The sequence below is a fragment of the Mytilus trossulus genome, chromosome 10 (assembly GCF_036588685.1).
Source record: "Mytilus trossulus isolate FHL-02 chromosome 10, PNRI_Mtr1.1.1.hap1, whole genome shotgun sequence".
NCBI lineage: Eukaryota > Metazoa > Mollusca > Bivalvia > Mytilida > Mytilidae > Mytilus > Mytilus trossulus.
The window spans coordinates 17,692,464-17,755,179 of NC_086382.1; the positions used below are offsets into that span (position 1 = coordinate 17,692,464).

General features: G+C 32.8%; 1 pseudogene; it reads left to right on the top strand.

The window, feature by feature from the left end:
* Positions 1-6,462: 6,462 nt before the first annotated feature.
* LOC134687731 (uncharacterized) lies at positions 6,463-41,437 on the top strand (annotated as a pseudogene).
* The last annotated feature ends 21,279 nt before the right edge of the window (positions 41,438-62,716 follow it).

Genomic DNA, 62,716 nt, shown 5'->3' on the forward strand with positions numbered 1-62,716 from the left:
ACTAGAGTTGGTCTCTGTTTAGTAGTTTGCAACTCTACTGGTTCCTGGTCTCTGATGTTACCGACTGGAAGCAGTAGGTTTCGATGTAGTTTCTTTATTTTTCCCTCTCCGTCTTCTCGGATAACAGTAAATACGGGAATTTCTTGATTAGGCTGATCCAAAACAACATATGGTATATCTTCCCATTTATCAGCCAATTTGTGTCTGCCATCGAAGTATACAATCTTCACTAATACTCGGTCTCCCTTCTGTATAGAAGCTCCTCTGACTCGAAGATCGTATGCTTCCTTCTGTGTTGCTTGAGCTTTATTCGATGCTTCTGATGCCAGTTGGTATGCAGAAGAAAGTCTATCACGAAGACCTTTGATGTATTTTGTAGCTGGCATCTTGGTGTCTTTGTGAAGTCCAAAAGCTAAGTCAATCGGTAAGCGTGGCTGTCGTCCAAACATGAGGAAGTACGGTGCAACTCCTGTTGACTCGTGACGAGTGCAGTTATAGGCGTGAACCATGGGTGCTACGTACGTACGTACGTAGTCTTCTGTTGTCGATCTAATGTACCAAGCATCCCCATCAACGTACGATTAAACCTCTCTGGCATACCATTTCCCATGGGATGGTATGGTGTTGTTCTGGATTTCTTCATCCCAGTCAAAGTACACAACTCTTTGATCACTTTACTCTCAAAATTCGCTCCTCTGTCAGAGTGTATGCGTAGCGGAATTCCGTAGTGGACGATGTAATTATCAAAGAGTGCTTGGGCAGTAGTTCTAGCTGTTTGATTCCGTGTTGGTATAGCCTGGGCGTATCTGGTAAAGTGGTCCATGATGATAAGTACATCTTCGTATCCTCCTTTAGAACGCTCAAGTTTCAGGAAATCAATGCAAACTAGCTCTAGTGGAAATCTGGTGGTAATGCTGAACAAGGGTGCAACTTGACTGTTAGCTGGTGTTTTCCTTTTCAAACATCTACTGCACTGTCCTATCCAATCATCAACTGCCTTGTCCATTCCTGGCCAGTAGAATCTGTCACGCAGTAGTGATAGTGTTCTATCCTTGCCTGGATGGCCCATATCATCATGCAGTGCCTCAAGGACGATCTTTATATGTGCAGATGGTAATACCAGCTGTGATTTCCTGTCATCACTAATCATCACGTCTCTGTATAATACGCCATCTTTGAGAATAAGGTGTTGAAACTGTCGCGAGAGTAATGATGATCCAACCTCTGCTGTTGTAGGTTTCCTTCCTTCTTTAACATATCTCACAAACGGCGCTATCTGTGAATCCATGGCTTGTGCTTGTTTCCAATCAATGATATCTTCATCTTCATATTCATCTTCATCATCATCAGATTGCACTACATCTGGGTTAACAGCTAAACTCTCGATGAATGTGCTGGGAAGCTGGGAATTACAGATAGCCTGTACGGATTCTATCGATATAACTTCTCCACTATCTGAATCTGTATGTTGTACATCTGGAATTCGGCTGAGTCCATCTGCGTCTCCATTTTTCTTTCCAGGTCGATACAAGATGTTGAAGTTGAAGTCTGCAAGGCTGCTCAACCATCTGTGACCGGTTGCATCGAGTTTAGCCGTGGTTAACACATATGTCATGGGGTTGTTGTCTGTCATGACTGTAAAGTTGCTGCCTAAGAGGTAATCCCTGAACTTCTCACAAACAGCCCATTTCAAAGCGAGGAATTCCAACTTGTGTGGTGGATATCTCTTCTCTGACTTTGATAAACTTCTGCTGGCATAGCTGACAACCCTCAAATGTTCTCCCTGCTTCTGGTACAATACAGCTCCAAGTGCAAATCCTGATGCATCTGTATGTAACTCGTATGGAAGATTGCTAATGGCATATCCAAGTATAGGTGCTGACACAAGTCGTTCCTTTAGTGTTTCAAACGCTTTTTCTTGATCAGGACCCCAATGCCATGGTTTCTGTTCATGTTTCTTTACTTTCTTTTTCATTGGATTCGGCATTAATTCTGTAAGTGGCTTACTGATGTTACTGAAGTTTCGAATGAAGCGCCGATAGTATCCTACGAATCCAAGAAATCGTCTTACATCTTCGGGACTGATAGGCTTTGGCCAATTCACTACTTTGTCTGTTTTGGCTGGGTCAACCTCCACACCTTCCGCTGAAACAACATGGCCGACAAACTTCACCTTGGTCTTAAAGAATGAGCACTTGTCTGGTGCAAGTTTCATGTGGTGTTTCCGGATCCTGTCAAATACAAGGCGGAGATTGTCCAGATGCTCTTCATAGGTTCTACCAAAGATGATCACGTCGTCTATGAAGATGCAACAGATCTTGAGGTGTAAATCTGACAAACATTCCTCCATCATTCTTTGGTAGGTTGCAGGTGAATTGGTCAAACCAAACGGCATTCTGTTGTATTCGTAGAACCCGAGTGGACCCACTGTGAAGGCGGTTCTTTCCTTATGCTGTTCTAAGATCTCCACTTGGTGATACCCGCTCTTCATATCTACGCATGTGAAATATGAGCTACCTGCAAGTGCATCGAAAAGGTCTTCAATCCTAGGCAACGCATAGCTGTCTTTTTTCGTAATTCTGTTTAGCTGACGATAATCCGTACATAGGCGTAGCTTTCCATTCTTCTTTCTTACCAGAACTACGTTTGAAGCATAAGGACTATGTGATGGTCTAATAGTTCCATTTCCTAACATCTGTTTGAGATGTGCCTTTACTTCATCATACATGGCTGGTGGTATACGCCTGTATCGTTGTTTAAACGGATGTTCCTCTAACAAATCTATTCGATGTTTCACTGTAGTGTTGCCAATATCTTGATCATTCTTAGCAAAGATGTCTTCGTATGACTTGATAAAATCTCTCCCTACCTTCAACTGCTCTTCTGTTAAGTCAATGGTGTTGATTTCCACTTGATTAATAATGGGTGTCTTTGCTTCAGTATCTTCTGTTTGATGTTCAATACAAACTGGTTGAATTTCGCATAATACTGCTCTTGGTTGAATGGTAATGGTGCGTGATGTTACATTGGCAAGTTGTACTTCTATCTTTCAATTACTTCTGTACTTGAATTCTATAAGTGATGGTTCTACTTCAAGATCATTGCTGTTGGGTTGTAAAATTGATGGAAGAAGCATAGCTGGTGTTGTACTATATGGTAGTTCTTTGTCGATATAACCTGGTATCTGAACCGTTGAATTTGCATGTGGAAATAATTTATTACCGCTAGTAACTTTGATCAGCTTGGTATGAATTACCTTTTGAGGCTTTAGCAAAACTATTTATGTTAATTTTCTCAAGTATCTTATTTGAAAATGTTGGAGAAGTATCATATAGATATAGACAGATGTGGTATGAGTGCATATGAGACAATTTTCCATCTGAAAATTTGTTGTAAACCATCGAAGGTCAAAATAAAAAGTTCCTGATTAATAAACCATTGTGGTTGCTCTTTGGTCAGGTTGCTGTCTCTGACTCATTCCCCCTTTTCATTCTTAATTTCATGTGTCTTCGGAAAAAATGACACTTTGTTAATGTGAGTTAAAAATAGATGCACAGGTGGATTATAGCCAGCAGAGGGGCACTGACGGTATTAGAGGGGCTTTCTAAGTCATGCTTCAGTGTTTCACTGTATAATGAGGGGGCAAGGGGTTTAACTGTTATGCTGTTATGGGGCATTTTAATTCTTTGTTATCTGTTATTCTAAAAATATATTTACTGTTAGCTGTTATTGTCTTATTCTTTGTTAGCTGTTATAGGACTATTATCTATTTTGTTATCTGTTATTGTGAGAATCTATTTGCTGTTAACTGTTATTGAAAATTGGAATGTTAGCATTTTGACAGCCAATCTTCCGTAGAAATTAAAAATAATTGAAAATTGTGATTAGAATGGATAATAGTCTCATTGGCTCGCTTACCATATCTTCTTACAATGTATATCTTTCTATTGGTAATGTTTGTACAAACTATAATTCACTTATTACTTGTACAATAACTTATAGACTGGATTTTGTTATTAAAAAAGCATTGGTACACCCTATAAATTTATTTATTCAATGACCACATAATAATCTTTATGTTGTACTATTACACCACTGTCCCTGATTAGGGGAGATTGGACACCAACTAGCATTCTTAAGTTGACGCAGTCACATTCTGTATGTGCCTATTTCCAAGTCAGGAGCTTGGATTCAGTGGTTGTAGTTTTTTTACTGTGTTACTAAGTTTCTCGTTCGCTATTTTGTGGATAAATTAGGCAGTTAGTTTTCTCCTTTGAATTGTTTTACATTACTAAGTGGTGTGGGTTTGAATAAAGGCTTTTTCTTTTAGAGTCTTTACTATAAGTGATATTCCCTCTCTTTTCATTTACATGAAAGAGAACCCTATAACCACCATATTTTAAAAGCTTTTTTAACTGCTTGACATGGCAATCGAAAATTGAAGCTCAGAAACAATTCATGCAAATACAGATGTGTTTTCGGTTTAATTTTTCGACAAATAGATATAGGAAGATGTGGTGTGAGTGCCAATGAGACAACTCTCCATTCAAATAACAATTTAAAAATAAGTAAACCATTATAGGTCAATGTACGGCCTACAACACGGAGCCTTGGCTCACACCGAACAATAAGCTATAAAGGGCCCCAAAATTACTAGTGGAAAACCTTTCAAACGGGAAAACCAACGGTCTAATCTATATAAAAAAAACGAGAAATACCCTTTTTAAAATCCTACAGCTTCTCCAATGCTGTACCCAAATTTTCCATATTCTGTAATTTCACATAAGATACATGATTGTTGTTTCACTTGGTGTCATCCAAATTTTTGCTAGGTTCAATTTCTATTTTACTATCAGAATTGTCACTTGAGTCAATTTCTATTATCAGAATAACCATTACTGGCATGCGTGTTTCAGTTACATGTCCTGTCTCCACTCATCTGGGTATTTTTGTATTTTATAACTGAAGTTTTATCATGAGGTCATTAAATAAAAAAAATATACTGTGCAACAGTGTTTTTTTTTTTTATTACTTGTAAAGTATATATATATTTTCAGGAAAAAAATCTAAAACTCAAATTGATATCTAGTGACACTGGCTGCACTTTTTTCAAAAATTAAATAAAAAAAACCTAAAGCATAAAAAATTGATCCCTCAAATGCCCTAGATTAAAAATTTCCCTATATCAAAAACAGAAACTAGTAATTTCGTTCAGAAAAATTCAACTTCCATACTATAACTTATTGTACAAGTAACGGGAAAAAATCAACCAAGGCAGAACTGTCTCAACGGCCGAAACATCTTGTTTACACAAATTTCTATTTTCTAGGTCCATACCACAAGTTATATACTAAGATCTACGGGTCATCTACTGAATTGGTCCTGGACAGATCTATTTTCATATTTCATTTACTGTTATCTGTTATTATCCCTTTTCAATTCCTTGTTATCTGTTTTTCACCAAATCAATTCACTGTTTTGCTGTTATGGGGACCCCCCTTGCCTCCCCCCTCTATAATTAATTTATTTCTCACACTTAAACGGTATCGGGACCGTTCGCCCTAGTAACATGTTCGCCCTGGGTCCGTTTGCCCTGAGTTCGTTCGCCCTTAGAGTCCGTTCCCCCTACTAAAAAATATTAATATTCAGGGCATTGAAGTTGAATAAACTTAATCAGATATATTATTATGGTATATATTCTTGAAATTTATGGAAACATGGAAATATCTAAAAGTTTATTGCTTGTTAAGGATCATTAATTTATTGTTTAATGACAAAATAATTCGGATCACTGCTTATTGTGATACCTGTCTTTTGATGGATTTATAATATAAAAAACAAATTTGTTTTGATAATATATTCAGCTTGAAATTAATTTAAAAAAAATGTACGAACTGTAAAACGGATTTACAAGTTCATTCATTAAAATACTCTGAGACTAGTCTAAGTTATACTGCATACATTAGTGAATGACTGAATACAATTATTTTGTTAACAAATATCAACAAAGATAAATACATTGTATTCCAGTATTCTACTGCAATCAAAGGGAAAATGATGAAATTGATTGCGGCAATATCAATATTCGATGATTTTTTTAACAAACTTCAACATATTTTATTCAAATACTTAAAATTATGCCACTAGACAACAATTAGTAAAAAATCAAAATCAGGGCGAATGGACCCTGGGCGAACAGGTATCAGGGCGAACAGGTACTAGGGCGAACGTGAATTAGGGCGTACGGACCCGGATTACACTTAAACCCCCTAAACCTCAATCCGCATCTCACACAACCTTTTTTTACAATAACATATATGTATATTTATTTATCAAACTTACGTACGTTGTTTTCTTTTGTCAAATAATATATGTGGTTCTTAGTTATTCGAATTTCTGTACATTGTTTTCCACATTTGGGGTAGTTAGTTGTTTTCCTGTAGTGAAAGTAGGTTTCGCGCATGTCTCACACATTTTACTTCCGCTTCACAATCGACTCGTTGTAAACAAGGTGTTCCCGGAATCGTCTGTAAAATGTTGCGAAGTAAAACAGGAAAATTTCAATCGAAAAAGTCATGTGTTAAGCAATTCAAAGCTCAAGAGTCCAGAAGAAATATATTTGCAAGTCATTCGGTTGATGAGCCCATTACAGAAGATCACAACTACGTGCATGCCAACAGTCAACACCTATCCAGTTTTCTCGGTATCAGGGTATCAGGTCCGTTCGCGCCCAATACATTTTCGCACCCTACACGTTCGCACCCTTAGGCCCGAGACCACAATTAATTTCTCTATCATTTCCTTATAACGTTTTGTCGCATTTAAAAAAAATTGACTATTCTTTTTGTCTAATTTTTGTGTGTGTGTAATGTACAGTACAAGTCCAAAAATATATGCAATTTTCAGAAAAATTGCATCATTACATCATACAAATTTGGCCAATACACATCCCTACCCCTATAGGCAAGTCAAGAGATGTTCCGAAAAGTGTAAATATAAGTCTTTAGTCTTTAGTAAGTGTCCCAAATGACACTGTAAACACTTGTGTATGTTTCCTCTTTTGTAGTTTCTTCACATTCACCTTTTTGCACCTGGCCTAATCACTCTTTCCTTATTGAAATCAGTTAAAATAAAACATCCAAAAGTTTATTTCAGCTCTCTTCTTTCATTTCCACCCCAGAAAATCTAAGAAATGAATGAGAAAGGGAAAGAAAAAAAATGAAGAAAAAATACACTATAATTAAAGGGAACTATATTCGTGAACAACGAAAAGCGGGGTCATTAATTGTGGTCTCGGGCCTATTAGGGCTCAAAAACTTGACCAATTCCAATAAAACTTGGCATGATTTAAGCTTAGTGTATTATGAGTCAGTTTACAAAGTTTCAAAGCCATGCGATATGTATTATAGAAAATGTGGCATTTTTTAGATCTCAACTTTGGTATCTAAATTGTGACGTTAAAATAGAAAAATTTTAACTTTCAAATTTTGGCTTCAAAAATCACCCCAAAACACCAAATTGCACTTTTTTATGTCTCAATGTATAAGATATTATCTATTCAAAGTAAATGATAGCATACTTAGTGTATGAGACTTATAAAAATTTGACAAAAGTTAATTTTATATGTGCCTATGCCAAAAAATAGAGGTTTTCAAATGAAGCGAGGCCTTATATGAAATGTAATATTTTCCACTTACAACAATTTTCTGAAGTTGTTAAGTTAAAACAAAACATTTAACATATCATAAATGTTCTTTTCATGTAAATATAAGTTTCAAATAGAATAACACATGAGTTTTACATGGTCTTAAGCAATGTCAAGCTTAAAACAACAAGTTGTCAATTTAGGCTGTTCTCTATATTTCCATATTTAATTGCATATAAATGATATTGGAGATGGAAATATGCTTCTTTTTGCCCAAATCCTTGCTGAAACAGACAAGTTTAAACAACTAGTAATAAGTGCTTTTGATATAGATTCAGTGCAGTCTGTTTAAAGAAATACAATTTTTAAGTGCATAGAACTTCATATTTCACTTGCTACGTTTGGACCGCTAGACCAAGACTATTAAAACAGTCCATTTTGTACTCTTTTTATGCTTTTATCCACTTTTCTTTGTGTTCAGAGTTCACAAACGAGTAAAACACATGAAATAAATACCACAAACACAAATAGATATCAGAAAAAAATGTCAAAGAAAAATCAAGGATGCTGCTTTTGCAAAATTATTGAAAAAAGTGAAAAAGCTACTTTTTGGGCATATCAGCTGAAAAGTGACTTTTTTTACAAATTTCTATCAAATATAAGTGGAAATCATTTCTTCTCATATAGTTTGACAAATAAATACCAATAGATCATCCAGAGAAGTTGTCAAAGTATAATTTAAAAATTTGCTGAAATGCACCTCTTAGGCCAGAGACCACAATTAATTTCTCTATCATTTCCTTATAACATTTTGTCGCATTTAAAAAAAATTGACTATTCGTTTGATCTAATTTTTTGTGTGTGTAATGTACAGTACAAGTCCAAAAATATATGCAATTTTCAGAAAAAATTGCATCATTACATCATACAAATTTGGCCAATACACATCCCTACCCTTATAGGCAAGTCAAGAGATGTTCCGAAAAGTGTAAATATAACCTTTTTGCACCTGGCCTAATCACTCTTTCCTTATTGAAATCAGTTAAAATAAAACATCCAAAAGTTTATTTCAGTTCTTTTCTTTCATTTCCACCCCAGAAAAGCTAAGAAATGAATGAGAAAGGGAAAGAAAAAATACACTATAATTAAAGGGAACTATATTTGTGAACAACGAAAAGCGGGGTCATTAATTGTGGTCTTGGGCCTACACTTTCGCACCTCGCACGTTTGCACCCAAGGTCTGTTCGCACTCAACACGTTTGCGCCCAATTTTAATTCAAATTCCAGTAGAATAATTGGAAAATCATGATTGTTGTTTTAAATTGCTTTATCTGATTGTATTTGGCTTTGTATGAGTAAAACATTGAAGATTTTAAATAAAAAACACAAAAGATAATTGTTTTATAACAGCTTGGTCCCTTCGATCTGAAACAATGAAACAATAAAATATAGCAATACACTAATATAATCAAAACATGATTTAAAAAAAAATCAACACACCATAAAAAAAAACGTTGTCAGAAATTCACTTTATTTTGAAACAAGTCAATGAAACAAAGTTATAGCAATACACTTACCAAAACATGATAAAGAGTTATTCAACACAAAATAAAACATTGACAGAATCTCACTTTATTTAGAAAGGATTGTTTTTTTTAACAATACACTATCCAAAACATGATAAAGATTTATTCAACATAAAAAAAATGCTGTCTCACTTTATTTTGAGACAATGACAACAAATATACTTATATGAATACGCTTGCCAAAACTTGATTTCAAAGTTATTAAACACAAAACCGATAAAAATTGGGCGAGAACATGTAGGGTGCGAAAGTGAAAGGGGGCAAACATGAGTGGGTGCGAACGTGAATTCAGTTTTCTCAGACTCCGATCTTGAACTTGGTGCAAGCTGTACCCATCTCTTAATAATGACTGGAAGACAGGTAGACGAGCTTCAAGCCTTATCCCAACAGATGTTTTGCACCTCGTGTGATGCTCGACTACACCTGGCCGACATGGAGAGCGAGAGGCGATATGGTTTAGGCAGCATACTTTTTATACCGTGTCAGAACAGTGTGTGTAGTGAAAGCTAGTCAATTCGTTCCAAGTCCGAATCGTTCCAAACCAGTTCGTTCCAGATTTGGACAGTTCGTACCAAGTCAATTGTCAATTCGTTCCAACTGATTTATTTCATTATTATTCAGACTTAATAACAATGTGTTCCACCTGATTAAGTTTATTATTAAATCAGACTTAACAATTTGTTCCAACTTTTTATACGACCGCAAAATTTGAAATTTTTTTCGTCGTATATTGCTATCACGTTGGCGTCGTCGTCTGCGTCATCGTTGTCGTCGTCGTAGTCCGAATACTTTTAGTTTTCGCACTCTAACTTAAGTAAAAGTGAATAGAAATCTATGAAATTTTTACACAATGTTTATGACCACAAAAGGAAGGTTGGTATTGATTTTGGAAGTTTTGGTCACAACATTTTAGGAATATGGGGCCAAAAAGGGCCCAAATAAGCATTTTCTTGGTTTTCGCACTATAACTTTAGTTTAAGTTAATAGAAATCTATGAAATTTTTACACAAGGTTAATGACCACAATAGGAAGGTTGGTATTGATTTTGGGAGTTTTGGTTTCAACAGTTTAGGAATTAGGGGCCAAAAAAGGGCCCAAATAAGCATTATTCTTGGTTTTCACACCATAACATTAGTATAAATAAATAGAAATCTATGAAATTTAAACACAAGGTTATTGCCATAAAAGGAAGGTTGGTATTGATTTTGGGAGTTTTGGTCCAAACAGTTTAGGAATAAGGGGCCCAAAGGGTCCAAAATTAAACTTTGTTTGATTTCATCAAAATTGAATAATTGGGGTTCTTTGATATGCCGAATCTAACTGTGTATGTAGATTCTTAACTTTTGGTCCCGTTTTCAAATTGGTCTACATTAAGGGCCAAAGGGTCAAAATTTAAACTTAGTTTGATTTTGGCAAAAAATGAATCGGTTGGGTTCTTTGATATGCTGAATCTAAAAATGTACTTAGATTCTTGATTATTGGCCCAGTTTTCAAGTTGGTCCAAATCGGGGTCCAAAATTAAACTTTGTTTGATTTCATCAAAAATTGAATAAATGGGGTTTTTTGATATGCCAAATCTAACTGAGTATGTAGATTCTTCATTTTTGGTCCTGTTTTCAAATTGGTCTACATTAAAGTCCAAAGGGTCCAAAATTAAACTTAGTTTGATTTTAACAAAAATTGAAATCTTGGGGTTCTTTGATATGCTGAATCCAAACATGTACTTATATTTTTGATTATGGGCCCAGTTTTCAAGTTGGTCCAAATCAGGATCTAAAATTATTATATTAAGTATTGTGCAAAAGCAAGTCTTTTCAATTGCACAGTATTGCGCAATGGCAAGAAATATCTAATTGCACAATATTGTGAAATAGCAATTTTTTGTTTAATTAGAGTTATCTTTCTTTGTCCAGAATAGTAAGCAAGAAATATCTAATTGCAAAATATTGTGCAATTGCAAGAATTTTTTTAAATTGGAGTTATCTTTCTTTGTCCAGAATCAACTTAAATCTTTGTTATATATATACAATATACAATGTATATTCACTTTTTACTACCAACTGATAAATTAAAATAATCTTTACCATTCAGTGATAACAAGCAGTTTTTTTACCATTTTATGATGTATTTAAATGGGAAGTTATTGTTGCAAACTCCATTAGAAATTTTAATTGAGATTAGTTTTGGAATAAGGGAAAGGGGGATGTGATTACAAAAATTGGGTTCAATTTTCTCATTTGAAATTTCATAAATAAAAAGAAAATTTCTTCAAACATTTTTTTTGAGAGAATTAATATTCAACAGCATAGTGAATTGCTCTAAGAGAAAAAATTTAAGTTCATTAGAACACATTCATTCTGTGTCAGAAACCTATGCTGTGTCAACTATTTAATCACAATCCAAATTTAGAGCTGAATCCAGCTTGAATGTTGTGTCCATACTTGCCCCAACCATTCAGGGTTCAACTTTTGCGGTCGTATAAAGCTACACCCTGCGGAGCATTTGGTTTATAATATATATGTCTGTATATCACTGTATTTGTGTAAATCAACCTACAGTGCACGGCAAAAATCGGCAATTCCTTGTCCATTTTTTCTATATATTTCATATAAAAGATAATTTTTCAATAACATATGTTCATCCTAACAGTTCATAGATAATTGTTCAATAGTCTTTCAGTATTTCACATATTTCATTTTGCTGGTCAACGAATGGCACAATGATATAAGTGCAACAGATGTCATCAGCTGCATGGCTTCTATAGCTGTCCCAAAGCTCCATCATCTTGGACTGTGATCTGTTTGTGGCTGCTTACTTTTCGGTTTCGTACAAGGACAGAGTAAATTTTTATATTGTAAAAAATACACAACCAGTGCTAAAGAGTAATAGCGATGCACATAAGAAAAACATAGCAAATGTGGTACATGTATGTCAGCCTTCAATTATTATTGACAAGCCTTTATGACCCAAGATAAGTACAATATTATTCTTTTGATGAATGCATTAACAACTGTTATGCACACATCATTGAAATACAATAATCAATTATAATGATAACTATTAACTATTTCTTTGAAAATATCACTTGTTAGTCACTTTATTCATATTTAAAATATTAAATTTGTCATGAAATACTTACCTTAATAATTAATAATTACCAATATATATCGTTCTCCCCAATTAATAAAACATAGAATTATTTTAGATACGTAGTTATATTCATTTTTTATAAGTACAGCATTAGAATTAAAATAATAAGGCTATTTAAATGGTTAATATTGTTTTATACTGTTTCAGTATTTTTGTGTTTTTACTTTTGAATAAGTTGGAACGAACTGACCAGTTTTTATACGACCGCAAAATTTGAAAAAAATTTCGTCGTATATTGCTATTACGTCGTTGGCGTCGTCGTCTGCGTCGTCGTCGTCCGAATACTTTTAGTTTTCGCACTCTAACTTTAGTAAAAGTGAATAGAAATCTATGAAATTTTAAAACAAGGTTTATGACCACAAAAGGAAGGTTGGGATTGATTTTGGGAGTTTTGATCCCAACATTTTAGGAAATAGGGGCCAAAAAGGGCCCAAATAAGCATTTACTTGGTTTTCGCACAGTAACTTTAGTTTCAGTAAATAGAAATCTATGAAATTTTGACACAAGGTTTATGACCACAAGGAAGGTTGGTATTGATTTTGGGAGTTTTGGTCCCAACAGTTTAGGAATTTGGGGCCCAAAGGGTCCAAAATTAAACTTTGTTTGATTTCATCAAAAATTGAATAAATGGGGTTCTTTGATATTCCAAATCTAACTGTGTATGTAGATTCTTAATTTTTGGTCCAGTTTTCAAATTGGTCTACATTAAGGTCCAAAGGGTCCAAATCATAATGTGACATAAACCTATGTTGTGTCAACTATTTAATCACAATCCACATTTAAAGCTGTATCAAACTTAAAAGTTGTGTCCATACTTGTCCCATCTGTTCAGGGTTCTACATCTGCGGTCATATAATGCTGCGCCCTGCGAAGCAACTGGTTGGAAAAGTTGGAACGAACTGACCAAGCAACTTGGGACGAATTTGTTGGTACGAATCAGAGTTGGAACGAATCATCCAGATACCTGTGTAGTTCATTAAACGACGTAAAACGGGAAAGAGAAACAACGGAACATTTGATATCAATTCAAAATTAGCACTACATGTAGGTAATTACAATGTTTTGTGTACATACATTTAAATATAATAGAAAAAAAAATGAAAGGGAACAACTATGTAATCTACAAATGTATGGGTGGGGTGGGCAGGGATTAAACTGAAGACTGGCAGCTGTAGCCCACAGCTTGAATTGTGTATGCCAAATATATATCCCTATATAAGAAAAGGAATCTGGGTCCATTCTCACTGATTTACGTTCGCCCTAAGTACCTGTTCGCCCTGATACCTGTTTGCTCAGGATACATTCGCCCTGTCTTTTTATTTTTTATGCCTCACCTACGATAGAAGAGGGGCAATATGTTTTCTAGTCTGTGCGTCCATCCATCCGTCTGTCTGTTCGTTCATCCGTCTGTTCGTTCATCCATCTGTCCTGCTTCAGGTTAAATTTTTTGGTCAAGGTAGTTTTTGATGAAGTTGAAGTCCAATCAACTTGAAACTTGGTATACATGTGCCCTATGATATGATCTTTCTGATTTAAATGCCAAATTAGAGTTTTTACCCCAATTTTACGGTTCACTGAACATAGAAAATGACAGTGCAAATTTCAGGTTAAAGTTTTTGGTCAAGGTAGTTTTTGATAAAGTAGAAGTCCATTCAACTTGAAACTTAGTATACATGTTCCCTTTGATAAGATCATTCTAATTTTAATGCCAAATTAGAGAATTTATTTCAATTTCACGGTCCACTAAACATAGAAAATGATAGTGCGAGTGGGGCATCCGTGTACTGTGGACACATTCTTGTTTCTAATTGTTGTCTTGTTGTGAGACTACTACAGTAGTAGTCTCAGTCTAGTTGCATGATTTTAAGTATTTGAACAAACTTCTAGTTGCATGATTTTAAGTATTTGAACAAAATATGTTAAAATTTGTTGAAAAATTGACAGAGTATTTATATGCCATAATCAATTTATCATTTTTCCTTTGATTGATGCAGAGAAGCAGACTGAAATACAATGTATTTGTCTTCATATTGCTTTTTGTTAACAAAATAACGGATACATGTCACTCGTACTTTCGGCAACTCATACTCAACCAACTCGTACCCTATTTTTACCAACTCGTACTTCTACTCAGTCGTACCCAAGTTCATATCCGTAGATAAGGATATTTTAACACCCTGAAGTATCCAAGTACACCCTGAGGTGCATATTTTATTATTTTGTAGATCCATGCACGTCTTTTTTTCCGTGTTAGTATTAACAATGAAAAGTGTCTTTTATTTATATATTACTATATAATGATATATGAAAGAAAGTTACAATAACTATGCATATAAACATGATAAATAATATCAAATAAAGCATGGGTACGAGTTGGTAAAAAAAACTGTATTCATCATGTTCATTAAATCACAAATGCATGCAGTATAACTGAGACTAGTCTCATAGTATAATAATAAATGAACGTACATCATTGTTTTCATTTATTTCAAGCTGAATATTTTATCAAAACAAAACAAAACATTTGTTTTTATTATTAATCCATTAACTGAAAAGACAAGGATCACAATAATCAGTGGTCCGAATTATTGAGGAATTACTGATCCTAAACAAGCAATAAACTGAATCTGTCTGAATAAGTTTATTAAACTTCAATGCCCTGAATATTATATTTATTTAAGTAGGGCAATGGACGCTATGGAAGAAAAATCCCAGGGGGAACATGTTATTAGGGCGAACGGACCCAATACCCAAGAAAGCTGAAATTTAAGTAGCCCACATCAAATTTTAGGGACCATTAGCGTGTGGGCTCCTGCTAATTTCAAACCCTGGGTGGGGGTATTAAAATCACTCTGATTTCAATAGGAAGAAATCAATTATCTGACACTGTTTTGTTATTTTTAAACCATTTAAAAAAATAATACCTTCCCCCCCCCCCCCCCCTTCTTTTCCCCTTGCAACTGCATTTCAGCGATTGTCTGAAGTCCAATGCCCGTTTTGCAAGACAAGCTGATGCAGTGGGAAGATCTACATAGATTTAATTAATTTGATATTTGGTATAGATTTACATCATCATGATCATGTAAAAGTTTGAATCCAATACTATAAGTTTAAAGATTAAATTTTGCTGCTTTATAATTATTATTTTCTCATTTCCTGTCTACATTAGAATGATTTATATTCGGCTAAAGAAAAGAATAATACCATTGATGACTGATGTAAATTTTATGCCCATCAAATTTCGCCCTAAGATGAGATTTTACATTATTGGAAAAAAGTGGTGTTGGATCAGGCAGTCCCTAATTTGATTTCTTCCTTATGTAATTAAAAAAAGGATTAAAGTTTAAGTGACTTATTATAAAGCTCAATGACTAAAATTTCTTTCATCCAATACTATGTATACATTTTCAAATTTTCCTTTAGCATGCATGAAAAATTAATACGGAATAAATATGTCAATTTGACAATCATGATTTTAATAATGAATTGATATTTCTGTTCAGTGTTGATGCATTTAATGTGATAAAAATGCGACTGTTCTTGGAAGCAATTGTTCTTTAAAATTAATATGTTTGCAAAATATTGTAGCCATGGTACACACCTGAATGGGCCCAGTACAGATTAACAACTTGCTTGCAGCTTTAAATTTACCACCAGTTGTGCCGTCCACTCTTAGGAGAAGGGAACAAAAGATTGATACAACTCTGGAGACTGTAGCCAAAAAATCTTGTCTTGAGGCCCAAAAGGAAGAAATTGAAAAGGGAAATGGAAAGGTAAAAAACTTTAAATTCCAAATGATTATTTTTATATGAATTATCATGAGTAAATATACAATATATATGTACATTGTTGGAAAATATAAAATTTAGTTTTGATGAGCTTCAAAAACATGACGAAAAGGAAGGCTAATTGCTGAGCTTTTCTCCTGTTTTGTAGCAAAGAAAGTTCATGGACCGGTTACTTACTTGAAAATAGGGATTATCGAAAAGTGCACACTTAAACTCACTACAATTGCATATATAAACACTAAAAAATTCTAAATAAGGGGCTGATTCAGGACTGGCTTGATATTGATCAGGAACAATATTTTGGAAAGTAACTATGTATTCCATCATTTTCATCATTGAAACTGAAAGAGAAAATATTTTATAATCTGTTGCCGAAATCTGCTTCTGTAAAAACAGCTTTATAGAATACAGGTAGACTGCTTTATAGATGGTTGGTTAGGCAACATCAAACAATTCAAATTTTATTTCTTCCCTAACATGAATTCTTCAGTACATGTATTTCAGATACATGTATATGTATCTATTTTTTTTTAAAAGATGGAAGTAAGCTTTGACGGTGGGTGGCAGAAAAGGGGTACAGGATGAAATTATACTAGTAATACAGGTGAGAATTGTTCTGTTTATTTTTACTCGTATGAAAATAAGAAAGATGTGGTATGATTGCTAAATTTAGACATTTATTCCCTATAAACCAAAACATTTAGATATTAACAACTATATGTCTCACCATATGGTCTTGAACAATGAGCAAAACCAATATTGCAAAGCTAGCTCTAAAGTGCAGTGAAATGACAAATGGCAAACAATTTAAATGAGAAAACTAATGGCCTGATTTATGTACAAAACCAATGTCGGTGTCCCTTATGTTGCACATTTTTTATCTGTCCAACTTAAACTTACTCCAAGATCAATAATCAAAAAATAAATTAAATTTTTAGTTATTTTAAACTTTTCATATTGCATGTACAAATGTATTATTATCTTATAGTATTATTATCTTATAGAAATGTAAGCATTTGGAATCATTTGGAATTAGTGCGGTGACAAAAGTGTAAAAAGTCGTCTAGATCGCGAGTTTAATCTCCCCAAATAATACACGGCTAAAAATGGTTTTAACTTGTCTTCTTTAGTTTTTGCCCTGTCGTCAGAATTTCGTACGGTCACATTTTTTTTAAAAGTCGTTTTAATGACTAGTAGTATATTGGAGAGTTTCAACCCCCCTTTTTCAAAATGAAAAATTGTGTATGTTTGCTTACATTTAACTGATATAGTTTTTCCTGAAGCTTTTTTTATATGTCAAAATATTCTATTCAGTATTTCATTTTCTTATAATCTATAAAATTTGCGAAGTTTTGACTGTTTAAAATTGAGGTAATTTTAATTGCAAATTCAGACACAAACTTTAGTTTTTTCTTCATAAAAGTAATAAAAATTATTCCATAATATTTTAAGCATATAGTAGTTCATAAAACTAATCAGTGATAAAAATTTCGGAACCAAAATATGAAAAAAACCCTTAAGAAATCAATGGAAAAAGAATGGAATAAAAAACTCCAATTTCAACACGGAACTTAATCACTTGCCTTCCGTCACATTTTGTGTATTAGTCAATAATTTGCTCTCAACTGATTTATGATATTATTACCTTTTCGCTATTATATACACATATTTTCAGTTAAAGTGCAATGATATATGCTACATTCTTTGTTTCTATGTGTTTATATTCTATGGTTTTTTTTGTTATAAAACATCAAATATACTTTGTCGGAAAAGTCTTATTGTAAAATCAAAATAAGTGACAGATAGTTTCAGTAAATATTCCGTGATATGTCAAGTCTGTTGCAACTGGCCTCATTAAGTCCAAAGAAAAGACAACAGTTGTTAAATTTTTTCAGTGCTTAATATGCCAAGAAAAGAAAAAAAACTCAATTGAAATTTTGAGTCAATTTACCAGTATAGGGAAGTCGATTTTTGTATCTGCATTGAATAAAAGATTAGATGAGGTGAACATCAAGATGTTTCATGCGATAGCTGTTAAATTGCAGAAGTTCGTACAGGCAGTTTATCATCGTTCATGCTACAAAAGTTACATAAGTAAACATATTTGTTCCCCCTTTTGGAACGAGGAAGCTTCTAACTTGATATTAATGACGACATACAATTATCGGACTCAGTGGTGTCCCCCAGTTTCGGGTATGTGTACGCGTTCTAGAATGCAGTTGTTCAACTGGAGCGCTTGTATATTTTGTTGCAACAAAACATTTTAGAAAGATCAACAACTACTCAAGTTTGAATCAGATGAGTGTATTAAGAATGTTTTAACTGTGTCAGATAAAGTTAAAGTTGAAATAGTTTCCCGTCCATCTGTTAAACTTCAAGCACTCTGTCATTTTGTTTGAGATACATATTATTTGCTTAAAATGAAAAATAAATCCAAACCCGTGGAAGCAGATATCTCAGTTCACGATACTGCTTTTACTAATTTTATTTTGGCTAATGACAACGATTTAATGGTCATTCCCCATGACACCGTTACAAGATAAATATAGATCTTTTCTTCCAGCTGATTATAATTTGAAATATTCTATTTGTAAAATGCAGTCTAAACTCATTGATTTCTATAGAAATTTATAGTTGTCAAACAACTTCAACAAGTTCAAGGCAAATTTAACAAAATTGTGTAGCAAAATAACTATTGGAGATGCCATATCAGCTGCTAGTCAATTGAAAACTGACATCAAAATCTTAATATTAAATGTAATAGACACAAATAACAGACAGTTATTTCATTCCGCTGCAAGTATACAATAGAAAAGACATCTCTACAAACTCTACAGAAGTATACCCAACTTCGGAAGAATTGTCTCTTTCTTCTTCAATTCAGTCAATGCTTTAGTCTTTATTGCAATTCATTTTATGGTAACTTGATGAAACTGCATACAGCCAAGACTATTTTCAGGAAATGGCACCAGAGAAATTGCATAAATGCTAAGCAATTGTTGAGTCAACCGTTTGTGTGGCCATTTTTTTTTACTCCTTCTCATTTCGGATTGGCTTTACAAATGTACCATGAGTTTGGTTTGAAACACCTTGTAGAAACAGCGAATGCCAATGGATTTTATGCTTCTTAAAGTAAAGTGCGACGCTATCTAATGTGTTGCCAACCATGAAATTGAGCAAATTCAAGATAGTGTGTACGTCTCATGCATAATGTTTCCCCATCATCTTTGCAGACAAGCATATGGATGTCAACTTAACCCCATTTTAAATCTCTGTTATATCTTGGATGAATTGAAAGGGATGGTTTGAAGCTGGTATTTTTTGGGGGAACAAATATCTTCGGACTTCCTACAATACCTTGTCTGTACTTGTAAAGAAAAACTCAAAATAACCTGTCATGTGCAGACCTGTGGCCATGAATGAAATGTGTAGAAATATTTAAACATGTCTTGTGACGGTTGATGAAAATGAAGATGATGGAAATAACGGTTGATTAGGTATAAAGCTTGTTGCACTGATACACACGGTCCCAGCCCTCGGGTAAGGGGAGTGTTGGCGCGCCCTTAAAAAAGTTAAACCCGCCACATTCTGTTTGTGTCTGTTTCAAGTCACGAGACTGTAAAACAGAGTTTGTCGTTTGTTTCTATATACTATATTTATTTGTTTCTTATGTATTTTGTACATTAATTAGGTCGATAGATTTTACATTTGTTTTACATTATTCATTTGGGAATTGAAAACTATGCAGGATAAATTTTACTCATTGTTGAACGGACGTTTTGGTAATTTATGTCTCATTTGGAGGATTGCATCATTTGCAATCATATCACATCTTCTTTTTCATATGGAATACTTTTGAAGTTTGTGGTACAAAAAGGGGGGATATTGGAAAAAAAACTTATCATGTAATAGATATTAACCAAAGTAAAATACACAACAACAGATAATACTATATAGAAGCAGTAATAATTGTGAAAAAAATAAAAAAATAAACGAGAAGTCTATAATAAAATTTGAAGTATCCGCAACTCAATTTGAGGTGATATACGACTGTAGTGTTCTATTGTTGTATAGTGTGGAGTAGTGTAATGATCCTGTATGGGGGTGCGAGAGGCAAAACATTAACAGCTAATAAAATTACGTCCTTTAATGGCACTTGCAAAATGAAAAAGAGACAGTACATGTGATTACAATTACATACATGTATATAACAAAATCATATACGGACTGAACAGTATTTCCGGAAACGCGGATTCAACCCCCTATATATATTACCATGTAATGATCCTGTATGGGGGTGCGAGAGGCAAAACATTAACAGCTAATAAAATTACGTCCTTTAATGGCACTTGCAAAATGAAAAAGAGACAGTACATGTGATTACAATTACATACATGTATATAACAAAATCATATACGGACTGAACAGTATTTCCGGAAACGCGGATTCAACCCCCTATATATATTACAGTAGTTGTAGCAGTGAGGGTTTAAAAAGGATATTAAAATTACAAAAGAGGGCTGCTAGATTAATACTAGAAACAGACCCATTCGCTCCTTCTGCACCCTTATTCAAACACTTAAACTGGATGACAGTTGAACAAAGAATAAAATATCATAAGTTAGTGATGATATTTAAGTGTATTAATAATGATGCCCCATCATATCTTACTAACAAGTTTCATTATGTTTCAGACAGAAATCCGTACCCCTTGAGAAATTCTGTTCAAGGAAACCTCATACTCCCTAAACCAAAAACAGAATTATTCAAAAAATCTTTTATGTATTCTGGACCATTCTTGTGGAATAATTTGCCAATACCGTTTAGAAATATTACAAATATTAATTCTTTTAAATACAAAATAACAGATCATTTATTGAAATCAACCTAGCTGTATAAATAATATAAAAAACTGATCATGTCATCATGTTTATTTTTTCATCACATTTTATCAAGTTGTATTGAACATTATTATCACACTTCACTTTTTATGCTAATGTATGTATGCAATGTACTGGTATATGTTTGTGTTTTGTTTCATTTTTCATTACGAGGGCCTCAGGGAAGATTAGTTATATAGCTAACTGTGTAACCCTCTTAAAATAAAGTATTGTTGTTGTTGTTGTTGTTGTTATTGCTTTGATTTGATATCTCACCCAATGTGATAGTTTAAAAAATAATTTTAAAGTATTGTCCTGCATGACACTTGATTTTTACCTGAAATTGTAATTTTTCATAAGGTTATGATGTTCTCAACATTTTATAGGTCGAAAACTTAATTTTTGAAGTTTTGTTTATAAAACTTCGTTTTAGGATTTTTTTGGATAAAATAAATCTTAATGATTAAGGTTTATGTATAATAACAAACATTAATAAATCCAAAACATTATCATTTGTATTTATGTAGAGTTTAGAAATAGAAAAAAATGTCAAAATTGAAACCCTCCCAAATTTTTACAGATTTTTACATATGACCTTTGACCTCAATTTAAAAAAAATGTGACCATATTAAGTCTTGACGATAGGCATATTATTATAGTACAGGATTTCTTCTTTCCAAAGATATATTATATAGGTGTGTGTTCGGTGGGGGAGATTAAATTAAAAAAATTCTACCTTCAGTCACCGCACTAAATGCTTACAATACATTTTTCAATATAATTGATATTTTCAAGGGACATAACTCTTTTAAAAATAATTGATCTACACTGATTTTCTAATTTGTCCTAATCATTGCTGATAAAAAACAAATGATATGAATGTCATAAAAATCTGGTAAAACTTGTACACATGTAATTTTACATGTAATTAATATTTACAAGAGACATAACTCTTTTTACCTCTTCCTTCATGGTAATTTACCTGATTGGAATCATTTTATGTAAAAACAACGTCCATAATTTCAGGCCATGCATCATTAATTGGGAAAGAAACAGGAAAGGTACTGCAGTTTTCTCTTAGAAGTAAATCTTGCCAGATATGTCCCTTACATCAGAGCAAAAACCACACTATACCTGTACATGAATGTTCAAAAAACTGGGATGGTTCTAGTAAGGCAATGGAGCCTGACATGGCAATATCAATGGCCAGAGAGTTAGAGGAAACTGAATGTTCAATTGATGTCATCCATGGTGATAATGACTCGACCACAACTTCTTGACTGAAAGCTGTTTTCCCTTCCATTGAGAAGAAAGATGACAGTAACCACACTAAAAAAGGCATCACATCAAAACTATATAAGCTTAGCCACAAATATAAAGTTCTAAAACAACCAAATGTAATATCTTACATTGGGAGATGCTTCATGTACGCCATAAAAGAATGCCAGACAAAAGAGCCAGAGAGTCTTAGAAAATCACTGGATATTATAGTTCCACGTTTATATGGTGACCACTCTCTTTGTGCCAGTGAAGATGCTACCTGGTGCAGTTATCAGAAGAATCCTTTTCAATTCAGGTATAGTACATAGTACTTTAAGATTTTTTTTTTTATATTTAAAATAGTTTAATGCTACTAATACTATTGTAAATAATAAGCATTTAATCTACTACTGAACTGGATATCTTTAAAATTGGTTTGCAGCTTTAACTTCTTAACAATGATGCCTTGTAAAGTCTTTGCAGCGTTACCCCCCCCCCCCCCCCCCCCCCCCCCCTTCCCCCCTCCAAAGAACAGGGGGAAACTAGATGAGAAGCCTGGGAAAAATCTGTTTAAAGTCTGTTATTTTCTTATACAGATTACATATAACAAGTTCAATAACAATAAGGTGTCCTATTGTGCAAAATATTCAAGTATAAAAAGTTATTAGTTAATTCCACTATGTTAATATATAATGTATATATATAGGTAAATATAAAACAAGAATAAAACAATATATGTTGAGATTGTTAGCCAATAAACACAGAAGTCAGATATACGTGAGTTATGATAATGCTTTGTACATGTATTGTATAACTGATTATTTGATTTTTTTTAGCTCACCTGGCCCGAAGGGCCAAGTGAGCTTTTCTCATCACTTGGCGTCCGTCGTCCGTCGTCATCGTCCGTCTTCGTCCGTCGTCGTTAACTTTTACAAAAATCTTCTCCTCTGAAACTACTGGGCGAAAACAAACCACACTTGGCCACAATCATCATTAGGGTATCTAGTTTAAAAAATGTGTGGCGTGACCCGGTCAACCAACCAAGATGGCCGCCACGGCTAAAAATAGAACATAGGGGTAAAATGCAGTTTTTGGCTTATAACTCAAAAACCAAAGCATTTAGAGCAAATCTGACGAGGGTAAAAATGTTTATCAGGTCAAGATCTATCTGCCCTGAAATTTTCAGATGAATCGGTCAATCGGTTGTTGGGTTGCTGCCCCTGAATTGGTAAATTTGAAGAAATTTTGCTGTTTTTGGTTATTATCTTGAATATTATTATAGTTAGAGATAAACTGTAAACAGCAATAATGTTCAGCAAAGTAAGATCTACAAATAAGTCAACATGACCAAAATGGTCAGTTGACCCGTTTAGGAGTTATTGCCCTTTATAGTCAATTTTTAACCATTTTTCGTAAATTAAAGTAATCTTTTACAAAAATCTTCTCCTCTGAAACTACTTGGCAAAATTAATCCAAACTTGGCCACAATCATCTTTGGGGTATCTCGTTTAAAAAATGTGTGGCGTGACCTGGTCAACCAACCAAGATGGCCGCCACGGCTAAAAATAGAACAAAGGGGTAAAATGCAGTTTTTGGCTTATAACTCAAAAACCAAAGCATTTTTAGGAAATCTGACATGGGATAAAAATGTTTATCAGGTCAAGATCTATCTGCCCTGAAATTTTCAGATGAGTCGGTCAATCGGTTGTTGGGTTGCTGCCCCTGAATTGGTAATTTTGAGGAAATTTTGCTGTTTTTGGTTATTATCTTGAATATTATTATAGATAGAGATAAACTGTAAACAGCAATAATGTTCAGCAAAGTAAGATCTACAAATAAGTCAACATGACCAAAATGGTCAGTTGACCCGTTTAGGAGTTATTGCCCTTTATTGTCAATTTTTAACCATTTTTCGTAAATTAAAGTAATCTTTTACAAAAATCTTCTCCTCTGAAACTACTGGGCCAAATTAATCCAAACTTGGCCACAATCATCTTTGGGGTATCTAGTTTAAAAAATGTGTGGCGTGACCTGGTCAACCAACCAAGATGGCCGCCACCGCTAAAAATAGAACATAGGGGTAAAATGCAGTTTTTGACTTATAACTCAAAAACCAAAGCATTTTGAGGAAATCTGACATGGGATAAAAATATTTATCAGGTCAAAATCTATCTGCCCTGAAATTTTCAGCTGAATTGGTCAATCGGTTGTTGGGTTGCTGCCCCTGAATTGGTAAATTTGAAGAAATTTTGCTGTTTTTGGTTATTATCTTGAATATTATTATAGTTAGAGATAAACTGTAAACAGCAATAATGTTCAGCAAAGTAAGATCTACAAATAAGTCAACATGACCAAAATGGTCAGTTGACCCGTTTAGGAGTTATTGCCCTTTATAGTCAATTTTTAACCATTTTTATAGGACCGCAAATTTTGAAAAAATTTTTGTCGTATATTGCTATCACGTTGGCGTCGTCGTCGTCGTCGTCGTCGTCGTCGTCGTCCGAATACTTTTAGTTTTCGCACTCTAACTTTAGTAAAAGTGAATAGAAATCTATGAAATTTTAACACAAGGTTTATGACCATAAAAGGAAGGCTGGTATTGATTTTGGGAGTTTTGGTCCCAACATTTTAGGAATTAGGGGCCAAAAAGGGCCCAAATAAGCATTTTCTTGGTTTTCGCACTATTACTTTAGTTTAAGTTAATAGAAATCTATGAAATTTTGACACAAGGTTTATAACTACAAAATAAAGGTTGGGATTGATTTTGGGAGTTTTATTTTCAACAGTTTAGGAATTAGGGGCCAAAAAAGGGCCCAAATAAGCATTATTCTTGGTTTTCGCACAATAACTTTAGTTAAAGTAAATAGAAATCAATGAAATTTAAACACAATGTTTATGACCACAAAAGGAAGGTTGGTATTGATTTTGGGAGTTTCGGTCCCAACAGTTTAGGAATAAGGGGCCAAAAAGGGACCCAAATAAGCATTTTTCTTGGTTTTCGCACCATAGCGTTAGTATAAGTAAATAGAAATCTATGAAATTTAAACACAAGGTTTATGACTATAAAAGGAAGGTTGGTATTGATTTTGGAAGTTTTGGTCCCAACAGTTAAGGAAAAAGGGGCCCAAAGGGTCCAAAATTAAACTTTGTTTGATTTCATCAAAATTGAATAATTGGGGTTCTTTAATATGCCGAATCTAACTGTGTATGTAGATTCTTAATTGTTGGTCCCGTTTTCAAATTGGTCTACATTAAGGTCCAAAGGGTCCAAAATTAAACTTAGTTTGATTTTAACAAAAATTGAAACCTTGGGGTTCTTTGATATGCTGAATCTAAAAATGTACTTAGATTTTTGATTATTGGCCCAGTTTTCAAGTTGGCCCAAATCGGGGTCCAAAATTAAACATTGTTTGATTTCATCAAAAATTGAATAATTGGGGTTTTTTGATATGCCAAATCTAACTGTGTATGTAGATTCTTAATTTTTGGTCCTGTTTTAAAATTGGTCTAAATTAAAGTGCAAAGGGTCCAAAATTAAACTAAGTTTGATTTTAACAAAAATTAAATTCTTGGGCCTCTTTGATATGCTGAATCTAAATATGTACTTAGATTTTTGATTATGGGCCCAGTTTTCAAGTTGGTCCAAATCAGGATCTAAAATTATTATATTAAGTATTGTGCAATAGCAAGTCTTTTCAATTGCACAGTATTGTGCAATGGCAAGAAATATCTAATTTCACAATATTGTGAAATAGCAAATTTTTTTTTAATTAAGAGTTATCTTTCTTTGTCCAGTATAGTAAGCAAGAAATATCTGCAAGAATTTTTTTTAATTGGAGTTATCTTTCTTTGTCCAGAATCAACTTAAATCTTTGTTATATACAATATACAATGTATATTCACTTTTTACTACCAACTGATAAATTTAAATAATCTTTACCATTCAGTGATAACAAGCAGTTTTTTTACATCATGTATTTAAATGAGTAGTAATTGTTGCAAACTCCATTAGAATATTTTAATTGAAATTAGTTTTGGAATAAGGGAAAGGGGGATGTGAATAAAAAATTGGGTTAAATTTTTCTCATTTGAAATTTCATAAATAAAAAGAAAATTTCTTCAAACATTTTTTTGAGAGGATTAATATTCAACAGCATAGTGAATTGCTCTAAGAGAAAACAAAAATTTTAAGTTCATTTGAATACATTCATTCTGTGTCAGAAACCTATGCTGTGTCAACTATTTAATCACAATCCAAATTTAGAGCGGAATCCAGCTTGAATGTTGTGTCCATACTTGCCCCAACCGTTTAGGGTTCAACCTCTGCGGTCGTATAAAGCTACGCCCTGCGGAGCATCTGGTTCGTAAATTAAAGTTATCTTTTACAAAAATCTTCTCCTCTGAAACTACTGGGCCAAATTAATCCAAACTTGGCCACAATCATCTTTGGGGTATCTAGTTTAAAAAATGTGTGGCACGACCTGGTCAACCAACCAAGATGGCCGCCACCGCTAAAAATAGAACATAGGGGTAAAATGCAGTTTTTGACTTATAACTCAAAAACCAAAGCATTTTGAGGAAATCTGACAGGGGATAAAAATATTTATCAGGTCAAGATCTATCTGCCCTGAAATTTTCAGCTGAATTGGTCAATCGGTTGTTGGGTTGCTGCCCCTGAATTGGTAAATTTGAAGAAATTTTGCTGTTTTTGGTTATTATCTTGAATATTATTATAGTTAGAGATAAACTGTAAACAGCAATAATGTTCAGCAAAGTAAGATCTACAAATAAGTCAACATGACCAAAATGGTCAGTTGACCCGTTTAGGAGTTATTGCCCTTTATAGTCAATTTTTAACCATTTTTCGTAAATTAAAGTTATCTTTTACAAAAATCTTCTCCTCTGAAACTACTGGGCCAAATTAATCCAAACTTGGCCACAATCATCTTTGGGGTATCTAGTTTAAAAAATGTGTGGGGTGACCTGGTCAACCAACCAAGATGGCCGCCACCGCTAAAAATAGAACATAGGGGTAAAATGCAGTTTTTGACTTATAACTCAAAAACCAAAGCATTTTGAGGAAATCTGACATGGGATAAAAATATTTATCAGGTCAAGATCTATCTGCCCTGAAATTTTCAGCTGAATTGGTCAATCGGTTGTTGGGTTGCTGCCCCTGAATTGGTAATTTTGAGGAAATTTTGCTGTTTTTGGTTATTATCTTGAATATTATTATAGATAGAGATAAATTGTAAACAGCAATAATGTTCAGCAAAGTAAGATCTACAAATAAGTCAACATGACCAAAATGGTCAGTTGACCCCTTTAGGAGTTATTGCCCTTTATAGTCAATCTTTAACCATTTTTCATAAATCTAAGTAATCTTTTACAAAATCTCCACTGAAACTACTAGGCCACAATCATCTTTGGGGTATCTAGTTTGAAAAATGTGTCCGATGACCTGGCCATTCAACCAAGATGGCCGCCACGGCTAAAAATAGAACAAAGGTGTAAAATGCAGTTTTTTGCTTATAACTATGAAACCACAGCATCTAGAGCAAATCTGACAAGAAGTTAAATTGTTAATCAAGTCAATATCTATCTGCCCTGAATTTTTCAGATGAATTGGACAACTGGTTGTTGGGTTGCTGCCCTCCAATTGGTAATTTTTAAAGAAATTTTGCCGTTTTTGGTTTTCTTGAATACTATTATATAAGCGATAAACTGTAAACAGCAATAATGTTCAGCAAAGTAAGATCTACAAATAAGTCAACATGACCTAAATGGTCAATTGACCCTTTAAGGAGTTATTGCCCTTTATAGTCAATTTTTAACAGTTTTCATTAATTTGGTAAATTTATGTAAATTTTTACCAAATATAGTTCTCTGTTACTAATGGGCAAAGTTCATGATAGATATAATTGTAAGAAGCAAAATCGTTCAGTAAAGTAAGAACTTCAAACACATCACCATCACCAAAATACAATTTTGTCATGAATCCATTTGTGTCCTTTGTTTAATATGCACATAGACCAAGGTGAGCGACACAGGCTCTTTAGAGCCTCTAGTTTGTCTAAAAAGTTGTTTTGGGTTGTGATTTTTATCCTTAACATTTAAACAATCAATTTTATAGGTACCGCAGCAGTGATATTGTTTGCCTTAAATTACTGCCGAATAAAGGCTTTTTCCCCTGGAGAAAAATCCCAATTTGAAAAAAAAATGGCTCAAAATTATTCCCAAAGAGACAACTTTTTTCCCAAGCAGTGCAGTCTTAGTAGTAATTGTGCATGAAAACAAACTGAAGAACACTCATTTGAACATTTTTCATGCCTAAAATGACTATATGTGCAGATTTGAGGGTCTTTTTATGTATCATCAATGACAGTAAGGGGTCTTATTACAAATGAGGGTTTACCTCTGAAAACAGGATCTGTAAATTGAAGTTCCAGTCAGTTTTATAGTTTATTATAAATTTCCCAATTTGATAAAAATGACGCATATTTTCCCAATAAAAAAGGGTAGAGGTAGTTTTGAAAAAAGCCAACAATATCACTGCGCAGTCTACGGCAGGGTAAACCTCTCACATGTCCAAGTATTCAGACAATAGGTAGCGCAGTCTACGGCAGGGTAAGCCTCTCACATGTCCAAGTCTTCAGACAGATCTTAGAGCCAAAAAGATAGAGCTGCCTGCTTGACAAACTTAGGATCTACCCAAGCAAATGAGAATTTTAATTTCATAGTTTCAACAAAAGCTCCAAAAACAAGTAAGATATCTGTTCATAATCATAATGAATAAGAATTTATATGATATAAAAAAGATGATGGGGTATGACTGCCAATAAAACAACTCTCCACACGAGATCAAAATAACACACAAATCAACAACTATCACTGGCAGATCAAGAAATTTTTATAAGTGGGGGCCCAATCAGTGATATTTGTTTGCCTTAAATTAGTGGAGAATAAAGGCTTTTCCCCCTGAAGAATAATCCAAATATGAAAAAAAATGGCTTTTAATTTTTCCCAAAAAGACAACCTTTTCCCCAAACAGTGCAGTCTCAGTAGAAATTGTCCATAAATACAAACTAAAAAACACTCATTTGATCAATTTTCTTGCCTAAAATTTCTATATTATGATTATGGGCACATTTGAGGGTATATTTATGTATCATTAATTTACTGACAAAATGGGGTCTTATTTTAAAGCAGGGTTTGATTCTTGAAAATGGGTCTGGTAATTGAAGTTTCAGTCAAATTTATGGTTTAGGTGTAATACCACCATTGATTTTTCCTTATTAGTCTTTGTTAAATTGGTACTTTTAAAAAAAATATACAGTATTTACCTTTATTTCAACCAAAGAAATACTTTGCATGTGTAAAGATTAATCCTTTCCAGTGATACAGTGAAAATTTCACACAACATTTCATTGCATATAAGAAAATAATCATCACCGGAAGTAAACAACCCAATTTTTACATTGTTATTTACTGTTTACCTGCTTTGGTAGCTATGTAACCTTAACGTTCCAAAATATTTTATAAGACCATCAAATAAAAAAAGAATGATGCTTTCAGACATCCAACATACATATTTACGACTCAGAAAATTTAAGTGCATTGAAATGCAGGATTAATTTTCTACCACTGTCAAATTCACGGGAATATTTTTTTAGGCCTACTTTTGTATGCAACCGGATGTGACGTACCATGATTTGATGGTATTACACCTAAAGAACACCTAAATGTCAAATAAACTTAATGTAATTTTTTTCCCTCCAATTGCAAGTTATTTCAAGCATAACTGTCAAGTTTTGTCTCAGTCAGAACTATAGTTTCAGAGAAAATCACTATAATGTAAGGCCATATCCTACGGCAATTTCAGTCTAATTTCTTCGAAAAATCCTAATTTCAGTGTATCATTATAAAATGCAGTGTTGACTAATATCTGATCAGAAACTCATGATCTATGCATTCAAACAATTAAATATAATACAAAAGACAACTTTTAGATGATAAACAATTTTATTGCACCTTTAAGAGCTCATTTGAAGGTCTGTTTTGGTCTGTTTTGGTCCATTTTTCCTCTTTCCTTCCTTTTTCATCAAAACTTGATATCTTTTGTCTAAAAAATAAAACAAATGTGATTACTTCCCCACAAATATGAAATAAATGTAATGTTAAATCAATAATTAAAGTGTTTTAGCTGAAAGAACTGTCTCTATAAATGTTAACAGTCTACACGGAAGTTTCTAGAAGCCCTTATGTGTAACTCGAGTTTTTAGTCTGTTCGCCTAGTGTGACAAATAACGGTTCCCTTTCAGTCAATCATTTATTGTTACTGGTATCAAAGTCTTTTTATTTACTCATAACAGTATATTTCTAATAGATTTACACAAAGAGTCCACTTTCTTGTATTTTACATTAGAAAATGGGGAGAAAGAGTATAAATAAAAAATACCTCAAAATGTTTTTAAAAAGGGTTATGTCCCTTGGAATGCTGGTACAAAAAAAAATTGGTAAGAATTATAAAGTTTAAGTATGTGAGACTGGATTCTGATGTGTATAAATCCAGGGCAAATAAGTGTTTAGATGATTTATTGTCTGTGCAAAATGTAGACGGCACAATGGCAAATTGTAAACTTTTGCGGCCAAAGAAAAAACAAAAAACATGATGATAGTTGATACTTACTTTAATGCTGAAGTGTCATCTGCAGACCAATTCACATATAAGATTTTTCAACAGAATGCTCTTCAGAACATGTGAACACTGAAATAAAAAAATCACATGTTGTATAAACAAAACTGTTAGGGTATATTTAAAATTTAACACAGTAAACTAAATACAGCTTTGTCTGTCCACCCATTTGACTTAGAAAACACCCGTAAACCCCCATTTCAAGGCAATTTTACATCAAACGTGCTTTCTGTGTCTCAATCCATTCCGAATAGTCCATGTTTACAATGTATGAACAGGTTTATTAATAACTTTTAAAAATGAAAGTACAATAAGGTCACGAGTGCACATGTAGTTTCCCTAAATAGGTGTAATACCACCATTGATTTTTCCCTATTAGTCTTTGTTAAATTGGTACTTTTAAAAAAATTGTACAGTATTTACCTATATTTCAACCAAAGAAATACTTTGCATGTGTAAAAATTAATCCTTTCCAGTGATACAGTGAAAATTTCACACAACATTTCATTGCATATAAGAAAATAATCATCACCGGAAGTAAACAACCCAATTTTTACATTGTTATTTACTGGTTACCTGCTTTGGTAGCTATGTAACCTTAACGTTCCAAAATATTTTATAAGACCATCAAATAAAAAAAGAATGATGCTTTCAGACATCCAACATACATATTTACGACTCAGAAAAATTTAAGTGCATTGAAATGCAGGGTTAATTTTCTACCACTGTCAAATTCAAGGGAATATTTTTTTAGGCCTACTTTTGTATGCAACTGGATGTGATGTACCATGATTTGGTGCTATTACACCTTTATTTTAATTTTCCCAATTCGATGAAAATGACGCATATTTTCCCAATAAAAAAGGGTAGAGGTAGTTTTGAAAAAAGCCAACATATTGTTGGCTTTTTTCAAAACTACCTCTACCCTTTTTTAAATATCACTGCCAATGGCTGCCTTAAAGGGTCCCGCTCCATCACACTATTGATTCCCTATATAAGCAACCAAATTTTTGGAATATTTTTATCCTTAATATGCATTTAATCAGCCGCTTAATAATTTATACATCAAACCAATCATTATACCCCCGCTTTAAGAAAGGGGGGGGGGGGGGTATACTGTTTTACCTCTGTCTGTCCTTCTGTCATTCCGTCCATCCCATGAATATTTTTCGTCACATTTTTCTCAGGAGCTACAACACAAGGATTTCTGAAATTTGGTTTCAGGATTTATATAAGTCAGCTATACCTTGCGATGCGTTTTCAGATTCATCACTCGACAACTTCCTGTTTAACGAACACTTGCATATTTTTACACTATTAATATTATCCACTTGCGGCGGGGGTATCATCAGTAGAGGTAGTTTTCAACCTTGGTTTCAGGATTTATATAAGTCAGCTATACCGTGCGATATTTTCAGATTCATCACTCGACAACTTCCTGTTTACCGAACACTTGCATATTTTTACACTATTAATATTATCCACTTGCGGCGGGGGTATCATCAGTGAGCAGTAGCTCGCAGTTTCACTTGTTTATTCTGTCAACACTTGCCTCATTGTTTATTGTAAACATGTTGTTTTGCATTTAATTTTTTTACAAAAAATACTGGTTCAACTGCATTATAAATGGGACCTTCAACCTTAATATTTACAGGTCATTTGGATCAAGCAAATCTCTGACAGGGAGAATTTCAGCATCTGTTCTGCAGAAGAACGAGGGTCACAAGTATTTAGAAAAGGTTTGTGTTAGATAGAACTATAAGTGATAGACAGGCAGGCAGATTAAACCTGGTATGTGGAATGATTGTAAGGTGTACATGTCTGTCTGGCTTTGTTTAATCTGACCTTGATTTCATTTTTATGATTCTTTGGTTATTGTTAAGCTTTTGTAATTTGGTCTATATTTCACATGTTAAAAGCATTAATTCAACTACATTTTGAGTATATAGAATTATTGCAAGCTGTACAGTCTTGCAGGCTTCACCTGACCTAAGAAAAACAAAGGAAACAATATGCCAAGCCATGTAGTTAATGACACAGAGACAAAGATATATGGATATCAAAATTTCACACAAAACTTGGTTCATATTGTTGTGCTACATTTGTGTTCATTATTTAATAAACTTGATAAAAACTGTTACTTTTCAACAAAACCAAGTAGAAATCTTATCTAAGTCAATGCCTTGCCCATAATGAAGGTTTGGGATTAGATTCCTGGCTGAGTCTAACAAAAGGCTTTAAAACTTGTATTTGGGACAACATCCCTAATGCGCCTCGAAATGAGGAACTCAAAAGTCACATGTAAAGAAAAAATCTCTGTGTAGTGATATTGGACATGTTTCTATTTTTAACAAATGACTGAACTTAATTATTTGTGGTGATAAGGAAAGTAGAGGAACATAGAATAAATGTGTAAAAACTATGGAGCTATTGAATGTGTTCAAAGTATTAAATTTTCAAAGAACTTATTGTGTTAAAAAGGGGATATTTTACCACAAGGAGCCGCATCACATAAGGATGTTTGGGGTTTGCTAATTTACGGGAAGAGTAATCTCACTTCGTACCCCGAAAATTTAACCACACATGTGAAAATGTCACAGCTTCGAAATGAGCTATCATACATATCCAAGTTTATGACATGGACTGAGCTACAGGAAAAAACATTACCATTACCGCCTATGGAAAAACAATTAAAGATATTGAGCCAATTTACCAAAAGATTAATCAGAAGTTTTTAGAGTGATCTATGGATGATTTCACCTTTTACACCAGGAAAATTATTTGTAATGCACACTAGCAAATGACAAGATATTGTCTTTTCTCAGTGAAAAAGGGGGAGGGTCAACAAACCTTTTGAAAACAATATTGCTGCACCTTTTCAACTATTAAGCTAGTAAGCTACCACTCGTTGCTTCTAAAGTAAAAGATTTAAATGAAGGCTGATAAGCCACAAGGGAGAAACATTTTTCTTTCTTTGCAATAAAACTTTAAAGAATTTGATTTTTGCTCTCTCAATAATACTTATGTATTTAAACCAATTAATAACACAGCCTGAGTAAGCATTTTGTTTTATTTGGCAAGCTCTAAATTGTTTATTTATGGTATTTATGCAATTCAAATTACAGTCGGTATGTTAAAAAAATATACTGATATGAAAACTGTTGCTATGGTCTTGGCATTAAATGAAAATGCTTGGTTACTGAACTTTTCGACTCCCTATTTCAAGTTAAACCTTGCGGCAACTGTTCCTCATGTAACACTGCAAACTATAATTAGCATTATTTTGATATGTCGTTATTTAATGACGCCATATTACGTGTGATGTCACAATGTTTCCTTTAAAACCTCATGCCAATATCTCACTGATAAAAGATTTTCACTGAAATACATGTAAAAAAACATTTTTTCTCAAATACAATTATGTGAAAGAACAAGTTTTGAAAATTTGCACTTCATTGCACTCTAATTATATGATTCAAATGACTTTTACAGTAGTTTATAGTGGTTTCTACAGTATAAAATACCAGGTTTCCACTGGCCAGAATAATTCAGTATTTTGGTGTTATTTTTTATGAAATCTTCATTTTGCATAATTTCTCTGTCAAAATGCACTTTTAGGCAACAGAAAATTTTATTGAATGCTTTAACAGGGTCTGTGTGTTGTAATTTAAGGTTTCATTCAGATTTTTTGTCCTTCTTTTGACTAGTGAAGGTATACTGTAAGAAATTAATTATGCATACACTTTGTATTCAAAATAAATAAATATAGCGATAAAAGTGTCATTGCCTTATAGTGCTGAAACAACTTTATTTTTTTTCAGAAATGGACAAAAATACACAGATTTATTCAGAATGTCATACCAATGAAGATCACATAAAAATATTTGGAAAAATCAGAACTATGGATTGCAATTTACAAAAAGATTAATCAGAAGTTTTTAGAGTGATCTATGGATGATTTCACCTTGCACACCTGGGAAAATTGTGAAAATGATGGCAAGTATTTTTTTATTTTTACCTAGATATCCCAGATGATTTCAGATAACCATTATAGATAAATACCAGCAGATACTCAATGAAATTTTTGCTTTTAGAAAGCATTACAGGCACGGGGCTGAACACTTTTTTAGGCACAATTCTAACTTTGTTTACACCCCCGAGAGATCTGAAAGGAATTTGTTTGTGAATTGATCAAGGCATGAACTAACATAATAGTTTTATCTGTGAGTAAACATGACACAATACAGTCTTTTTTATGTAATTATCACTCCAGTTTACCAGAATAACTGATAATCAGGGGAGATAACACACTTCATACGAGTAAAGTGAAATACATCATCATCATGTGCTTTTATCCAATAATTTAACCCATGGTCAGTAGATATCATATGCAGTTAATAAACAGACAAACATGTACATGTTTTAAAGAAATCATGAATTATTATTTGAAATGCATACTAGCAAATCACAAGATATTGTCTTTTCTCAGTGAAAAAGGGGGCTTTTGAAAACAATATTGCTGCACCTTTTCAACTATTAAGCTAGTAAGCTACCACTCGTTGCTTCTAATATAAAAGATTTAAATGAAGGTTGATAAGCCACAAGGGAGAAACATTTTTCTTTCTTTGCAATAAAACTTTCAAGTATTTGATTTTTGCTCTCAATAATACTTATGTATTTAAACCAAATAATAACACAGCCTGAGTAATTTTTTTTGTCTTATTTCAGTTCCAGACATATCATTACTTTTTAACCTGAGATGACAAACTAGAGGTTTTAAAAAGTCCTGAATAACTGGTAAGCATTTTGTTTTATTTGGCATGCTCTTAATTGTTTATTTATTGTATTTATGCAATTCAAATTACAGTCGGTATGTTAAAAAAATATACTGATATGAAAACTGTTTCTATGGTCTTGGCATTAAATGAAAATGCTTGGGTACTGATCTTTTTGACTCCATATTTCAAGTTAAACCTTGCGGCAACTGTTCCTCATGTAACACTGCAAACTATAATTAGCATTATTTTGATATGTCGTTATTTAATGACGCCATATTACGTGTGATGTCACAATGTTTCCTTTAAAATCTCATGCCGATATCTCACTGATAAAAGATTTTCACTGAAATACATGTAAAAAAACATTTTTTCTCAAATACAATTATGTGAAAGAACAAGTTTTGAAAATTTGCACTTCATTGCACTCTAATTATATGATTCAAATGACTTTTACAGTAGTTTACAGTGGTTTCTACAGTATAAAATACCAGATTTCCACTGGCCAGAATAATTCAGTATTTTGGTGGTTTTTTTAGCTCATCTGGCCTGAAGGGCCAAGTGAGCTTTTCTCATCACTTGGCGTCCGTCGTCCGTCGTCGTCGTCGTTAACTTTTACAAAAATCTTCTCCTCTGAATCTACTGCGCCAAATTAAACCAAACTTGGCCACAATCATCATTGGGGTATCTAGTTTAAAAAATGTGTGGCATGACCAGTTAAACCAACCTAGATGGCCGCCATGGCTAAAAATAGAACATAGGGATAAAATGCAGTTTTTAGCTTATAACTCAAAAACCAAAGCATATAGAGCAAATCTGACATGGGTAAAATTGTTAATCAGGTCAAAATCTATCTATCCTGAAATTTTCAGATGAGTCAGACAACCCGTTGTTGGGTTGCTGCCCCTGAATTGGTAATTTTAGGGAAATTTTGCTGTTTTTGGTTATTTCTTGAATATTATTATAGATAGAGATAAACTGTACACAGCAATAATGTTCAGCAAAGTAAATTTACAAATAAGTGAACATGACCAAAATGGTCAGTTGACCCCTTTAGGAGTTATTGCCCTTTAAAGTCATTTTTAACCATTTTTCGTAAATTTTAGAAATGTTTACAAAAATCTTCTCCTCTGAAACTAATGGGCCAAATTATTTCAAACTTGGCCACAATCATCATTGGGGTATCTAGTTTTAAAAATGTGTGGCGTGACCCCCCAAACCAACCAAGATGGCCGCCATGGCTAAAATAGAACATAGGTGTAAAATACAGTTTTTGGCTTATAACTCAAAAACCAAAGCATATAGAACAAATCTTACAGCGGTAAAATTGTTTATCAGGTCAAGATCTATCTGCCTTATAATTTTCAGATGGTTATTATCTAAGTATTATTATAGATAGAGATAAACTGTAAACAGTAATAATGTTCAGCAAAGTAAGATTTACAAATAAGTCAACATGACTAAAATGGTCAATTGACCCCCTAAGGAGTTATTGTCCTTTATAGTCAATTTTAAACAATTTTCATAAAGTTTGTAAATTTTTACTAATATTTTCCACAGAAATTACTGGGCCAAGTTCATTATAGATAGTGATAATTGTAAGCAGCAAGAATGTTCAGTAAAGTGATATGTACAAACACATCACCATCACCAAAACACAATTTTGTCATGAAACCATCTGCTTCCTTTGTTTAATATTCACATAGACCAAGGTGAGGGACACCGGCTCTTTAGAGCCTCTAGTTTTATGAAATCTTCATTTTTGCATAATTTCCCTGTCAAAATGCACTTTTAGGCACCAGAAAATTTTATTGAATGCTTTAACAGGGTCTGTGTGTTGTAATTTAAGGTTACATTCAGATGTTTTGTCCTTCTTTTGACTAGTGAAGGTATACTGTAAGAAATTAATTATGCATACACTTTGTATTCAAAATAAATAAATATAGCGATAAAAGTGTCATTGCCTTATAGTGCTGAAACAACTTTATTTTTTTTCAGAAATGGACAAAAATACACAGATTTATTCAGAATGTCATACCAATGAAGATCACATAAAAATATTTGGAAAAATCAGAACTATGGATTGCAATTTACAAAAAGATTAATCAGAAGTTTTTAGAGTGATCTATGGATGATTTCACCTTGTACACCTCGGAAAATTGTGAAAATGATGGGAAGTATTTTTTTATTTATACCTAGATATCCCAGATGATTTCAGATAACCATTATAGATAAATATCAGCAGATACTCAATGAAATTTTTGCTTTTAGAAAGCATTACAGGCACGGGGCTGAACACTTTTTTAGGCACAATTCTAACTTTGTTTACACCCCCGAGAGATCTGAAAGGAATTTGTTTATGAATTGATCAAGGCATGAACTAACATAATAGTTTTATCTGTGAGTAAACATGACACAATACAGTCTTTTTTATGTAATTATCACTCCAGTTTACAGGAATAACTGATAATCAGGGGAGATAACACACTTCATACGAGTAAAGTGAAATACATCATCATCATGTGCTTTTATCCAATAATTTAACCCATGGTCAGTAGATATCATATGCAGTTAATAAACAGACAAACATGTACATGTTTTAAAGAAATCATGAATTATTATTTGAAATGCACACTAGCAAATCACAAGATATTGTCTTTTCTCAGTGAAAAAGGGGGCTTTTGAAAACAATATTGCTGCACCTTTTCAACTATTAAGCTAGTAAGCTACCACTCGTTGCTTCTAATATAAAAGATTTAAATGAAGGTTGATAAGCCACAAGGGAGAAACATTTTTCTTTCTTTGCAATAAAACTTTCAAGTATTTGATTTTTGCTCTCAATAATACTTATGTATTTAAACCAAATAATAACACAGCCTGAGTAATTTTTTTGTCTTATTTCAGTTCCAGACATATCATTACTTTTTAACCTGAGATGACAAACTAGAGGTTTTAAAAGTCCTGAATAACTGGTAAGCATTTTGTTTTATTTGGCAAGCTCTTAATTGTTTATTTATTGTATTTATGCAATTCAAATTACAGTCGGTATGTTAAAAAAATATACTGATATGAAAACTGTTTCTATGGTCTTGGCATTAAATGAAAATGCTTGGGTACTGATCTTTTTGACTCCATATTTCAAGTTAAACCTTGGGGCAACTGTTCCTCATGTAACACTGCAAACTATAATTAGCATTATTTTGATATGTCGTTATTTAATGACGCCATATTACGTGTGATGTCACAATGTTTCCTTTAAAATCTCATGCCGATATCTCACTGATAAAAGATTTTCACTGAAATACATGTAAAAAAACATTTTTTCTCAAATACAATTATGTGAAAGAACAAGTTTTGAAAATTTGCACTTCATTGCACTCTAATTATATGATTCAAATGACTTTTACAGTAGTTTATAGTGGTTTCTACAGTATAAAATACCAGGTTTCCACTGGCCAGAATAATTCAGTATTTTGGTGGTTTTTTTTATGAAATCTTCATTTTTGCATAATTTCTCTGTCAAAATGCACTTTTAGGCAACAGAAAATTTTATTGAATGCTTTAACAGGGTCTGTGTGTTGTAATTTAAGGTTACATTCAGATGTTTTGTCCTTCTTTTGACTAGTGAAGGTATACTGTAAGAAATTAATTATGCATACACTTTGTATTTTTTTTCAGAAATGGACAGATTTATTCAGAATATCATACTGATGAAGATCACATAAAAATATTTGGAAAAATCAGAACTATGGATTGCAATATGGGACAACATCCCTAATGCGCCTCGAAATGAGGAACTTAAAAGTCGCGTGTAAAGAAAAAATCTCTGTGTCGTGATATTGGACATGTTTCTATTTTTAACAAATGGCTGAACTTAATTATTTGTGGTGATTAGGAAAGTAGAGGAACATAGAATAAATGTGTAAAAACTATGGAGCTATTGAATGTGTTCAAAGTATTCAATTTTCAAAGAACTTATTGTGTTAAAAAGGGGATATTTTACCACAAGGAGCCGCATCACAAAAGGATGTTCGGGGTTTGCTAATTTACGGAAAAAGTAATCTCACTTCGCACCCCGAAAATTTAACCACATATGTGAAAATGTCACAGCTTCGAAATGAGCTATCATACATATCCAAGTTTTACGACATGGACTGAGCTACAGGAAAAAACGTTACCATTACCGCCTATGGAAAAACAATTAAAGATATTGAGCCATTTGCTGTTTATCGGCCTGAGTAGTCTGGAGGTCTGTCTTCTTGTGTACTATTACTTTATATGTTAGTATGACACTTACAACATGAATATTATCATCATAAGTCCACTATCAACATACTGTCCTGAATATGGATGTATTATAGGTTTTGCAGATCTTTTACCTCCCCTAAATTGAAATTTTTAATGTAGATTCATGGTATAAATCTGCTAATTTGGAGACATATTGGGAATTTATATGTTAGACTGTTGATTTATAGAAAGAAAACCTGGGGATATATTGCATTATTCAAAATGTTCAAATAAATACAAAATATTTGTGTTTTTACATTATTTTTTTTAGCTTGGCCATTTAAGGGGAGATAAATCTTTTACTATTTTTTTATACTGGACTGAAAGAGTAATTTAGTATCTCACTTTTTGGTAGTTTGGTGACAGCATTTTTTTCTTTCAACTTTCTTTAAGCATATTAAAAAACCTATCTCCTTATATTTTATTCCGAAATTCTCATAGATTTCTTTTAATGCCAAAAAATGTGTTTTTTTCATGAACAATCTGAGCACATTTGAACAATTTGTATGACCTGTATCTTGAAAAATAGCCCAGGACCCATACTTTTCATTAGTTTTTTGTAAAAAGCATAGACAAAACTTTATTTTGGCAAAGTATAAAAAAGATCTATCTGAGGAAATTTGAACTTTTTATTTACTTTAATGACCATAAGGGAAAAGAATTTACTTTAGTCACTTTTTCATCAAATGCTCTACAATCTATATTTTTATATTTGATTTATAAAGCTAGTGGCAATAAGTTTTGTCTCTTTTTCATAGGTTAACAAGGCTGTAGGATTATCACCGGGAGAATTCATCTTCAGAATGGCCTTAAAAATTGCTGCTAAGAGAATGCTTCAAAAAGCGAAGCAGATTAGTTTACAAAGCAAAGAGGAAACGTCTGTTGAAAAAAATATTGAAAAGTCAGAAAGAAGCAACTAAGGAAATTCATGAAGGTGTTTCCTACTACCAAGCTGCTGAATTACATCAAGATGAAGAACTAACCCAAACAACAGAAATTCCCAATAGATTAACACTACCAGAAAATGCCTTTACATATGTTGTATTTGATACAGAGACGACTGGCAGAGGCAGAAATAGTGACATTTTGCAGATAGCAGCTGGTGATGACTTTAATGTGTATGCTCAGCCACGTTGTGAAATTTCTGAACAGGCATCTGCTGTGAATATGCTAAGATACGATAGGGGAACAAATACTATGTTCCAAAGAGGTATTCCAGTCTTATCAAAACTAATACAGGAAGCTCTTTTGGATTTTATTGAATATCTTAAGAAATTCCTCAACCCATACTTGTAGGACACAATGCTTGTAATTTTGACCTTCCTATTGTTTGTAATAGAATGTCTGAATTTAAATTATTTTCAGAATTTTCTTCTCATGTTTTTGGTTTTGTTGACACTCTGAAAATTTCAAAAAGAATCTTCCAAACGTCTGATGTTGGCAACTACAAGCAGGAAAATCTTGTCAGTAAACTTCTTACAAACTGCACTTATCAAGCACATGATGCAAAAGAAGATGTGAAAGTATTGACTACTTTATTCACAGAAAAAATAGAGAAGGAAGTGCTTGATGAAGACCTTTTCCACATATCCTTTCATGATGTGAAGAAAAGATATGATGAAATTTTACAACAGAAATTTATGTCATTAGCAGCAGTGACCAAGTTGGCCAGAAATGGTGTCTCTCCACTTCATCTTAGATTAGAGCATAACAGAAACTCTGGTTTAAAGTTATTATTAACTGATCTGCATATAAGATTAACAAATAAGAACTTAACATCTGTGATTAGTTTCCTGGAGAAAGAAGAGTGAATTTCATACTGTTAGCATCACTTGGCGTCCGTAGTTGTCTTATTGTCTTCACTCTACTTTTACAAAATTCTTCTCTGAAACTATTGTGCCATATTCCCCCTTTCCTTTCTCAATTTTATTAGGGCCCCACCTTTAGGCGGGTCGCCCTATAGTGATCAGTCTGTCCGTCCGTCCGTCTGTCCGTCCGTAACACTTTCGTGTCCGCTCCATATCTAGAGAACCATTATGATTTTATACTTAATACTTAACATGATTATTAACCAACACCAGAGGGTGTGTCATGTTGTATGTACAACTTCCTAGGTCAAAGGTCAAGGTAAAAAACTTTGGTTTCAGTTGACAACCCTGTGTCCTGTGGTGAAGATCGTGTCCGCTCCATATCTAGATAACCATTATGATTTTAAAGTTTATACTTGACATCCATTTTAACCACCACCAGAGGGCGTGTCATGATGTATGTACCACTTCCTAGGTCAAAGGTCTGTCTGTCTGTTGGTCTGTCCATCGCTAACAAATTTTATCCACACTATATTTTGAGAGGACAGCTGTTATTATTTCATACTGACAAACATTTTCAACTTAACATATATATTAACCAACACCAGAGAATGTGTCATAATATATGCATCCTAGGTCTAAGGTCAGTCTGTCTGTCTGTCCATCCGTTCGTTGTTCGTAACAAATTGTGTCCGCTCTACCTCTCGAGAACCGTTAATATTCCATACTTTATACTTGGTGGGTCATAATATATTGAAGGCATAATTCTAAAAATATGTGACAAATATTAATTGGGCAGCACCTTTAAACATATTGTTCAAACATCAATCCATATATCCAGAAGTCACCTTAGAGTAGTCAACAATGAGTTCACATCATGCAGTCATATCACTATTATACTATGAAAGTAAGATGAGAATATTTATCAGTTTTAACTTAAAATCTTAGATTAAAATCACACATGAGACTATGTAATAACTTCAAATAATGCTTCATATCAGATTATCCATACAATTTATTTACCCTACGTTATTGACAGTGGGGCCCACAGAGATGGCTCCCATCTTAATGATATCTAGTTTGTACTAATAATCATTGCATATCAGTTTCATTGCATTTATTTGAGGCAAACTTGAAGGAAGAAAACAAAAACAAAGAGATCAGCAATTTTTTTCAATTTGAAAAGGTTTTTTTCTAAAGAACAGTAAAAGGCAAAATCATATTATATCTTTGTTTTGTGGTAATAAGCATTGTGTATAAGTTTCAAAATATTTGGTTAAGGCAATTTTTCAAATTGTAAAGGGGCATAACTAAGAATGGTAGAAGTGATACTACACCAATTTAAACTTGATTAGCTTTTGTGGTAATTAGCACTGTGTATAAGTTTCATAACATTCATTTTAGGAAAACTAGAGTAAGAGAATGGAAACAAAAATTCAGTAATTTTTCTGTTTGTAAAAAGGCATAATTTTAGTATGGTAACTGCGATGCTACCCCATTCAAACTTGATCTGTGTATTTTGGTAAAAAGCATTGTGTATAAGTTTCATAAAAGCATACTAAAGTTAGAGAATGGAAACCAATTATAGGATGTACGTCCAGTCCATCTGTACAGGTTGAGGGACTTTCTTTAAATATTCAATAAATTCCAAAATAGCCTATGTGTACCTACAATGGTAAATCTTAATGCCCCTTCTATTACTGATTTATAATGATATAATGAGGGTGTGACAGTTATAGAAACTTGGGTATGAAATTATGAGGGAGTGACGGTTATAGAAACTTGGGTGTGATGTTGTGAGGGTGTGACAGTCATAGAAACTGGGTTTAATGTTTATGAGGGTGTGACAGTTATAGAAACTGGGTTTAATGTTTATGTCGGTGTAACATTTACAGAAACTTGGGTATGATGTTATGAGGGTGTGACAGTTCTAGAAATTTCGGTGTGATGTTATGAGGATGGTACGGTTATAGAAAATTTGGTGATGTTATGAGGGTGTGACAGTTATTGAAGTTTTGGTGTGATGTTATGAGGGCGTGACAGTTATAGAAACTTTGGTGTGATGTTATGAGGGTGTGACAGTTATAGAAAATTTGGTGTGATGTTATGAGGGTGTGGCAGTTATAAAAACTTAGGTATGATGTTATGAGGGTGTGACAGTCATAGAAAATTTGATATGATGTTACCAATGTTTGACACCTATCAGAACATGGGTATGATGTTTATGAGGGTTCGACAGTTATCGGATTTTCAGTATGATGTTTTGAGGTGCGACAGTTATAGAAACTTTGGTGTGATGTTATGAGGGTCTGAAATTCATAACTGGGTTAAATGTTTATGAGGATGTGACAGTCATAGGAAATGGGTTTAATTTTTATGAAGGTGTGACAGCCATAGAAACTGGGTTTAATGTTTATGAGGGTGTGAGTCATAGAAACTGGGTTTAATGTTTATGAAGGTGTGACAGTCATATAAACTGGGTTTAATGTTTATGAGGGTGTGAGTCATAGAAACTGGGTTTAATGTTTATGAAGGTGTGACAGTCATATAAACTGGGTTTAATGTTTATGAAGGTGTGACAGTTATAGAAACTGGGTTAAATGTTTATGAAGGTGTGACAGTCATAGAAACTGGGTTTAATGTTTATGAAGGTGTGACAGTCATAGTAACTGGGTTTAATGTTTATGAAGGTGTGACAGTCATAGAAACTGGGTTTAATGTTTATGAAGGTGTGACAGTCATAGAAACTGGGTTTAATGTTTATGAAGGTGTGACAGTCATAGAAACTGGGTTTAATGTTTATGAAGGTGTGACAGTCATAGTAACTGGGTTTAATGTTTATGAGGGTGTGAGTCATAGAAACTGGGTTTAATGTTTATGAAGGTGTGACAGTCATATAAACTGGGTTTAATGTTTATGAGGGTGTGAGTCATAGAAACTGGGTTTAATGTTTATGAAGGTGTGACAGTCATATAAACTGGGTTTAATGTTTATGAAGGTGTGACAGTTATAGAAACTGGGTTAAATGTTTATGAAGGTGTGACAGTCATAGAAACTGGGTTTAATGTTTATGAAGGTGTGACAGTCGTAGAAACTGGGTTTAATGTTTATGAAGGTGTGACAGTCATAGAAACTGGGTTTAATGTTTATGAAGGTGTGACAGTCATAGGAAATTTGGTTTGATATTACCAATGTTTGACAGGTATCGGAACTTCAGTCTGATGTTTTGAGGGTGCGACAGGTATCGGAACTTCAGTCTGATGTTTTGAGGGTGCGACAGTTATTGGAACTTCAGTATGATGTTTTGAGGGTGCGACAGTTATGGGAACTTCAGTATGATGTTTTGAGAGTGCAACAGTTATGGGAACTTCAGTATGATTTTTTTAGGGTGTGACAGTCAGTTTGGGTTTGGGACTTTAGTAGAACAGATATGACAGGGTGACAGATATAGGACCATTTGTATTTTTGGCTATGTAATGGATTGTGTGCAATTGAAGATGTTGGTAGTTTTGGACCAGCTTATATATATATATCCTATTGTTAGTTTTCTTAATTTACATTGTTCATGTTAATAACATTTATTTTCAAAAGATAAAGAAATAATTATACTTTAGTTTCATTGTTCTTCTAAGTGTTGTATTGATCATTCAACTGAAGGTGAAAGTCATAGTGCTACGTTTGAAAAAAGTGACAAGATCCCCAAAACACTTTTATACTTCTGAAAGTTGGACAATTTTTCACTTTATAAAATTTCATCTAAACTTGCATAAATACTGTAATCACTGAACAACACAATAACCAACATACTATACCAAGGAGTAGATGTGTAAAAAAGACATATATACAAATGTTCATGCCAATCCAACAAACACACCACAAATCACATGTATACAAAACAGATATCCAGAAGTGAACTTCATTGAACTAATTTTAATTTATTAAAATTAAAAGTAAGATTTTTATATTACAGGTCTACATAACCACATTTGTTATTTCATATAAGAACTACATATACAGCTGCTTTGTGTTGTCTGTCAATCTTCTGTTTCGTCTATCTTCATGTATAGAAGCATGCATATAGATATAGAAAGATGTGGCGTGAGTGCTAATTTTCAGATCTGCAGTGACATCACACCATGTAACTGACCAATCAATGGTTAGCATGTGTGTTACGTTTACAATGTTGAGAGGTGATGTCAATAAGAATCCTCTAGATCAGACTGCAATGCAAATTAATACAATTTTGATATCCGATACCTGTTGAATATAGTAATTTTACTCTTTAAATATAATTGTTAAAGACACTATTCTCCATTTTAATTTTTAACATACTCTGGTTACTAAATAATTGGCCATGCAATATAAATAATCAAGTATCACCTTCAAATAGATCTTCAAATAGAAAAATCTAGAGGATTCCTGTTGGCATCACCCCCTGAAAATTTTAAATGCCAGCATGTCCGGATCTGGACAACTCTCTATACAAATAACAATTAATAAAAATAAACCATTATAAACAAATATACGGCCTTCAACACGGAGCCTTGACTCACACCGAACAACAAGTAATCAAGGGCCCAAAAATTACTAGTTTAAAACCACTCAAACAGGAAAAACTAACGGTCTAATTCTATATAAAAACGAGAAACATGTATAAATTACATAAACAAACGACAACTACTGTACATGTTTGTTATACAAAAAAGACTCCAAATCTGAACATTGTAAGTGAAACAATTGGACAAATCATACCAGAAATCTATCTTTTTCATGCAGGGCTTTTTTCTGCTTATTCATAAATATTTGTATAATATTTGTTTATGTCTGACAGATTGAAATGAATGTACATGACTTTCAAATTCTCAACTTATGTCTTTTCATCCAATTGCTGCATACAAACAATTCACCAAACATGGGATAATAGAGAATTACTTGTTACTCTCAATGGCAATCATAATATTATTATATGAATTAAAATATAACATAAGAAGCACGAAAAGTTTATTTGTTTCCTTCAAAATCAGATACTTGTGCATGTAAAACAAAGTTTTACCAAAGTTAAATAACTCCCCCTACTGGCAGATAGATGTGAGCATAAAAGGTAAGTTTATCACGGTTTGCTCTCATTGGTTACAAAGCAAGAATGATTCTTAAAAATAAACCAGTGGCAAGTCCAGAAATTTTCATCAGCTACTGACTGCCTTAGAGGGAACCCGCTGTGGTCATACTTTATTGATTCCCTATACATTCAACCCTTTTTTCCCCCGAGAAAAGGGAGAGGGGCTAGGTCCCCCTCTTAATCCGCCTCTTTTAAAGCTATCTAATAATGTCTTTTACCGTGAAATCTTACCTGAACAAAATGATGTACCATACTAAGAAAAAAATCCACGTATTATGCAAACCTTACCTTAAGGAGTTGTTGCAATGGTTCCTAACCTGCAGTGAGAGGGTTACTCTCTATATACAAAATACATGGGATACCACGTCACCATTTGTTGCATACCGCACAAGCAAACGGACGTTCAACTTTGGCAAGGGTTTACTACCATTCGGAAGAAGCCCAAATTGATCATATTTCTATACCCACTTTGTCTTTCTAATGTGACTAAGAACAGATAATACAATTTATCAAGGTTGGTTGGTAGATATGTTTTAGTGATTTACAACGGTTAATGCATGATTTTGGAATAATTGAGACGCGAACATTTTGTCCAACTAAATACACTCTCAAAGGTTGTCGTCTGTTTATATAGTTCATAATTCATAAGTTATTTGTGGGAACCATTATAGCTTGCTGTTCGGTGTGAGCCAAGGCTCCGTGTTGAAGGCCGTCACTTGAGAACTGTTAACTTTTACAAACTTGTATGGATAGTTGTCTCATTGGCACTCATACCACATTTTCTTATTTGTGAAGTTTTGTCGAATAACTAACGTGAAGAAACGCAGCTATGTATCTCTCTCAAATTTGTAGATTTAATATTCAAAGCCTTAAATAAAATCTAAGAACGGTCAACCGAACGGTCAACTGATTGTCTCCTTCCTGCCAGTCTTGATTTACCTGATCAATTTACTTCACATATTTCGATATCAGACAACTCTACATATTTTATTTCAGCATCACAACTGTGTGAATCCCAGAAGATCAAAGAGACATTATCTACGCATGGAGTCGAGTGGAGATTTATCCCTAGCCGAGCCCCGTGATTCGGTGGTTGGTGGGAGAGACACAGCGCATAAACTAAAACAAATTTAAAGAAAATACTGAATTGATTAACATGGAGACACTGTTAATTGCCGAATTTGAAAAGATTGTAAATGATCGACCATTGACTTGTGTATCTACAAACAATGATGACAGTTAACCATTTACACACCGGCCTATCTACTATCATATTACATCTGTACCATATCCGAGAATTGAGATAGATAATCTTGATGAACCTTATACGTATTGAACACGTCTGTTATTTCAAAGAGTGCACAAAGCTTTTCGTTTATAATTGCACATTTTTGGAATCGTTGGCAGTCCGAATATTTAACAGCACTGAGAGAGTTTCATAAGAAAAGTGGAGACAACAAATAATATAACGTCGTACTTTAATAAATTCATTTCGTGCAGCTCAATCATTCAGCATAATTTATATAGGAACGGTCTGCTGGACTTGCTATTTACAGAGCCGAAATGCAATTAAAAGCGGCTTATATTTCTAAAAGTGCAGTTAAATTAAAACAGAGATATTATACATTTATTTCCAGTTTATTTCCAGTTCCTGAGGGAGATTTCAAGATTAGTTCACCCAAGAATATTCATATTTCTAGAGGGCTGTGCCCGAGGAAATGTTATTTTTCGAGGGTGAACAAATCTTCATATCTCTCGAAGCTTAGAGAAATTATTCCACTGCTTATGCTTCGTTTACTAACTGAGTATACTATATTAATTTTTATCGGTCGTCCCTCTGTCTATATCACTCTATTCAGCTCTTAATATTTATTGTTCCGTATCATGTCTTTGTGACGTCAAATACGTTGACCCGGCCTTAATAACTTTGACCCGGACATATCCGCGACGTCATAATGTTTGAACCGACGTTAATAACTTTGACCCGAACTTATCAAGTCATCTTTTGTGTGCTTGCGAAACAAAGAAAACACTTTCGAAACACGCAAATATAGCCCGATAAATCGATTATCAGATTATCTACATATTGATATTGTAAAATATCAGCTGCTTGACATTATATGAAGGCTTTTTGATCTCGTTCGCTACGCTCACTCGACAAAAAGCTTCATATTATGTCTCGCAGCTGATATTTTACGATATCAACATGCAGATAACCTGATAATCCGTACGTATACGTTTGTTTTCTCGAGGTTTCTACAGAGGGGAATATGATGTTTAGAGGGGAATATTAAGTTTTGTTCGACGTCACATGCGTGAGTTTCAACCAATCAAATGTTAATTTCACCATCAAAATCAACATACAGTGGAATAATATGGTATGAACTTGGAGCAAAGATATTGATTGTAACAGGATAGATTTTAATCAATTCTTCTGCTTTCTTTTATCTGCTTTTTATATTTTTGAATATTTTTTTATAAATTGAAGCGTTTATTTCATCACCTGTTTTTAAGAGTTATTATCATTGTTGAAAGCAAATTCAAAATTCATGAAAATGACAGACGAGATAGTAGTAAGCATCATTAAGATATAATTAGTCATACGCCATTCTTATTACTATTACAACTATTACAGCAAAATGCAAATACCTTTAACTAGCTTGCTTGCTAGCTTGGCCTTGAAGTCCTAACAAAGAAGTTTATGCTCCTTTCGGAGATGGCCAAACGATGAAAAGCTCCAAGCGATTGATTGTACAGGAAGGCTGCAAGTGATATTACAGTAAACTTGCGAGCGAGTCAACAAAAATATCCGCCATGGAGAAAATGAATATATTTAGATTTCTACTGGCTTTGAAACTTTCAGACAAGTAAGACTATATATCAGAATAGGTACATTTAACATGGTTAACTTATTGCCTGGGATTATCAATTAAATAATCAAAAAAATTCTTTAGATTTTTTTTTTTAATCTTGAATACAATCTTGAATTCTGCCCAAGTTTCATGACAATATCTTAATTTTTTCGTCATTTTGAAAAATAATATTCATTGACCATTGCTAAAAGATAGTCCGTATGTCAATTTAAAAACGAAAAAATGTACTTTCAAAATTTGATATTTCATTTTTTTATTTTTTTTTGTTTTTTGTTTAAAAAAACAAGCGTATCTGTTAATTTCAGATGAGGATAGTATCAAGGAGCATATCGTGAGTGAGTGCACCTTTGAAGTTTTCTGTAGAAGTGTTTTATAGTAATTTCAGAGGATAATTAGTTCCAGTCTTTTATGGTTTGACAAAAAAAAAAAAAAAATTTATAGCTGTCTTTATTTTTCATTGAATTTGTCTGTATTTTCTTTATTGGTGGATCTCGTTGTGTAGACTGACTCTGTTTGTAATACATTATGCAATTGAATGGCTGTATTTCCAGGTTCAATTTTGTGGAACATTATAAATTTTGTTCGTAGTCGGCGTTCGTGTAATGTTTGCCATTTATCATCTCAAAACACATACTTTTCCGCCTGTTTTACTAGTGATTTTATATTTTCGTTTGTAAATGGGTCCCATACAGAACAACATAACATTGGTCTTATTTGTTTGGTACGCTCTTTCTTTCTTTTTTTGCGATTGGACTTACTTTTGATGACACATAAGGATTTATTTGCTTTTGAAAACACATGTAGTCGAAAATGGGTTTAAAAAATCCCTGAAATAAAAAAATTCATGTTTTATAGTATTTTTTGTGCTATTTTAAATTCGTTTTTTCCCCCTCCAAAATTGTTTTCTATGACTTATCCTTCTTGAAACAAAAATGTAAAAAAACCGGCGTTTTGTGAAATTTTGACAACGATCGTGTTCTTCTTTTTAAAATTTTCCCTTGAAACTACTACATATTTTTTTTCATAAAAAAAAATTTCGCGTTTAAATTAAATTTTCAGATCGTAGAAAAGACTGCAAATACCTACTGTTGTTCATAACAAATAATAATTAATGTCAGGAGAGTTCATATACTGCCATGTCTAGCATGAATTAAAAGTGGTTGAGATAGTTTTAGATATTGGTGGAGACTCAATGAAATCTTATGATACGCCATAATTCTTAAAAATTTAAATAATTTGAATGCTTTATTTATTACTTAAAATGGTAATTGAATTAGTGCAAATGATATTTTAATTAGTGCAAATGATATAAATGCTATATATATCTTTTCATGCATGTTCCTAAGCTTTGCATTTTTTGGTGATATTCTAAAACAATTGTCCTCAAACATTATACTTACTTCAGATATCTTCAATTTTAGTGAGCATGATTTAATACAGAAAAAAAATGTAATGTATTACATCGACATGCTAATAATAATAGATTACCAGATTGAATAAGCGTGCTTTTTTTCAGTAATAAAAATCTAAAGTTTGTATTTCAATTACAATTGAACTTTTTATATTAATTTTAGAGTTAAGTTGCGTTGATCAGTTATATGCACTTATAAACTTGACTAACTTCTTAACATTAGTCAGACCGTAACAATACGGTCCGACCTTATGAGTATTTTGAAAAAGTCATACGATCTGCAACATATATATTTGTGATGACATTATATACTACTGAGCCTTTTGATACGTTAGTTTACAGCATTTGCTACAAATTAAGGTTATTTTCCAAAATACCTTTTTCTTTAATAATTACAGCATTTGCAGTATTTATTTTAGCATTTGCACTAATTATATAGCATTTGCAGTAACTAATATTGCATTTGCAGTATCTAATATTGCATTTGCAGTATCTAATATTGCATTTTCAATTGAAGAAATAGCATTTGCAACAAAATATACGCCATAATTGTTTAGTTGCAGTAGTTTAAAAAATATTTATGTGACAAAACTATAAACTGATCATGAAAATGACAGACGAGATAGTAGTAAGCATCATCTACTTAAGAGATAATTAGTCATACGCCATTCTAATTACTATTACAACTATTACAGCAAAATGCAATGATATGTAAAGGTAACTAGTAGCTAGGCCTTGAAGGCCTAACACGGTATAGTAGGTTATGCCTTTCGGAGTAGTCTAGTTGGCCAAACGATGAAAAGAAAAGCTCAAAGCGATTGATTGTATAGGAAGGCTTCGAGTGATATTACAGTAAACTTGCGAGAGAATGTACAGTCAATAAAAATATCCGCCATGGAGAAAATGAATATATTTGGATTTCTACTTCCCAATGGCTTTGAAACTTTCAGAAAAGGAAGACTATATATCAGAATAGGTACATGTGAAAATTCAGGTAGCAAACATTATTTTTTCGATGTTTATTAGACATTTTTGATCGCTGTTGTGTGACACTTTTGATCGTTTAACACAGGGCTCTACCATTCTAAGGAAAACGTTTGGATGCTATATCTTTTTTATTATTTTATTGGTTCATATTTACATAAAGAATGACTTAGATGTCAATAACGTTATATAGGGTTATGCAGCAACGTTATATAGAAACATAAGAGTTCATCAAAGTTTCCACCAAGCAACTTGTTATTTTGCAGTCTCCCGAAAGACCAAATTAATAAAAAAAAAAACATACAGTTCCGTTCCCACATATACTGTATTGATATTATATAAATTCATTTGGATTTGAAAAAAATACTAACAGAATTGTTAATTTCATTTCAAATTTTGTTTGTTTGTGTTTCCTTGTATAATATTTGAATTGATTTAAGTATAGTCAGGAAATCGTTAAAATTTGAGACGTTTTATGAGACCAAAATAAGTCTTTTCGTAAGAGGTCCCATATCAATAATCAATTGCATGCCACAGGTTTTCACCGCATACAACATCTACCATGAGAACATGTTATATGATATTATATAAAATTATAACACATAACTGAGAGGTTGATAGAGCATCTGGTACCTCGAGAAAACATTGTCAACCGCGGTGAAGCCAAGGTTGACCATGCCTTTTCGATGGGTTCCAATCTGCTCTATAACCCTCTCAGGTATGTGTTATTTAATTTATTATACTGAATGTCCTATCATTATTGGCTTTTACAGATTATATTTATTTAAAACATGTTTTTCATATGACGTCACGTTCATAACAACGTTACAGGCATAAGAATAAAACAACAAAAGTCAAGCAAGATGTTTCATTTTATTTATTTTAACAGTCGATAATAAGATCTGAGCCAAAACGTAGAACTTGAGCATTGTATTTAATTCCTTGATGTAAATTCAATACATTGTTCTTTGAATTATCGATTTCTGATTGGTCTAGAGAAGGTAACATTAAAAACAATTATCACCCGCTCAGCCATGTGATAGAGTAAATTGACACCCTCGTCTTAGCCAATCAAAACATGGCATTTTAAGGTGAAGTATAATAAAAAGATATGATCAATAAAATAAATTCATCTAGAATTCTAGATCATAAAGTAGAGTGATTTCGATAGGTTTGTGCAATTTGCACAAATCATCCGGTTAGAAGAAATAAGGATTTTCAAAAGAGTTATAATCGGAAACATTATGTACATTCCCACAAATTCAGCAACAATCTTTTGGTGACCCGGCAGTCAGCGATCTAAGTTCATGTATTGCTTTTCTTTTTTTTTAAAGAAAGCAATTTTTTTCCTTTTCAAGCAAACAGAGAAAATTCATTACCTAGTGCATTTATGTATCCAAAGTATTGTAACGTTTTCGCTAACCGGTGAGAGAACTTTTCTAACCAACCAAACCAACCAACAGACCAGACAGACACCAACAACAAACCAAAAGAAATAAACAGGAAATATGAATGCTCAGACTACTGCTATCGCTACTGCATACTGCATATCACACAAATATAGTTTCTAGGTCGGCAAAGTCTTCTTTTTATGAGTGTGTGTAAAACGGATGGTATTTTTATATGTATTGTAATAAAGTATCAGATCAGTCTTTAGTTTGATGTTCTGAATGTAAACACAAATTCGCTTAAAAAAAACAAGTTTTATTCACCAGCCATAATATTGATAAGGGACTGGAACATCAGACGTTACGCACGGTATTGGTGCCACTTATCGTTACACGACGTTCTTAATAAAACGACGATTTTGACGTTGTTCCACGGGTACAAATGCAAAATTCCATCTATCTTTGCTAGTAAACTTGTAAATATTTCGTTACTTGTTTCTGTCTCTTTTCCCCAATTACAGTGTACGTTTATATGTTTGTTGTAATTTGGTAATTTCGTACCCTCAATTTACATTAATGTTCAAATGCTTCTTTATGGATTATGTGAAAGATGTAGGCAGTATATCGTCAGCTATTTCTTTTCATAATGTTATTTTATCAACACTTTAATCCTGACACTATTATACTAACGTTAAAATAATAGTCCCAGAATTTGGTTTTATCTAACTTTTCTTCAACAGTGACTTATACTGCCGTTGTCAACTTTCAATAATTAAAGTTGGTCGGGGTCTAAATTATTTTTTTAAAAAGAAAATGTTTGCATTGATTACAATTTTTAAATCAGGATTGTTTTACCAGGCAAATAATTAAGAAAATTCATGTTATGAAGGAATTTTCACATTTTGTACATAAATCAGGCCATTAGTTTTCTCGTTTGAATTGTTTTACACTTTTCATTTCGGGGTCTTTTATAGCTGACTATAAGGTAATGGTTTTGCTCATTGTTGATTGCATATAGAAATTATTAATTGGTCGCATCCTCTACGTTATTATGAAAATGAAAACAGTGATTATTTATTGTTTTGTTTTTGCTTTTCAGAAACATATTTTACGAGCTATCCTTTCATCTGATATGTTTTTAAAAACAGACCAGAGTTACATAACTCAAGCTTCAAAAAAAGTCGGCAATCAATACTTTTTTTATAATGTTTAAAATCATAGAATTTGGCAAAGTCTGGAAAATTCATACACAGACCAACACCTTCCCTACAGATAACCAGCAGGTCGAAATGCGATTTTTCGTGCACTTTTTCAACTATTCATTATTTTTGGTTCAGCGCTTCCATTTTCAACATATAACTGAGTATCGGTTTACACTAAATCTTCTTTGAAATTTTTTTAAAACCGTTTCCAAACTGATTATTTTTATGTTTTCGGTTTTAATCTTTTTGGTTTCGTTTTTACATTGTTTTACAAGTATAATCAAAGAAGTGAAGTACTGAACATCGGATGACCGCAAGTTCTTGTGGATGGTCACAAGCACTTTTCTCAGAAAAAAAAATCACATTTCTATACCTGAGACTGGGGTTTATGTACAGAGTTATATTTTATTCTGAGACAAGTTCGTGTGTGGATGATGAATTATAATAAATGACAGGGAATTCAACCTCACTCCTTAACTATCTATTATACAGTACTCTGGTGTGTTGTTATATATTATATTAATATTTGTATATAGCAGTTATATGTATGTATTATTTTCATCAAATTGTATATCATTCTATTCTACGATTCTAATAAAAGTAGAGTAAAAGTCAATGTATAACATTTTGATTTTTTTAATGGATTGGATTAGAGTAGACATTCATATATTCCCACAAAACGTTTTTGTGATATTCTTCAGCATGCGTTAACACCATTTTTCTGCACGTGTGCATACATAGATTTTAATGCGTATAAATATTTCTAACGACAAAATATTTTCGTATTTGATTTCTGTTCTTATGAGTATTAATTGAAGAAAAGAATTTATAACAAGCGATAATAAATGTTATTTTGCACTCGATGATATCAGCGTATTTATACGATCGGTTACCAATCAAAAACGAAAGCCAAATCTCTATGGCAACAATACATTGGAATGTCCCACAACAATACATTGGAATGCCCTCGCGGTCATCGCGATGTAAAAATCAATATTCAAGTTATGTTTTGTGGGGTTCTGTGACGATAAAAAGGTCTACTTTACACAAACAAAAATAATCTGCACACAACAGATTGATTGGTTTATTTTTTTTATCGAAAGAGTTGGGAGTGTCTGTAAATGACTGAATCTAGTTGCTACATGTTTGTGTGTCGTCCATCATATAGTCGGACAACTAGTCTCTCTCTCTCGCTCTCTTTCGTTCTTTCTCAAATTATGGTAAGAGAAAAGTTTCAATTTCAATATACTAGTTTTATCACATGCCTATGTACCAGGCAATTCTGTTAGAGATTCTAAAAAATGAACTTCATTCTGCAACACTACTTCTAAATTAAATAACCTTATTTTTCATACACATATTGCTAGATAGATGACTAGGGATTTTTTTACTCACAGTATATAAAACAAATGATCGTTAGTTATACTTTTATTGTTTTACATTGTCTTATCGGGGCCTTTTATAGCTGACTATGCGGTATAAGCTTTGCTCGTTGTTAAAGGCCGTATGGTGACCTATAGTTGTTAATGTGTGTGACTTTGGTCTTTTGAGGATAGTTGTCTCTTTGGTAATCATACCACAACTTCTTTTTTTTTATCTTTTAGTCTAGTATTTCTCTGATAAAACTTTTTGTTAAATATGAGTCGATGCGACAAAAAAAATGATAGCACGTCTAAGGAGTACTTTTTCTCATAAGATTTTTGTTAGAATTTTCATTCATGTGTATAGCTTCGAATCTTTTAATAGCAACGCTAGGAATTACAGATACTATCTGGCTGAGGAGGATAATTTAGATCTTATTTTTTTCTTTTTTAATGTAACTTGCTTTTATAGAGTGGGAATGTGGTCATTAGTACTAAAAATGTAAGTTATCTCTTTGTTATAGCTCCGGGGCCTTGTCTTTATGTAAATCCGAGTTAAATATTTCAACATCTTATATCCTTGAAACAATGCAGATCTATATTTTAATGCATATTAAACAAGAACTTTTTTTAATATAGATCAGACCATTTTATGAAATTATAATATGCCAAATATGCAAGAAAAGTCGTATACAGTTTTAACGTTATTATAACGCGAACGTCAAATTACGGGTACGGGGACATGTCATTGGACATCTAAGATCGTTTCGGATTTTCTACCTGCAACAACAAATGTACATAGCATATCATTTTAAAGGTAATTAAATGTATTTTTTCATTCATATCATTAAACTGGTGTTTTAAATTTGAGATAAAGTAGAATTTCGTTTGATAAAAAGCCTCTGAATTATTCTTTGTGTTATTTTGTCCATCGGGACATTTATTTGACATGGGAAAAATGACGATGTTTTTAAAAACAGACTAGAGTTACATAATTATAACTTCAGATAGCTTCTTCGGGACATGTATAATTTTTCTGATATTATTAAAATCCATTTTCGTCCGTTATATCTTATGAAAGTGTAGACAGAAAGTTTGTTTACTAATGAATCCACATTGGGATTTTAAAGACGCACATAAAACAAAATTGTAACCGCGGGACACCCTTGAAATGACGTTATAGGCATTGAAATGAACAAAGTTTGCCATTAAACAATAGACAAAGCACAAACTCATCTACGTTATTGATTTCTATGGTTAATTTCCTTTCGAATGATATGCATAACATGGATATTTATTGTATAGGATAAGAGCTTGAATTTGAATAACCCGCCATCTAACCCATATTTCCAAAGTGACACCAATATCGTGCGCAATGTCACAACATAAATAAATATCTAATAAAGCAACAATCAACAATTAAAAATATTCCGTATAGAATAGACTAATAAATAATGCTCTTAAACAGCTACACTAAAAATCAGCATTCAAGAAACACAGATTATATCAGCAACTCTCCATGTAAATACAAGTAAAATACTACACAAATAAATAAGTCACAATTTTCCTAACCCCTTAACGACAACCCTGACTATTTAAAACAAACGGACACTATTGCCGACTTTACGCACCTTTTTCCTATTTAAAGTTGAAATTCATTATTAAACTTTATTCTCAAAACTTATATGTAAGAAAACAAGAAAACTATTAAACGTCTGCATCCTTTAAAAATTGGAAACTGGAACAATTAAATGAACTGCATAAATAATCATATTGCATAAATATTGCAATATTCTGGAACTTAAAAGATATTAAAACTTCTGCTTTAGAAAGACAACTGTACCTTGAAATTTATGAGAAAGTAAATAAAGCTGCTAGCCGGCGGTAGGGACAAGCTGGAACTCACGTAAAAATACTATAAATCTTACTCTAGTGTTGTTATTTCGCGTGAGAAATATTCCAAATATGGGGTGAAATCAATGACCTATTAAGGAGACTTCCTTATAAGGTACATATCTTTGCACTGAACGTCTGATCAAATGACGTCGATACAGCCCAATACTTGTGAAAATGTGCGCAACGTCGGTGCAAAAATTGTTCATAAGAACTTATTACAATAATCTAAATAAAACTTCCTTCTACCTAAACTTTACATAAAATACTCTACATGTATCCCTAATTTGAAAAAACATACAAAAATATAACTACAACATGTTCAGGACAGTCTACAAATTATACGATTTTCTAGGGTCACTATATTTATAATAATTCTCGTGACTTTCGGTAACAGAGAAAGTGAAAGTAACGTACAATTAATCAAAAGCTGCCGGTAGGAAAACAGACGTTTTCTATCGTTCTGGAACAAACAATATTAAAACAATTAAACAATATATAGGTAATAATGAAATAGAATACAAACATTTACTGCTTTAATAAAATAATACAAAGTACGGTTTGCAGAAATATAGAGAAAACTATGTAGACATTAAGGAGAAAGGGAATACAAAGGCGCATTCCAGGTCAAAACAAATTACTCAAAATCGACAATCGTTTTTTGAGAGATGATGACAATAAAAAAGGACTTTTAAGTTTTCAACCACACATAATAGCTTGCTCAATAGAGTTTGGGGAATAGGTAGCATCTGGTTCTAAGAGGAAAGACTTATTGAAGCTATTCTCACTGCTCGGTCTTCTATATCAGCATGTAAAATAGAGGTCTTCTATTTCAGCATGTAAAATAGATGAAGGAGAAGTTAAATAAAGTTATGTCTATACAACATCTACCATTAGTACAGACAATATTAATGTCAATAACGAGTTGAGAATATGAAGGCATATACAGTTCCTTGTGTATAATTCTGAGGAAGTATAAAAAGTAAAAACACAAACATATTGAACTCCGAATTCAAAAAGGAAAATCCAAAATCAAAAGGCAAAATCAAAAGTCGAAACATATCAAACGAATGGATAACAACTGTCATATTCCTGACTTGGTAAAAGCATTTTCTAATGGAGAAAATGGTGGATTGACCCTGGCTAGCTAAATATCTCACTTGTATGACAGTCGCATCAAATTCAATAACATTGTGAACGATGCATGTGTAGAGTACGAACTTAGGGTACATGTATTTTATTGTGACGTGTTATAGACATGTAAGATATTTTTGATGTATGTTTTAATTGGTATTAATAAAGCATACTGTTTAATATTCTGTATTGTTTTTATGAAAGTTGTTATGCAGGAAACAGTAACTGTGTGAAATTACATGTATTATACTACTTGTAATGCTTGTAGTCTGGAACATATGATAATTGAAGCAAATAAGTTTTAATTTATATTTAATAAGTAAAGATAGAACCATTATAATATTATGATCTTTATAGAAATATTGAATTACTGTCATTTGTATATTTGATAAACAAGTTGAAGTTCATGTTATAATTTACCAGTTCATAGTAATAATCCACTGAATAATCCAACTGAAGTCTTGTAATTTGGTAAAATGTAGTAAATCGTAGTAAATTCCACGCACCTGTGCTAGAATTTTATGAATGAAATGTATTGACATGCGCAGTAGAACCCATGTGTCACTTGGGATGATTGTTCAATAAAAACACTATTTTTACGTGTTGGCAACTGTTTTCACATACTTCTTGTAATTCCTTTTAGTATTTGTAGTCAATGTCTTCAATGTTTTGTTGATGTTAATGTTCATTATCCTTGATATTTCACATTTTGATCCGCCGGTGACACTCAAACTTTTCGCAGTGTTGTTTACGTATTGTGACTTCCGGTGGCGCTGAATATATTGTTTTATCGGTTGTCCCACTGTCTATATCACTCTGTTCAGCTCATAATATTATTCCGTATTATGTCTTTGTGACGTCAAATACGTTGACCCGGCCTTAATTACTTTGACCCGGACATATCAGCGACGTCATAATGTTTGAACCGACGTCAATAACTTTGACCCGAACTTATCAAGTCATCTTTTGTGTGCTGGTTAAACAAAGAAAACACTTCTTAAACACGCAAATATAGCCCGATAAATTGATTATCAGATTATCTGCATATTGATATTGTAAAATATCAGCTGCTTGACATAATATGAAGGCTTTTTGATCTCGTTCGCTACGCTCACTCGACAAAAAGCTTCATATTATGTCTCGCAGCTGATATTTTACGATATCAACATGCAGATAACCTGATAATCGGTACGTATTTTAGTTACCATAGAAATTTGTTTAGTACCATGCATAAAATGTTTATTATATAGAGCTTACTTAAATTGTATATTATTGTGATTTTTGTAATTTATTATAGAATTTTAATATTTAGTTGGACGGCAAGCGCGCGATCCAACAATTTTCCAACTTTCCAACAATCCAACATTGACGTAATTTCGACGCTTGGACGTCAGTTCTGCTCAAACTTTTGGTTCTTACAGTTGGTATTTTTATTTGCTCGTTATTTATTTTAGTCAAAATGGTTAATTTTTCTTGGAAACTTTATTTTTTTAAAGGTAAATTTGTAAAGGAAAATAGTAAAGTTAGCGTTTTCAAAGTTTAAAAGGAATATTTCATTTTATTTCTAGTTTATCTTTTAAAGTTAGGATTATTGAAATTGTTCATTGAAGTTCATGTTTATTGTTAACGTTTGTCTTTTTGTAATAAATAGAATTAAATAGGAAAGTAGGCAGTTAATGGATAATTTCCTAAAGGTCTGGAAATTATAATAAACAAAACAGTTTATGAATGGTATAAACTGTATTTCATTATTAGTTATTCAGGAAAGGCTCTGAAATATAACTAATAATAATAAACATTTTTTTTATGTAACTGGTGAGGTCTCAGTTACAACTTTTACAAAAATAGTTAGAAAGAGGTCTTCTGACTAAATTTACTAGAAATTAGTATTTTCTCTTAGGGTAATTTATTTTCTTATTAAGATAGCAGGACTCAGCCTTTTTATGTATTTTTCTGTTACACCAACATATTATCTCTTGAGTGTAGAGATAAATAAGAAAATATCTCTTGAGTTTAGAGATAAATCACTAGATGTATTATACTGAATAGAATCTTGTCATATCTTGAATTTAACTGAAAACATATGATTCTTGAAATGAATAAAATATAGAAAACTTGTATATGTGACTTTTAGCAAATGCCTATACTGACCAGCTCATATCTTGTCATACTGACTTTGTTGTTTACAAACTACTCATTATATTTGAGTAAAAACTCTTGGGTCGAAGCATTTCAAGCCCCTGCCCGCTACACATGGAAAAAAAAAACATACTCAAAGAGTAAAAATGACAAAAATAGAGGTACACCAGTCAATATTGTGTTATCATCTTAATATCACTATATTAAAAAAAAAGGCATAAAAAGGCATGCATTAAATTCAACTCATTTTCATTTCTTATGCGACTTAATTTATCTATGTTAAGTCTATCCGGATCGTAAAGGATAGAAGGAATTTCAGTACTGGTGTAAAATTGCGCGTTTGAAATTCGCACAGGTAAAATAAAATTAATTTTGTCGTTCAAAGTATGACGGCATACATACACGCAGAGTCAGGTATATATAACAAAAACAGACTTAACATAAAGTAATAATAATAAATAAAATAATTGTGTGGTTTAAAATATGACGGGATAAATAAGTACAGTTTCACGTCAAATCTATGTCATAAAAACAGACTTCACAGAGAAAGTAGTATAATTGAATAAAATAATCCATTATTTCTTAAAGTATACATATTTGTTTTGGGACAAGCTGAAAGACGCAGGAGTTTTTCGCTGGTTTGAAGACCATTTGCCGGCCTGCGGCTGTTGCCTGCTCTATGTTGTCGGGTTGTTGTCTCTGATATTGCGCTTATAGTGTGCGCAAATTGAATTAAACATCCGGTTTGCAATACCAAAATATATAAATCCTAAGTATCTAAACAAAAAGCCGAGCTTTAAAATTAAACGTATTTTCAAATAATAGTTGTTTATACACTTTTCTATTTTACAACTATCCTTCATTAACCGACTTGCACAAGCATGAACACACTTTTAACGGCTGGTAATTTACATTTGGTTCTAAAATGAAAACCGTGAGAGAAAGTCCGGTTGTGCTATTCATCACCTATTTAAAAGGTAAGTCGTAATTTTCTTATTCCCGATCAAAAATATGGAAAATCAGAGAATGCTGTGGTAAAAACTTTAACGAAGAGATACATGTATCACTTATTGTTGTACGTTGAGTTTAACTCCTACAGAATTTGTTGCCTAACGAGAAATTGCATAAAAAGGTGAAAATTTAATTTTGAAGTCTGTACCTACATGTTTTCGGTCAATTGGTATAAATGTCGTTTTGGGCGTCGTGTATGCTCTCCGGTGCTTCAAATAACGTACTGATTCCGAATTTAAGATTACAATTATACGTTCTTTTTGTTTTTAAACATTTCTTTAGAGCAATAAGAATCACATCAATTTTCTGATCACATACACACATTAA